Raw genomic sequence first — 72,089 nt, forward strand, 5'->3', positions numbered from 1 at the left:
ATCGTACGTCAGAACGTTTCTGAGAGATAGATTTAGGTTGAGTCGTACGTTAGACTGGGTCTATTCTGCATCAGCAGATGTCTGGAAAACCGTGCGTTAGGGTGAAGGATGTTTCGTACGTCAGATAAGATCCAATTTGCATCCGTAGAGGTCTAGAAAACTGTGCGTTAGGTCGAAGGACGAGTCGTGCGTTAGACTGAATCCAATTTGCATCCGTAGATGTCTGGAAAGCCGTGCGTTAGGCTGAAGGACGAGTCGTGCGTTATACTAAATCCAATTTGCATCCGTAGATGTCTGGAAAACCGTGCGTTAGGTTGATGGATAAGCCGTACGTTAGACTACCCAATTTGCATCCGTAGATGTCTGGAAAGCCGTGCGTTAGGTTGATGGATAAGCCGTACGTTAGACTACCCAATTTGCATCCGTAGATGTCTGGAAGACCGTGCGTTAGGTCGAAGAATAGATCGTACGTTAGACTACTCTTAATTGCATCCTTAGATGTCTGGAAAACCGTGCGTCAGGTTGAAGGAATGAGTCGTGCGTTAGACTAACCCCGATTGCATCCTCGGATGTCTGGAAAACCGTGCGTTAGGTTGATGGATAAGCCGTACGTTAGACTACCCAATTTGCATCCGTAGATGTCTGGAAGACCGTGCGTTAGGTCGAAGAATAGATCGTACGTTAGACTATTCTCAATTGCATCCTCAGATGTCTGGAAAACCGTGCGTCAGGTTGAAGGAATGAGTCGTGCGTTAGACTAATCCCGATTGCATCCTCAGATGTCTGGAAGACCGTGCGTTAGGTCGATGGATGAGTCGTGCGTTATACTTATCCAAATTGCATCCGTAGATGTCTGGAATGCCATGCGTCAGGCGTTTGCTTTGAATAAGATTCGAATCTTTGTAATGTACCTGTCAAACATTGTTAGTTTTTCATGCAATGCCATGATGCGTGAGTCATATGCTTCTCAAAATAAATGAGGAATATGTATGTGATGTATGAATGTGTTTATGACTTATGATATATGTTTATGTATGTTTATGACTTGTGATATATGTTTTATGACTTGTGTGGCTAGAATCGTCTGATTGAGAAGATACATTTCTATGTCATTGAGAGCTTGATGTTTTGATCTCTTCTTGAAGATGCTTAGCTGGGGATTTATGATTTCTGCTTGGGGGTGATCAGAATCTTGATGTACCCTGACTGAGGATGAGAGATATTAGTAAACCATGTTTGGAGAAGAGCAAAGTGTTGGAGAGATGATAGTATTGAAGATGTAATCTCTGTTGGGGATCTATATCTCTTGTTGGACGAGAGTATTTGAAGATGTCTTCTTAATGATTACTCTGCGGGGATGTGGTTTTGTGAACCTGGCTCTGTGGGGAGATGTGGGTGTCTTGAAAGTTGCCCCCAGTGATTGTAATAGGTGTCATTCCTGAATTTGTGTTGATTGGGACACCCCAATGAGTGTTGATCAAGATATCAAACTGGACTTGCCTAGACTTGCCCCAGTTAGTAGGAACTTTGGGAATATTCAACTTGCGAGGACTTTATGAGGTGTGCACTACGGGCAACATGCCCCTAGTAATCATAGGCCCAAGACAATGTCCTATGTTGGTTGAGAAGTAGCTTTATATTTTCTTGGATGTATGCCCCTGATCGGCATCCTTGATATATTCTTGGAATCTTGACTTGATTGCCCCAGATTGATTGGGCAAAACATGTCATGCCCCTTGTATACGTAGGAGACATGACTTCTTGGAGTAATATTGTCTGTCGGGATAACTTTCAGTCATTAGTTGTACCCTGTGCAAATTCTTTCTGTTGCTAACATTTGAAATTATGTAGCAGAATATGTTTAATAATGTATTCATGAGATGCAATGCATACGTTTGTCTTGATTTTTGTTGAAAAACATTAAAACAGGAGATGTAAAAGCGTGATGTTTATTTGTAACAATATGATGTTTGTAAAAATGAAATATCAACTCAGCATTTTTGGTAAACCTTAAGGAGTCAGGATACCCTTTTGGTGACAGTATGCTTTCGAACTAACCATGCTTCAATTAGGACTTTCAAGGGTTGTAACGTGGCTTGGTTCACGGTTTAAGAAACAAAGAATAAAGGCTCAAATTTCATTTATACCCATCCCGATCTTCGTGACGTTCTTCGATCTTATGCTCAGTTAATTCGACTTGTGCATTCAGGTTCCAAGAGACTTTTGGATTTGCACTTTTGGTAATGATGATGGTTTACAAGCAAAGAGAACTTTTTGAGATGGCAGTCACTTCTTCCTTTTGGTAGTCACAACATTGTGTCATTCAGGAATTTATTGACTTCTCTTTTTTCATCTTTTGATATCCCTAACTTTTGCCTGAACTGTCTATTTTGAGCTTACAGTCAGCGGGATGCCTCGATTTTTGCCTAAGTCATCTTTTTGTTTTTTGACTTAGCAGGCTTTTCTTTGTACATATGTTTATTCATTTTTTTTTAAAGATATTGACTGCCTTGCTTAATGATTGATGAACCATCATTGGCTTTTGATTGACATCTCCAACACTTCTTTAATGTGGGCGGATGAACACTTGTGATTGAAACCTTTGTTGAAAGGTGCGCAGAATGATTCTCTTGAAATAGAATGCACGGCCAAATTAACTGAGAACTACCCTGCCCCAGGTTAAAAATGCGGTTTTTTCGTACAAAAAGAAACTTCTACTCCTTAGGCTCAAAGGGGTTGACGAGGGATTATCATCCTTATATCTCCACTGTTTAGGAATTAAAACAATGCCTGTACATCGTCAGCATAGTCCGCTCAAAAGCATACTGTATGAGGTTGCGGTATCGTTTTCGTCATCCTCCCTTAAAAGGTGTACAGCTTTAGCAGGAGTTGAGTATCATAAAACCTATGCAAAGTAAAGATGCAGTTTAAATGAGTGATAGCGAAATAATTTATTCAAGACAAACATATGCAATGCACTGATGATGATTATTAAGACAAATAATGTCTATCATAAGTCGAATGTTTAAACAAACGGAATAGAAATTGCAAATGAAAGTAAAGCTAATGATTAAAAGTTCATCCATTTAGACATTACTCAGTCTTGTCATGACTAGGCATAGGAGCGGTAATCACCACAGGGGTTTCAGAAGGGTGGTGTTAGAATTTGTTGGCTCGATTATCCTGAGCATCTGGATCATATGAGTGAATTGATTGTTGTGACTCAGTTGTCGTGATTCCATTATCGTGACTCAGTTGTCGTGATTCCATCATCGTGACTCAGTTGTCGTGATTCCATTATCGTGACTCAGTTGTCGTGATTCCATCATCGTGACTCAGTTGTCGTGACTTTGTTGTCGTGATTCCATTATCGTGACTCAGTTGTCGTGATTCCATTATCGTGACTCAGTTGTCGTGACTTTGTTGTCGTGGTCTTTTCTGATTTGAGTGTCATGATTAAATCTTTAATCGCACGCCTCAATGGTCTACCATCCTTTACACCATAACCAGGATTGTTCGAATAATAAGCGCATCTCGCATTGTAATTGTACCCCAAGAATAGGAGTGCCTTCAATTCTTCTTGCTCCTTGGCCAAGTTAAGGATCATCTCTTGGAACCGGTTGTTCTGATTCTGAAGATTTTTGACTGATTGCTCGAGATTCATGATGCTGAAATAGGCAGCGAGGAAGGATGAGAAACCTGTGGTGGAAACCTGTGATGCAATGTTATGAATGCAGATGCAATATTTTCAAGGATCTTTAGGAATTTAGTTAGCAACATTAGAAATGGTTTGGTCGCGTCTTTGTCTGAAGAACTCTGATTCTTGGATGTTCTTCCTTGGGAATTAAGCTCACCATATCGAGTGGGTCATCGCTTCTGATTCGGGATACCTCTGAATTTGAAGGTATATGGCTAGAGGAAAATAAATCCTCTTGCCCCTTAATAGGTACGGTGTCTTTGATTTGGAAGGTATGTGGCCAGAGGAAAGTAAATCCTCTTGCCCCTTGATTAGGTACTCAGTCTTTGATTTGGAAGACATATGGCCAGAGGAAAATAAATCCTCTTTCCCCTTGATAGGTACTCAGTCTTTGATTTGGAAGACATATGGCCAGAGGAAAATAAATCCTCTTCCCCCTTGATAGGTACGGTGTCTTTGATTAGGGCACCTGAGATTGTGCGCCCTAAATTCCAAGGATCCTTGAAAGGGTTAGTTAATATGATATGTTATGATGTCATGATGTCACGATGTCATGCACATGTAATGTATTAAGTAAGGCATAAGGTAGTAAGGACGAAATGTCCTACAAGCAAATCCTGCAAGGAAATAGAAGGGTCAGTAGCACACACAAGTAAGTCACACAAGTCACACAATTTTTGGCTTAAGGCTTGCATGGAGTCTGATCAGGTGTCCTTCCCAAGGGTATTTCTATGGATAAGGAGATTTCAGCAACGGGTTCTAGAAGTTATCCAGAATTGTCAGCCCTTCTAAAGCACCCTCGGACATGATACATTCGCATCATGCAATGATACTTTGAGAAAGGACCTATCTGAATTGTAGCATCGGGTAGCGACTAGTTCTCGACATTTGCCAAGAGTAGTCCCCCCACTACGTTCCTAAAGGCCAGGATGGGTTAAGGGTAACTAAAGGTCCTTGAGCTCCGGCGCACCCACAGACACATACATAGACCTCCCTCATTTGAGAAAGGTGTGCATATGGATATGGAGTCCTAACTCAAGTGTGAACTTCATATTGACTCATCTCCCACATATGTGAAAGAGGTCGCCATGACTATGCCACTCCTAATCTTAAGTGTACTTGAATCCGGGTGTAGGATTCGTCCTTCAATTTTCCCAAAACGCCCCTGAAAAAGAAAACACACAAAGCAAACAATAGAAAACATTTAAAGTGAATCCTAACTTTTAAGGTAACCCCTCTTTTATCGAAATTGTCCCCAGCAGAGTCGCCAGTTCTGTAATACGGTGAACTGACTTTTTATCGATCGAAATGTCACGGTTAAACATGAGTCGCCACCGACTTTTATTTTATCCAAACAAATTCAGAAAGGCTAAAAGAAACAGAAAAAACCTTTTAAAGAAATCTGAGTTCGGGGGGTAATTTATGCAAAGGGAAGGTGTAAGGCACCCTTTGCATCCATGGTTTTCCACGGGCTCTTAATTGCTTTGCTTGCTCGGTTTTAGAAAATGTAGATGAAAGAGGAAAAAATGGACTTTAGCTCGTAAAATGAGCGTAGCCAGTTTTTGAAGAATTGTGAGAAAGAATATGAAAATTGAGCATTGCAAGGCAATTAGGGGCAATTACCTTAAACTCAGATGATAGGTCTCTTTTTAGCCTTTCAGAATGAAAGGGTCAATCCTTGCCATAAGAGGGCAGGAAGCCTTTCGTTTGGAGGTTGAAGGGTCGTCGAAACATCCTTTGCCATAAGACTGTCCCATGCCATAGAAGGGCAGGTAGTCTAAGGTAAGGATCAGAATAAGCCTTATTCGTAGGCAGCCAGAAGATACCTCAGCCTTTTCCGTAGGCAACTTTCGAGGGTCGAGGTCATGTAGTGTATCGAAGGCAGCATCATTAGGGTCGCATGACCTTTATTTATCGAGGCAGCATGGCTGAGGTATCCTCGTATTCGAGGGACGTGGCTTATTCTGCAAAGAACACAAAGGCAACAGGCAACAGGCAACAAGGCAACAGAGAGGTTACCCCAAAAGAGTGCGTGTGTGCAACAATCACGTGGTTAATTCAGTTATGTTATCTTGTAAATTAGTGATTCTAAATTCAATTCATGGTTGTCACTCCCTATTTTACTAACCACGCAGATAATATAAGGCAAGAAACAGTAATATGGGGGAGGGAAATTGTAACCAGCGGATCCCTTAATAGGGTTTGACATAAGTAATAATTAAACAGAAAAGTATTAAAGTCAGGGTTTAGGGTTACCAAACATTCGTAGCTTTGGCAATCATCGAACCCTGAAAAGGCAAACAAAATAAAAATAGGGTGAGTGTATGGCTAATTCAGAGGTGAACATCTCTAACCCTAAAATAAGAAGGTCGAGACAACAAATTGAAAGGAGTAAATAAATGAAAGGTACTTAGCTTTTTGCATTTGATCTGATATGGTTGATAGGGCGCCTTTAAGGTTAACCCTGAAAAGAAACAAGGCAGAAAAAGAAAAGTGTTAGTGCATTAACTAATTCAAACCCTAATTGATTAAAAAAATCTTTAAAAGTTTAAAAAAACCCTAAAAGGTTATTTAAGAAAACTTATTGTGACCCAAAAGGTTTGTGAGGCTCAAAGACGCGTTAATGGATAACACTTAACTGAGAATTCTAGGATTTGGGACAAAGGTTATCGATAGAAATCTGATAAGTATAATTGAATTAGCCTAAAATTAATTAGCCTAATTCTAATTAATTATCCTAAAACTATTAATTAAATTAATTATTCTAACTAACCTAAATTAATTAAAAGAAACATTTTTAATAATAATAATTAAATAGTTTTTACAAAAAAAGTTTTTTAGTTTTCTTAAAGAAAATAGAATGAACAAAATATTTAAAACATTGAAAAACAAAGAAAAAGAGAGTATTCAAAGAAAACAAAGAAATAATAATAGAACACTTAGCGGAATGCTCCCGTGCGGCTGCCTTATGGATGTCCACCGTGGGCTTGCGTTTTTGTCCTTCAGATGTGTCTGAACGGAGATCCAATGACTGTGGTGCGAGGGTGTATCGTATCCAGCATGGAGCGCAGCATGGGATCTATGGACAACACATAACAGCATGTTACCAAAAAATTAAAGGGGATTATGTACGCACCTGGGGATCGAACCCCACCCCCTTAAGTCGCACGCCATTCTCCTTTGCCATCTCTGCTGAGCTGTTAACTTGATATATATGTGACGCTCATATTGTATAACACAAATAAAAATCAGAAAATTCAAATGAAAAACAGCTTCGCGCCTGGATCTTCGTCTTCCCCATAGAGACTGAACATTTACCCATGGCATAGCTTCGGTTTAGCTACCAATATAACCATAGCCAATCCCTGTAATCTTCAAACTCGCAGTACAGGGTCAATAAATCTCAAATAAAAAACCAGACTGATCAAACATTGGCCCCTAAACGCAAAAATAGTATTAGTTTTGCCCAATTTGGTCTCTATCCAAAAATCCCAATTTAGATCTTATGAACCCTATTAATGGCAAATCTCTCATTACGCAACAAAACCCAAATTAAACAATCCAGATATCTTGAAAACATCATTCTAAACACAATTATGTCATCTAAATATATTTCCAATGCACGAATGAACAGATTAGGGATAAAAAAGTTTTGAACCAAACCGTGGCTAGAGGGGTGAGCTCGCGCGCGTTTTGACCGAAGGTGAGGACAAGACCACGCCCAGAAAACCTCAGAGAAGCGATGAGGATGCTTTGTTTGATCTGAAACTGGCTGCAATTCAATCTCTTACCTCCTCTCGGATCACGACTTTTTGAGCTTGGGAATAGGATTCTGGTTCCAAAAATCTCTCCCTCATGGCTTGAACGTGTTGTAGTTATATAGCAGAACCAATTAGGTTAACATTTTTAGAAAGAATTTGATTGATTCTTGTGATTGGAATTTGATTGAGATTGGTTATGAAAACTTCCCAAAAATTGATCAATTTCAATCTTTTTTCTCCAAATCTACTGTGCACGGATTTTGAAGTATATTTTGGCATTTGGATTGGTTTAAGTTAATTGGAAACCAAATCTTTGATTTTTTAAAAAATAATTTTTTCATATTTTACAATGATTTATACAATACTTAAATGAATTAAAATTCAATTAAATAAGATAAATATTATAAATATTAAATAATTATTTTGAAAGATTATTTTAAGGTCCGTGGACAAGTTTGGAGTCAAATATTTGGGCCTATTTGTAAAGAGATCCAGTTTGAAGCCTTTTTGTTTCGCATTTTTCTCTCAAAATCGTCCGACTTGTACGAGCCATAACTCCTTCAATATTTGTCATACGAAGATGTTATAGGACTTTTTGGAAAGCTTAAAGAGTCCTATAAAAGCTCCTTTTGGTTTCATCTTAATTGAGTCTACCATGTTCAAGTTATAAACTTTGAGAAAAAATGACTTTTTGCGATCGCTTTAGAAGGACCTGTAATGTTTTGGCTCATATCTCCTAAATGGTGCATTTTTAGACTTGGCATGTGAGAGACAAATTTGTAGAGAATTCAATTTCCTTCAAAATGAGCTTTGGATGGAAAATTCTTGATGTTCCATGTGGGAGTTATGGCTGGTCAAAGTTCAGTTGACTTTCTCCTATGAAAACCCTAATTTATAAACTTTTGAATTTGTTGATTTCTGATCTCTCCTTGATGAATCATGATCAATCCTTGATCAAATGGTGATTGATAATTCATAATAAGGATGTTGACAAAAAATCAGGAGTTTTGACTGTACTTTGGCCACAATTGACTTTTAGGTCAAATCAGTCGACTATTGACTTTTTGAGCAATTGAGTGACCAATCTTTTGAATTGAGACCTGAAATTTGTCATGGAGGTAGTTTGGAATATCATAGACCATATGGGATGCCTTGGAGCTTTTGATCCATTGATTTTTCCTCAGAACAACGAAGCCTTAATTCTTTAACCCTTGTTTAGGAGAGAGTGTCTTTGAGCTTTGAGCCTTGTTTTGAATTTGAATAGGAGAGATAGTATGGGAAAATTTTGGGGTATGACACCAGCAATACTGATCCACCATCTTGATCACATAATTCCTCGAACAAGTCTTTGTTCAGAGTTAAGTGCCAAGTGCAACCTGATTCCATAATCCAATCCTTCCTAGAGTCACTGCTCGAAACCACAAGGACATCAGATGATTCAAAATCATCTTGAACAATGGATGCATTGCCATTATCCTTACCTCCATGATATTTCATGCGTTCAGGGCACACCTTTCTTGTGTGACCCTCCTTCTTGCAATGATAGCATCGAATGCCAGATGCTTCGCCACTATAAGACTTCGACTGGCTTTTTCCTTTCTTCTTGTCGAACTTACCATCATTTCCCAAGAATTTTCCTTTAACGGCCAAACCTTCACCAATAGTCGAAGGTTTATGCTCATTTCGTTCGTTCAAGTCCTTAGAATACAGGGTTGATTGAACTTCTTCAAAGGTCAGGGACTCCCTTCCATATAAGAGAGTTTCTTTGAAGTGATCATGTGATCGAGGCAAAGCGCATAATAGTAACAACGCTTGATCTTCATCATCGATCTTCACATCAATATTTTCAAGATCAAGAATCAGCTTGTTGAACATATCCAACTGCTCAGCCAACACTTTGTCTTCAATCATCTTGAATGAATACAAAGCTTACTTCAGGTAGAGTCGATTTACCAGTGATTTGGTCATATACAAACTTTCAAGTTTCACCCATAACCCTGATGTCATCGTCTCCTTTAATACCTGTCGGAGAACCTTATCACCAAGGCTCAACAGAATTGCGATGTGTGCTTTCTCGATCATAGTCATCGTCTCCGCTGCCGTTAATTCTGCATTCATGGCTGCCTCTCCCTTCAAGGCTTCCAAGAAACCCTGCTGAACCAATATGGATTTCATCTTCAAGCGCCACAGACCAACATCATTCACTCCGGTGAACTTTTTAATCTCATACTTTGTTGAAGGCATCTTCTCCATGCTCACCGCACCAATTTGTTGTGAATTCAATGCCAAAAATAAAGTATAATGCAAGGGAAGAATAAAGAAAAAGGAAGAAGAAGAACACAAAAATTGGTTATAACTTCTATTCTTTTACTTTTTCTTAGAAAACAAGATTACAAGTTTACAAGAATAACAAATAACATCTCTCACCCTAAATTAGGATTTGCAGCGTTGCAATGATGAGAGACTAGTATGCTATTTATAATAAAACCTAACATACTAACTAATGGGATTTTTCCACAAGGCCCATTACACAAGTCAACTTAATAAACAAGCTAACTTAACAAATTAGGATTTAAACACCTAAACCTAATTTAACATGCTAACAACCCTAGCATCTTCGACACAAGCATGTGAACAACCTTCGACTTCATGCTTAATCTTGTCGAACCAAGAAGCTACCCTTCGATCATACTAGAGTTCGATCCAACTAGAATCATTCCATGGAAAACCTTTTCATCTCATTGGTGCAACCAAATATACCCATCTTAACTACATTATCAAACTATGAATAAACTTAAATCAATTAAATAGATAAAAAACATATCATTTATGTATACATAAAAAATACATAGTAAGGAATATATATATATATATATATATATATATATATATATATATATATATATATATAGAGAGAGAGAGAGAGAGAGAGAGAGAGGAGGGTTATATTGACTCAAAGAGTAAGTGTTCAACACTTACTCAAATCATAACCATTGATTATCATTAATCCAATGGTTTTAATTAAAGTTTTATATAAAAAAAATATTTCCAAAAATAATTAAATTAAATTCTCAATTAAAACCGTTAGATTAATGAAAATCAATGATTATGATTTGGAGTAAGTGTTGAACACTTACTCTTGGAGTCAATATAACCCTCCTCATATATATATATATATATATATATATATATATATATATATATATATATATATATGAGGAGAGATCAAATTACACCCGAAGAGTTACACAACGAGTTACACTCGTTCAATAACTACATCTCGAATTAATATTTTTTAAATTCAACCGTTGGATTGAAACATAATATCATATAGATCGTACCTATAAAAATTGAGCTTAATCTATAATGATTTACTATGTCATTGAATCACATCAAAATTAACGTTATATGAAAGCTCATTTTGACGTTAATCTTTGGATATCTTGATGATATAGTAAATCATTATAGATTAAGCTCAAACTTTATAGGTATGATCTATATGATATTATGTTTCAATCCAACGGTTGAATTTAAAAAATATTAATTCGAGATGTAGTTATTGAACGAGTGTAACTCGTGGTGTAACTCTTCGGGTGTAATTTGATCCCTCCTCTATATGTATATATATATATATATATATATATATATATATATATATATATATATATATATATATATATATATATATATATATATATATATATATATATATATATATATATATATATATGGATTTACCTCATCAATCATGCAGAACATAGGAAAATACATCAAATAAACCCAAATACATTTACGACTCAAGTACAAAAAAGGAAGGACATTACACTAGTTGTAACAACAAAATAAATCTTTTCTTGTCAGAGTCTCCATTTGACCACCATGAGATCACACCTTAAGGATTAGATGGATGATGTGAAGACATAGTAGAACCTTCTAATGTAGTCGATTGATCCCTAATTATTTGTCTCTGCCCACGGCGTCTCCTACGGTAAACCAAGTTTAATCTTCGTTGGTATAAGTGACCAATTCCACCCACTCGCCTCCTTCCCAAGTTTTCAGGCATAGGCTCATGAATATGGTAATGGATATCCCACATTTGTTGAAATGTGAAATCCTGAGTAATGTTTACAGGAGTTTCTAAGATGACATCTTCCATGCCCAGACTCCTGTACACATAAGTCACCCTTTCAACGAAAATAGGTGTGCTTTCTTCATCGTAATAATTCAAAAAGTCATCGTCGTCACTGAAGGATAGAAAAACACTTAGAAAGGGGGGGTTTGAATAAGTGTAGCTTTAAAAAACTTGACAGATAAAAATAAATTGCACAGTTATTTTTATCCTGGTTCGTTGTTAACTAAACTACTCCAGTCCACCCCCGCAGAGATGATTTACCTCAACTGAGGATTTAATCCACTAATCGCACGGATTACAATGGTTCTCCACTTAGTCAGCAACTAAGTCTTCCAGAGTCTTCTGATCACACACTGATCACTCCAGGAACAACTGCTTAGATACCCTCTAAGACTTTTCTAGAGTCTACTGATCCACACGATCACTCTAGTTACAACCTGCTTAGATAACCTCTAAGACTTCCTAGAGTATTCTGATCCACACGATCACTCTAGTTCCTTACAACTTAATGTAATCAATTCTAAGAGTTTACAAATGCTTCTTAAAAGCGATAATCACAAACTGTGATATTTCTCTTAATGTTTAAGCTTAATCTCACTAATATATTACAACAGCAATGTAGTGAGCTTTGATGAAGATGAAGATTCTGAGCTTTGAATTTGAACAAAGTTTCAGCAAGTTAATTTGAATTGTTTTGTTCAGGATCGTTAACCTTGCTTCTCATCAGAACTTCATATTTATAGGCGTTGGAGAAGATGACCGTTGAGTGCATTTAATGCTTTGCGTGTTCCGTACAGCATCGCATTTAATGTTATACGCTTTTGTCAACTACCTCGAGCCTTGTTCACGCTGTGTCTACTGACGTAGCCTAGAATAGCTTTTAACGTTCCTTTTGTCAGTCAGCGTAGCTTGCCACTTGTACTTTTCTTCTGATCTGATGTTTGTGAATACAACGTTTGAATATCATCAGAGTCAAACAGCTTGGTGCATAGCATCTTCTGATCTTCTGACCTTGAAGTGCTTCTGAGCGTGATACCATCAGAACTTCAGTGCTTCTGTTCTCTTGTTCTTCTGATGCTTCCATAGACCCATGTTCTGATTCTGCTTCGACCATCTTCTGATGTCTTGCCAGACCATGTTCTGATATTGCATGCTGAACCCTTTGAGACAAAGCTTCTGAGCGCTGAATTATGCGTACTCTTTATATATATTTCCTGAAAAGGAAATTGCATTGGATTAGAGTACCATATTATCTTAAGCAAAATTCATATTATTGTTATCATCAAAACTAAGATAATTGATCAGAACAAATCTTGTTCTAACAATCTCCCCCTTTTTGATGATGACAAAAACATATATAAATGATATGAATTTGCGATCAAAAAGAACAGACGGCAAAAGACAAATTACACAGCTATAGCATAAGCATATGAATATGTCTCCCCCTGAGATTAACAATCTCCCCCTGAGATAAATAATCTCCCCCTGAAATAAATACTCGAAGAACTTTAATAAAAGACTTCCCTGATTATTTCGGTAGAGACGATCATATAAGCTTCTGTCTTCAGAGAATTCATAGCTTCTGACTTCTGCTTCCATTGGACAGCTTCAGAACTAGAATTTCTTTAGATCCTTAGAACACTCACAGCTTCTGATTCCTGCTTCCATCTAGGACAGCTTCAGAACTTGAATTTCTTTGATCTTCTGAACATTCACAGCTTCTGACTTCTGCTTCCATTTAGGACAGCTTCAGAACTTGAGTTTTCTGGATCTTTAGAACATTCACAGCTTCTGATTTCTGCTTCCTTCGGATAGCTTCAGAGCTTGAATTTCTACCAACATCACTTCATGCTAGATTTGTATCAGAACATTGTTGAATGTACCAGAGCATCATCTGAGCATCTCTACATCCTGAAATGTTACAGAACAAAAACTAAACGACAAAAGTCAGCATGAACGAGTTAGAACATAAAATGTATATTTGAACACATAATATGTATCAGAGCCATATAGGCTAAAATAATGTATCAGAGCAAATAGAATTTTGTCAGATCAAATAGACAAATATGGATCAAATTCTATTATCAGTGCTTCTGATTCATTCTTCTTTCTTGCTTCTGATTTCTGAAGCTTGACAGCACTCAGCTTGCTTCAGTTTCCATGGTTTTGCTTCTTGTGTTTGCTTTGAAGATTCTCTTCACTTCTTTATACCTGCAAAACACTTAAACCATATAGAACTTGCAGTTCTTGTTAGTAAATGTGTGGGAGCTTTACCCAGCAACTGATAGATTAATCAAATCATTTATCATTTATCTTCTCCCCCTTTTTGTCATAACATCAAAAAGAATATTTCAAAGGATTCAGATGAGTAAAACGACAAATAAAAACACTGGAATGTAAAAACAAAGAAACTTTTTATTGATAATCAAAAGATATTACAAAAGGTTCCTATGTTTAACAAGATGAGAAACATTCCTAGCAAATACATAAAAAGTCATCCAAGAGGAAATGACTACAAAAATTAAAAACAGCACCCTAGCAGGACACGCTCTGTGTCAACCCATCAAGAATCCTTGTGGACTCTTGTCTTCCAGACTAGAACCTCCACTGTAGAAGAGATCCAAGTGACCAAAGAGGAAGAGAGGGACAGTTCACAGACAGAGAGCTAATGTTGCAAACGGGGCTTTCCCTTAACATAGAAGTTAAGAATATCATTCTTAACCTCCTCCCATAACTCAAGAAAGTCTTTTGTCTTTGGGTGAAAGTTGATAACAACATCAAAGAAGAGGTCTGACTTGAGAGGTATTAGGAGAGCCATCCCGAGATATGCATAGATCTGTCGCCTTTGAGTCATAGATCCTCAACAGACTTAGAATGAACGCTAGGTTTGAGCTAGGATTTTTTTAAAAGTAAGAAAAACTAGTTTGAGCAAGAGAAGAAAACGGAAGAGAGAGAGAAATAATTTTGAGGAGGAATGCAAAGTGAGAGAGATATAAGAGGGAAAAGAAACGTTTGAAGAATATAAAAAGAAAAAACTGAAAGAGAGTTAATGATGAAAAACATTTAATGTTACGTGACGTGAGGAGAGATAATAAAGACAAATGAGGTGACTAGCACAGTTACCTATGGTCGGCGTCCCTTCAACTGCACGCGCGCTTATCCATGAATAGTAACGACAGGTTTTCCATCCCGAGATAAAACGTTACAGCTGTTTTGTTTTAAAAGAGGTTCTGAATCAACTTAGACAATGAAACGTTGGTAATAACCGAATCATAATTTCTAGAAGATTTCAATCAGAACTTCTGATTAAAAAAAATAGTCCATTTTCATTTCAGAAGATACTCATACATGAGAACTTCTCATCTTCTCATTCTGGGCATAAATCCATACTGATGTTCTTCAGAATGAACTTAAACCTATCTTCAGCCAGGGGTTTTGTAAAGATATCAGCCCATTGATGGTCTGTATCAACAAAGTTTAAAGATATAACACCCTTCTGAACATAGTCCCTTATGAAATGATGTTTAATCTCAATATGTTTAGCTTTTGAATGAAGAATAGGGTTCTTAGATAAACATATAGCAGAAGTATTATCACAGAATATAGGAATGTTACTCTCAAATATCTGATAATCTTCTAACTGACTCTTCATCCAGAGCATCTGTGTACTGCAACCAGCAGCAGCGACATATTCTGCTTCTGTGGTTGATAGAGCAATAGTTGCTTGCTTCTTGCTGTACCAGGAGATCAAATGACTTCCAAGAAATTGGCAACTTCCTGAAGTACTCTTTCTTTCAATTCTGTCTCCAGCATAGTCAGCATCGCAGAATCCTACTAAGTTGTATTCTTTAGATTTTCTGTAAACTAAGCCAACATTAGTAGTACCTTTCAGATACCTTAGAATTCTCTTAACAGCAGTTAAATGAGATTCTCTAGGATCTGATTGGAATCTAGCACACAAACAAACACTGAACAGAATGTCAGGTCTAGAAGCAGTCAGATATAGAAGAGATCCAATCATACCTCTGTATAACTTCTGATCTACCTTCTTACTTACCTCATCCTTACCTAGGATGCATGTTGGATGCATAGGAGTTTTGGCTTCTTTGCAGTCCAGAAGATTAAACTTCTTCAGAAGTTCCTTCACATACTTGGTTTGGTGAACATACGTTCCTTCTGATGTTTGATTTATTTGTATTCCAAGGAAATACTTGAGTTCTCCCATCATGCTCATTTCAAACTCAGCCTGCATAGACTCAGCAAACTCCTTTCCAAGTGTAGCATTAGATGTTCCAAAAATAATATCATCTACATATATTTGACAAATTAAAATATCCCTTTTAAAGGTTTTACAAAAGAGAGTAGTGTCCACTTTTCCTCTAGTGAAACCATTATCCAGAAGGAAAGAACTTAAGCGTTCATACCAAGCTCTGGGAGCCTGTTTCAATCCATACAATGATTTCTTTAGTTTAAAAACATGATTAGGAGACATAGAGTCTTCAAAACCAGAAGGTTGATGGACATAAACTTCTTCATCTATATAACCATTTAAGAAGGCACTCTTAACATCCATTTGATAGAGAGTGATGTTATGTTGAGTGGCAAATGAAATTAATAGACGAATAGATTCTAACCTGGCCACTGGTGCAAAGGTTTCTATATAGTCAATCCCTTCTTGCTGACTATAACCCTGAGCCACCAGTCTGGCTTTGTTCCTTACCACTTCACCTTTCTCACTGAGCTTGTTTCTGAAGACCCATTTTGTACCGATTATATTGAATCCATCTGGTCTAGGAACAAGATCCCAAACATCATTCCTTGTAAACTGATTCAGTTCTTCTTGCATAGCAATTATCCAGTCTGGATCTTCTAGAGCATGATCAACAGAAGTTGGCTCGATCAAAGATACAAGACCTAATTGACAATCTGCATTGTTCTTAAGGAATGCTCTTGTTCTGATTGGATCATCCTTCTTTCCAAGAATGACATCTTCTGAATGACCAGAGATGAGTCTGGATGATCTCCTGACAGATGGTTCTCCAGAAATGCTTAGATTCTCCAGAGAAGCTGATACTTGATCTTCCGATTCTTTGCTTCTGAGAGGTTCTGCTTCTGATGCGTTGCTTCTTGGCTCAACAACTTCTGATATATCAATGTCATAATCTGCAAAATTATAAAACTGCTTTGGTTTTTCAGAACCAAGCTTATCATCAAACCTGATATTGATTGATTCTTCTACAATCAATGTTTCAGTATTGTATACCCTGTAGCCTTTTGAGCGTTCAGAATATCCAAGAAGGAAACACTTTTGAGCTTTGGAATCAAACTTACCAAGATGATCTTTAGTGTTCAGAATAAAGCATACACATCCAAAAGGATGGAAATATGAAATGTTGGGCTTTCTATTCTTCCACAATTCATAAGGAGTCTTATTAAGAATAGGTCTGATAGAGATTCTATTCTGAATATAGCATGCAGTGTTTATTGCTTCTGCCCAGAAATGCTTAGCCATATTGGTTTCATTGATCATGGTTCTGGCCATTTCTTGTAGAGTCCTATTCTTTCGTTCTACAACTCCATTTTGCTGTGGAGTTCTAGGACAAGAGAAATCATGGGCAATACCATTTTCTTTGAAGAATTCTTCAAAGGATCTGTTCTCAAATTCACCACCATGATCACTTCTGACCTTTATGATTTTACACTCTTTTTCAGATTGAATCTGAATGCAGAAATCAAAGAACACTGAATGAGTCTCATCCTTGTGTTTCAAGAATTTTACCCATGTCCAGCGGCTATAATCATCTACGATGACTAATCCATATTTCTTCCCTCTGACAGATGCTGTTTTGACTGGGCCAAACAGATCAATGTGCAAGAGTTCTAATGGCCTTGAGGTAGAAACAACATTCTTAGACTTGAATGCAGGTTTGGAGAACTTGCCCTTCTGACATGCTTCACAAAGAGCATCTGATTTGAATTTCAGATTAGGGAGTCCTCTGACAAGATTCAGTTTGTTAATCTGAGAAATCTTTCTCAAACTAGCATGACCTAATCTTCTGTGCCAGACCCACTGCTCTTCAGAAACAGACATAAGACAAGTCACCTTCTGACTCATAAGATCTTGCAGATCTGTCTTATAAATGTTGTTCTTCCTCTTGCCTGTAAATAGGATTGAGCCATCCTTCTGATTTACAGCCTTGCAAGACTCTTGATTAAAGATTATATCATAACCATTGTCACTCAATTGACTGATAGATAAGAGGTTATGTGTTAATCCTTCTACAAGAAGTACATTAGAAATGGAAGGAGAGTTACCAGACTTTATAGTTCCAGAGCCAATTATCTTGCCCTTCTGATCTCCTCCAAACTTGACTTCTCCTCCAGACTTAAGCACCAGGTCTTGGAACATAGACCTTCTTCCTGTCATGTGTCGTGAGCATCCAGAGTCCAGGTACCATGACATGTTGTGCTTTGTCCTTTTTGCAGTCAAGGATATCTGCAATAGGAATAATCTTATCCTTAGGTACCCACATCTTTTTGGGTCCTTTCTTGTTAGATTTTCTCAAGTTCTGATTGAACTTGGGTTTAACATTGTAAGCAATAGGAGGAACAGCATGATAATTTTTAATGTGAGTTTCATGATATTTCCTAGGTTGTGTCACATGCTTTTTGGTGTGTGTTATGTGAAAACTTTGAGCATGTGAAGTGTGCCTAATATCATGAGAGTGGCCATACTTGAACTGATCATACAATGGCTTGTATGTGAATTTCATTTCATCAACAGGTTCAAGTTTGTATGGGGTTTCACCCTCAAAACCAATGCCAACTCTTTTGTTTCCAGACACAGCATATATCATAGAAGCTAGCTGACTTCTGCCAATACTTCTAGATAAGAACTTCCTGAAACTTAAATCATATTCTTTCAGAATATGGTTTAGACTAGGAGTGGATTTTTCTGAATCAGAAGGAGATCCAACATTATTGGATAATTTTAAAAGTTTTTCTTTTAATTCAGAATTTTCCAACTCAAGTTTCTTTGTTTCAAATTCAAATAGCTTTTTCAGCTTTTTGTATTTGAGACTAATCTGAGACTTGAGTTCCAGAAGTTCAGTTAGACCGGAAACTAACTCATCTCTAGTAAGTTCAGAAAATACCTCTTCAGAATCTGATTCTGATGTAGATTCTGATCCGTCATCTTCTGTCGCCATCAGCGCACAGTTAGCCTGCTCATCTTCAGAGTCTGAATCATCTTCTGACTCATCCTAGGTTGCCATAAGACCTTTCTTCTTATGAAACTTCTTCTTGGGATTTTCCTTCTGAAGATTTGGACATTCATTCTTGAAGTGTCCAGGCTCATTGCATTCATAGCACATGACCTTCTTCTTGTCAAATCTTCTTTCATCAGAAGATTCTCCACGTTCAAATTTCCTTGAACTTCTGAAGCCTCTGAACTTCCTTTGCTTGGTCTTCCAGAGTTGATTTAGCCTTCTGGAGATCAAGGACAGTTCATCTTCTTCTTCAGATTCTGATTCTTCAGGATCTTCTTCTCTAGCCTGAAAAGCGTTAGTGCATTTCTTGATATTTGATTTTAATGCAATAGACTTACCTTTCTTTTGAGGCTCGTTTGCGTCCAGCTCTATTTCATGACTTCTCAAGGCACTGATAAGCTCTTCCAGAGAAACTTCATTCAGATTCTTTGCAATCTTGAATGCAGTCACCATAGGACCCCATCTTCTGGGTAAGCTTCTGATGATCTTCTTTACGTGATCAGCCTTGGTGTATCCCTTGTCAAGAACTCTCAATCCAGCAGTAAGAGTTTGAAATCTTGAAAACATTTTTTCAATGTCTTCATCATCCTCCATCTTGAAGGCTTCATACTTCTGGATTAAAGCTAGAGCTTTAGTCTCCTTGACTTGAGCATTTCCTTCGTGAGTCATTTTCAAGGACTCATATATGTCATAGGCCGTTTCCCTGTTAGATATCTTCTCATACTCAGCATGAGAGATAGCATTCAGCAAAACAGTTCTGCATTTATGATGATTCCTGAAAAGCTTCTTCTGATCATCATTCATTTCTTGCCTTGTCAGCTTTATGCCTCTGGCATTTACTGGATGTTTGTAACCATCCATCAGAAGATCCCATAGATCACCATCTAGACCCAGAAAGTAACTTTCCAGTTTATCTTTCCAGTATTCAAAGTTTTCACCATCAAATACTGGTGGTCTAGTATAACCATTGTTACCATTGTATTGCTCAGCAGAGCCAGATGTAGATGCAGGTGGGTCTGTTGGAATTTCACCAGCCATCTTTTACTGAAGCGTTTTTCTCTTCCTGAATCTTTTCTAAACACGGTTAAGTGCTTGCACCTTAGAACCGGCGCTCTGATGCCAATTGAAGGATAGAAAAACACTTAGAAAGGGGGGGTTTGAATAAGTGTAGCTTTAAAAAACTTGACAGATAAAAATAAATTGCACAGTTATTTTTATCCTGGTTCGTTGTTAACTAAACTACTCCAGTCCACCCCCGCAGAGATGATTTACCTCAACTGAGGATTTAATCCACTAATCGCACGGATTACAATGGTTCTCCACTTAGTCAGCAACTAAGTCTTCCAGAGTCTTCTGATCACACACTGATCACTCCAGGAACAACTGCTTAGATACCCTCTAAGACTTTTCTAGAGTCTACTGATCCACACGATCACTCTAGTTACAACCTGCTTAGATAACCTCTAAGACTTCCTAGAGTATTCTGATCCACACGATCACTCTAGTTCCTTACAACTTAATGTAATCAATTCTAAGAGTTTACAAATGCTTCTTAAAAGCGATAATCACAAACTGTGATATTTCTCTTAACGTTTAAGCTTAATCTCACTAATATATTACAACAGCAATGTAGTGAGCTTTGATGAAGATGAAGATTCTGAGCTTTGAATTTGAACAGAGTTTCAGCAAGTTAATTTGAATTGTTTTGTTCAGGATCGTTAACCTTGCTTCTCATCAGAACTTCATATTTATAGGCGTTGGAGAAGATGACCGTTGAGTGCATTTAATGCTTTGCGTGTTCCGTACAGCATCGCATTTAATGTTATACGCTTTTGTCAACTACCTCGAGCCTTGTTCACGCTGTGTCTACTGACGTAGCCTAGAATAGCTTTTAACGTTCCTTTTGTCAGTCAGCGTAGCTTGCCACTTGTACTTTTCTTCTGATCTGATGTTTGTGAATACAACGTTTGAATATCATCAGAGTCAAACAGCTTGGTGCATAGCATCTTCTGATCTTCTGACCTTGAAGTGCTTCTGAGCGTGATACCATCAGAACTTCAGTGCTTCTGTTCTCTTGTTCTTCTGATGCTTCCATAGACCCATGTTCTGATTCTGCTTCGACCATCTTCTGATGTCTTGCCAGACCATGTTCTGATGTTGCATGCTGAACCCTTTGAGACAAAGCTTCTGAGCGCTGAATTATGCGTACTCTTTATATATATTTCCTGAAAAGGAAATTGCATTGGATTAGAGTACCATATTATCTTAAGCAAAATTCATATTATTGTTATCATCAAAACTAAGATAATTGATCAGAACAAATCTTGTTCTAACAGTCACGATATACACTTTGTAAATCATTCCAAAGAGTATGCCTCAAATCTCTTTGAACATTGGGTGGAAAATGACCATCCATCTGCATTGTCAAATAACATACCACTTATACAAAGAAAATGTCGAGGTTAAGATTTATAATACAAGTATAAAAATCTGGATAGGAAGTAAAATATAATCATATATTTAACATACACAAGTATTCACATAAGTACATAATCCTAAAGTATATATCTCCGTTAAAACTTAACTATTCAATTAAATCATTATTATATGAATGAAATAACATTTACCATTATCAAGGATATCCTCCCAATTACCAAAATCATATATCTCTTGACCAAATGCCACAAACATCCTCCCAATTACTTATAACAATAATAATTGTCGCAAGGACAAGGCTAACAAATTGGTCTTGTGCGTCCACACACAGTGTGGTGGAATTCACAATTCTAATACATATATATATATATATATATATATATATATATATATATATATATATATATATATATATATATATATATATATATTATCTCTCAAGTTATGATCACTCCCTCTCTAAGTATTAATCATCCTCTTATCATTATTACATTTATTTCACACTAGGCATATAAGTTGAGTGTCATACAATCATATCATCTTGTTTATCTAGTGCATTCCTCATATAATGTAACATCCATCATTTCATCATGTCAAAATAAATCAAACCTTTTATAATATAACAATCACATATTACATAACCTATTCGAACAATTTAGACAAACAACACTAAAAAATTAAGAAATTCTCCCAATACTATTAAATAGATATATCCTGTAATAAATCATTAGTAGTAGCATAAATTTAAGATCTTGAAACTAAATTACATAAAGTATTCCTTGTGTTAACAATATCCAATTTCTTATATTGCGATATTTATTTGTTTTTTAAAATCTATGATCCTAAAGTTCAAAGTGTATTAACTATTCCTTATAAAAAATTGTAATATTTTTCAATTAAATAATCTATTATCTATTCTTAGTTGTGTCCTATGTTGTAACAAATATGTAGTTACCAAATGAGTAGTGATATATATATCACCACTCTTATACCATGAGAATTTAGATGATATGGCAATCAGGCTAGGGGCAAACTTAAATGAAAGATTAAATAATATTTGTTATAGGAAAAAAAAAAAGCTACTTCAACAGCTTGAAATGTTTCCTATGCATTCGTGCTTGATGGTCTTCGCACTAACAAGCATTTTCCTTACCAAACTTCAAAACAAATCAAAGTTTTAATTGGAAATGATCCTTTCTTTTTTTCACATAACAAACACAAATGTATTAGACAAGAAAACAGACTAAGACTTAGCGATATTCAATAAACAATAAAATATTAAATAAAGATAAAGGAATGCCAGATTTGGGAAGATTCGAATATTTGAATCTTTAATCAGTTATTAATCGAAGATGATTCATGTTTGGTCGATCGAGTATGACACAATAATCTTCAAACTATCCACCAATTTTGTGGCTATTCCGCAAAAATCTATTTGATGGGTTCGTGCGGCTGGAACCCTATAGTAAATTGAGAATGATTGTATTGAAAATTATATTTTTTTTTATATTTTCTTATATTTTTATAAAGTACATATATTTTATGCTTTATATTCTACACCTATAAAACAATATATGAAATTCAAAGTATTAAAGAATTTATATTTATTTTTTAAAATGATATATTTTTTAAAAATACTATATTATAATAATAATAATTTGTTTATTATGCACACTATTCACTTAATATTTATTTAGTTTATGATTGTATCCGATCATAATGGATCGTCAATGGTCTGTAACTGGTGATCTTCTGAAGACGGAGGGTGTACCTGAAAGGTACTCCGATGCTAAAGTAAGAAGGAGAACAAAGCAGAGTGCAAGTACCAAGTAAAGAGTGAAAATTAATGAATAATTGACCATCTAGTGAAAGAGGGTATTTATAGCCTCTAGCGCTGGGTCAAGACCTCCATATTGGACTGGAGGCCCAAGCATAAGGTGGAGACTACGGAAGTTCATGGATTAGGTCAACCCACAAAACCCGGTCAAATCAACCAAAAAAAATCCACAAAATTGGGTTGGGTCGGGTAATTGGGTGGATATGAGTTTCAAAACTAAAAAACCCATTAAAAAATTGGGTTTCGGGTAAAACCCAAACCAAACCCAAAAGACCCATTGATCCACTAATCAAATATTTATTATTAAAATTTTAATAATTTTGATGAATATTAACTTAGAAGCTGTAATTTTAGTCTCTAAATATTTACTATTTTAGTGAAGCATGATATTAACTAATTTTGAATGTTTCACTTTTTGGTTACTTTAATGCTAATACAATTTTATGTCATGCAACTTTAATTTGTTGCTAGTATTTTATGATAATTTTTATTAGTTGATATTATCATTTATCATTATATAATGCTAAAAGATAGTAAAAATAGATTATTTAATTTTTTTAAAGAAGATACAAATTTTGAGTAATATTTATGAAAAATAATATGATGACTCATCATTTGGTCCTTTAATGTTAATAAGCAAAGAAACTATTTGGACAATCCACTACTGAACCCAACCCAACCCGAAAATTAGTGGGTTTGCCCAAACCGGCCCATTGATGTAACAGGTGGTTAATTTATATCACCTAAACCGGAGTGTCCAATATGGGTTGGGTCTTGGGTTTGGCCAAACTCAATCCAAACCGGCCCATATACACCCCTAGTGGAGACTGCCAGGATCTACGTGTGTAGTGGAGACCATCACGTGGTCTCCATCCTTGGTCAAACGCTCCAAAGTATCAGGGGAGACGCAGTCTTCTCGGAGGTGCATAGTCTCTGTACTATTAAGAGGGTTAAAGCTGAAGAACCCTACAAGGATGAGGGCCCTCACGGGTGACAGGCAGATAGGTTCCTTCTAGTGACACGCCTTCCCGAGACACCAAGATGGTCCTACTCGATCCACATTCCTGCTCGTGACACTTATGGACTCGTCGGGTAAAGCAAAGTATAGTTCCTACACCCTTGTCGGGCAGGTGAAGATCTGCGCGGGCAGGGGCAATTGGGCATTTTCCTTAGTTAGGCTAGATTTGGGGTTTGAATTATGTTTGGGCCAAGTCCTGGCCCAGTCCAGAACAGGATCCCCCAAGTCGTTGCTCCTGGGCAATGAGTTATGACTTTAGGGCCATCTCACGTGATCGAGGAGGTATTTGCTATTGTCGGTGACTTTGGGGGATGAGATCGCCTAGGAACGTGCGGGCATCCAACTCCAGCCAGGCGTATACGAGGATAAAAAGGTTTAGCCCAGAGAGGATGTATATGGACCAACGAATTTCGTTCGAATGCTGTATGGTGTAGTTTTTAACGCGTAATGATGACCTAGGGGTAGGGATAATAATGCCCTATGTGCGTGGATGGTGGAGAAGAGTGGGAGGCGTCACCTCACTCAAGGTGTCGTTTCGTTTTCCGTGGAGGTTTTATAAAATGGGACCCGAGGCTCATTTGCAACGTTTTACGCTCTGGTGCCTTCTGTGAATCCTCTCTGCCTCCTTGCTAGATATGATGTTGTTCTCAGTCGTCTTCTCCGTCGTAGATACACCTATATTTATACGAGTAAGTTCTCTTTCCTTCCTTGTTATCTATGATTTGTTTTCGTGTGATTTGTGCCTTAGGGGTTTTCCCTGCGAAGTTCATGTGTTTGATCGTGATTTAAGTTAGAGAAGTTCTATTATTCGTGTAGATTTGCTGCATTTTCTTTGTTTTTGCTCGGGAGATTGATCAATCTTCCTCGTGTTATTCATGGAATGGTCTGAGAGATTCATGATCTTCCTCGTGGAAATCATGTTTTCCTCGCGATGTTGATGAGTTGCCCTAGATATTCATAACTTGCTCGTTAGTTTCATAGGTTTTTGCCATGAGAGTTGTGAGCTTGATTTGCCTGGCTAAGTTTGGGGCGTACACTCTTGATTTCCCTTCGGGCGATGAGGGTTTGGTCAGGGACCGCCCGCGTCCCCCGCTGCACCCTTTCACTTGACCTGAGGTGGAAGGGTGGATTTGATTTGAATTTTGAATTCACTACTTTCCTCTGCTTATCAAGTAATATGGCCGCACATGAAGAATGGTTACAGTCTTCTGAGTCCTAGGAGGATGTACGCCTGGTCGACTCGGTGACAGACCCGGACCTGGACTGGGTCGTCGACCAACCTCGTGGAGTAGCCTCTCGTTTTGTCGACTCTTTGAATGGCGCTTTCAGGGTTGTCGAGAACAGGAGGCCAGGCATTGCTTGTAATTGGGAGGTTTCCTGTCCGCTTGAGACGGAAAGGATATGTTTGTTTTTTGATAACGATCGCTTCGCCATGTATGAATATTTTTTGGGGATCCGCCTTCCCTTTACTGACTTCCAGATCGCGGTCTTTGCGCGTCTGAGATTGGTGCCTTCCCAGCTGCATCTGAACGACATCGCCTTCTTGCGGGCGTTTTAGATTGTATGTCATTATATCGGGATTGGGGCCATTGTCCGCCTCTTTTTTCGCTGCTTCAAGAATCAACGGCAGTCGGCCGCTGGGAAGCACTGTTGGGTCTCCCTCAAGAATGCCGAGAAGAGGTTGTTTAGGATGTATGTGGACTCTATCCTCGATTTTAAGGATAGGTATTATCTTATTCACCCGGAAAGCGAGAAGGCCTATTCTTCCATTTTGGAGTTGGTGACCTTGTATGATGAAGATGGCAATGCGCTCCTCGACAATGATGGACAGGAAGAGACCCAAATGGTGTCAATGTTTCTCTTCCACTGGTGCAATGGGAACTTCGGTCAAGGGCCTCGAATTTATTATTTCGAGGATGGGGAATTAGACGAGGAGGATAGAAAGTCTTATGCGGCTCTCTGTAGGTTTGTCGACGGTTTCCTCCCCGCCAAATGGGTGTCGAGGATGGGGAATTAGACGAGGAGGACAGAAAGTCTTATGCGGCTCTCTAAAATTTTGTTACATACCACTATTCTATAAACAAAAATATTTCAAAATTTAAATATAAAAAAAACAACATACTACTAAATGATTGGATAATAAATTTGTGTTCAAAAAATAAATCTTCACATGATTATAAAATATAAAACTATATTATTTGTATGTGTAGCAAAAAGCAATTATTATGATCATGTACAAGTCTGAAGAAAGATTCTCACTCTCACATGTTATCTCCACTTTCAATTAATGCACACCTTGCATGCCTTTGAATCTACACAAAAATTTAACCATTTCTGCAACTTGATCTTTCTTATACATTTAATAATAAATCTATATGATTAAATCACATAGTTATAGTAACATCATGAAAAGCCGCATTCTTTTGTTTGGTTTTGTTCAAACTTCAAACCCTCTTTCTTTTGCATGGATAATAATATTCTTCACTGAAGAAGGTAAAGTTAGGAGGGAACAGTTTCAAACATTGTTAACCAGTTAATGTTTAAACTTCAAATTCAAATCTAACACATGAAAAAGTAACAAAATAAGAATAAAGATGTTTGGGACCGTTGCTGCTTTTTTTTACCAAGTTTGTTTTGAAGTTTTAAACTTCAGTTGGTTTCATTTTCAATATCAGAAAGTTGTCTAGTTTTTGCTTTTTTGTTTCACAGTTCACAAACCTTTACTGCGTTTTTCATTGAACTATAGAAGCAACATTGTTTTAAGAGCTTTTGCTTTTTTATTTTGTATAGTACAAGACTATATAACATTCAAATTTTCTGCTTTTTCTCTTTAATCAACTTTTTTGTACTTTTAGTTTTCTATATCTATAGTTTGATTTCAATTACAATTGTATAGTTTAAGCTGAGATAATTCAAACCTTCATGTTTATATATGTGTAGGTTTTGAGAAAATTCATTGATCGCGTATTCCTGAACTAGGATGGAGAAATCATTCAACTCTGGTGAAAATTCTGATGTGGATTATCATCCTTCGCGAATGAGTGGTGAGTCTTTTGGATACTGCCGTGTTTGGACAAGCTCGGACGCGTCAAATTTCTCTGACTCGGTAGATGATAGCAGCTATGCCAGTGAGCCTTCGCCTTTTCCTTCGCCTTCGCCTTCTCGGTGGAGGGATGTTAAACCTGGTCTCTCTAGGCTAGGAATGAAGTTGCGCAAGCATTCGGTTGATGATAAACTTGATGACAATGATCTTTTGGATTCGGGTTTGTTTGCATAGTTGCTTATGAAGTTTTGAATGTTGATTCCACGTCGCAATTCTGCGTAGAAAATAATGAAATTAATGTTGTTTATATTATCAGGTGAGGTTGAAATGATGAAGGAAAGATTCGCGAAACTTCTGCTAGGAGAAGATATGTCTGGTGGAGGAAAAGGTGTTAGCACAGCAGTTACAATCTCAAATGCCATTACCAATCTCTACGGTAATTCCTTTATGTTCATAACATTATCCAAAACATAGTGTGATAAATAATCGAAATGCTATTAGTTTGTCGAATGATTTGTAATTGAACTAGTTTGAATTTGAATTTCTGCAGCAACGGTATTCGGTCAAAGTTTAAAGTTGGAGCCACTGAATCCTGAGAAGAAAGCCATGTGGAAAAGAGAGATGAAGGTTCTTTTATCAGTGTGTGATTACATACAAGAATTCGCCCCAACTGCGCAATATTTAGAAGATGGCACAATTGTGGAGGTGAGATTCATTTACCGACTAGTATATCAGTTGTTACTATGTCAGTATTTTCTCCTTCGCCCGGTTTGAACCCTGATCCTTTATGTCATCCGATTTTTTCAATGCTTAGCTCAAACCGGTCGAGCTAAATAATAACTAACTTCAATGAAACTTATCTTTGTTATCGCGATCTCTATCAGATGATGAAAAGCAGACCAAGGTCGGATATCTATGTAAACCTCCCGGCACTGCAGAAGCTTGACACAATGCTTATAGTAAGAAACACCGCAGCTCTTGCAAGTAAGAACTCGATTTTTCATCAAGCTCTTGTGGCTGATAAACATGAAAATTTTGTTTGCAGGAAATATTGGAATCTTTTGAGGATACTGAATTCTGGTATGCAGAGAATATATCAGCAACTTCACCTCGTTTGCGCGCAGCCTCTTTTCGAAAGATTGTTCCAAGGAAAGACGAGAAATGGTGGTTGCCAGTTCCTTGTGTTCTCCCTGGTGGCCTCTCTGAGAAGTCAAGGAAGCATCTTACAGAGAAAAGGGACTGTGCTAATCAAATTCATAAAGCCGCGATGGCCATAAACAGCAATATCCTCGCAGAAATAGATATTCCAGAGACATATATAGACGATCTTCCAAAGGTTAGTCCTCATTATCGAAACTTGAAGATCACTCTTGTTTCAGAAAGTCTTGGTTTGAAATTTTCTGTTGAAATCTCAGAATAAGTCTGCATTTTTTTTCCAGCTGAAATTCTATTGCCAAGTGATTGACGAATCCTTTAAATGTGACCCTATAAGGCAAATGTCTTGGAATTTATCATCAAATTTGATGAGCTTTTTATGGAAGCCAATAATAGCAGCTGAGACTTGTAGAAATCGGGACGATATAATTTCGTATAAGGTACTAGTAGCATGCAACTTCGATGAGACGCATTAATCTTATTGTTTATTCCCTTGAAGTTAGTTATAAAAATTCAAGACTGATAATAAAGTTAATGCATGAGAAGAACCATTTTCATGCTACTAGTACATATTTTTATAAAAAATGTTTGAAATTTAATCCTACTTATTTTTCTCTTTTTTCAAACATCGTTTTTTCAGAGTGGAAGAGGGAGTCTAGGGGACTCGATATACCACTATATGAATACCACGGACATGTTCTCACCTGATCGTCTTCTTGACTGTCTGAAAATAAGCTCTGAACATGAAGCACTTGATCTAGCAGACAGGGTTGAATCATCGATGTATACATGGAGACGTAAAGCTTGTCTTAGCCATTCAAAGTCGTCATGGAAAGAAGTAAAAGATCTCATGGATGAAACAGATTTGGAAGATAAAAACTTTAGTTTAGCTGATAGAGCTGAAGCTTTGTTGTTTTGCCTCAAGCAAAGATATCCTGAACTTTCACAAACTTCTTTGGATGCATGCAAAATCCAATACAATCGGGTAAGTTTCAGTTTCGACATCTATGATGTCATATCTTATGTCAAAGAGAATAAGTTGAAATTAAATTGAGAGATGTTTAAATTCAGCACATGAACTAAGAAAAACAAATATGTTCTGCAGGATGTGGGAAAAGCGGTACTAGAAAGCTATTCAAGAGTTTTAGAAGGTCTAGCATTCAACATTGTTGCTTGGATTGAAGATGTTCTTTATGTAGATAAGACTATGACGAATCGAGAAGTCTAGAAACAATTCTTCTCTTCCATTCAACAATGTTTTGTAAGCCATAGATTTGGTATAATGTAGACAGTTAGTATCTAGTGTGTGAAAAGATATTCACTTGCATCTGTGTGAAACTTATTTGTGAACCATATATAGAAGAAAGCTTCAACATTCAGTTGAAATTCAAAGCATAACTTGCAAAAATTACATTTTCTGAACTTCAAATTTATTTCCTTTTGGGTGTTATTCTCCCTTAGATGCACAAAGACTATATTTTGATAAAATCACATTCACTTTTTGAAAATCTTGTCCAAACACAACTATGTTTATTAGGTAAATTTCCTTTGATTTGACATGTTACAAAACATTATTCCAGATCCATTTTTATGAACTTACTTCCAAATTACACCTCATCACATCATTAAAAAGGTTATAATTGAATGATTATATAATACAGCTTATGATGTGCCAATGATGTGCCAGCGTATTTAAGCTGACATTATTCTCTATGGATTTGCAAGTAAATGATTGAATGTTGCTTTTCATGCAGATTCTCCTTATGAAAGCATGTATAATTTTGATAATGTGAATATACAAAAAAGAAAAAAATGGTTAGGTGCCTTCATGTGTGCATGTGACCTCCTAAATACAGCTCACACATAAAGACATGAATGAGAAAGAAACAGCTAAAAATCACTTGAGATATTTTACTCAAAATAAATTGAAAAGTGAAACAAGTCATCCTATATATACAACAGACCCTTGAACTGAGCAAGGAAATGCACAACTCCATATTGAGAGGGAGCGTGATCAACAGCTATCACCTTCACTTTCCTTTGCCAAAGAACCCGTCCTTTTCACATGTTACTCAAAATGATGTCCCCTCGACTTTCTTACAAGTTCAACACAAGGGCAAGCACAAAATGGCATCTTTTACGCCTTACGCTTTGGCCAATCATGCATCAAAAATAGATAATGAAACAACAAATACACCTGCTGAGGGGTTTGCTTTGAATACTCCAAAACCAATAAAAAAAACTTGTTAATCAACTATCCTCGTCCACAGCACCAACGTAAGTAAGGTCAGTCCTTCTCACCCTTACAGCCCCTTTAAGCCAGCTGGCGGCACGAATGTTAACAATGTCGCCACCTCCAACATTACTTGCAGAAGGGCAAGATCCAGCACCGTCCTCTAAAAGTGTCCAAGGGTCAAATTCGAAATCAATGTCCTGTTGTTTTGATTTCCCTGATGCTGCAGTCCTAGATAGTGGAGCTGGGCTCCTCTGAGGTGTAGCCAAACTGTTGGAGTTAAACCCGGAATTTTTAATGCTGGGTTGAAGAGATACAATGGAAGAATTTGGAACAGATGGTGGCTGACAAGAGAAAGACTGCCGCGAAGAGGGAGGGAGCACGGGCATTGCAGCTTGGATTCGCCACCGGATAGAGTCTGGCAGTTGCATGGAGTCTAAGTGATTCTGCATTAGACAATAGACCATCAGAAAGAAGGGAAAAAAAATCATATTAAACAAGGATAAAATGTTCGATGAAAGATCAAATTTAGTAGCTATATAAATCAATCAGAGAAACTAGAAGCTATTTATCGGCTAGAAAACCAAACCTGCAAAGTCTCCAACAACTCTCGATCAAATCCAGAAGAAACCTTTCGCGTCGGTTCATTAGTTGTCTTTGAAACAGGTTTCAACCCAAGCCAGCTTGGAGGATTACTACTCAACAAACCATGCAAAATCAACAACATTCGATCAAAAAGGCCCTCAACAGAAGAATCTACAAAAGCAGCACAAGCAACTTCTGAAGGTGACTCCACATCCCCTTTTGACAGAGAAGAGTGTGTGACATTAACCAAAACGTTTGCATCCTCAAGCACGATTCGACTACCAAGTAGTCGAAGAATTACAGAGGCAAGTGTGTGTCTCATGTTCCGCACAGAGGGCTCCCTGCAAAATTACATCTAGTTAAACTGTATCTACAGCCTAAATTGGATAAACTAATGTGGCCAGAAGTTAGTCAATTTACTGCACCAAATTTTATTCATGAAATAATTTTGAAATAAAAAATAGTAATGAGTAATCACATCATCAACACGTGCTCCAAGAAAAAACTCATATTATTTATCCAGATAAAATAGATAACTTTAATGGAAGAAGAAAATATTAAGACAAGGCCTAGCAAAGCCATTTGAAGAATAGCAAAATTGTCGTAATTACCCGTCTGTGTAAAGAATAGGAAGGAATCTTATGATTAACTGGATACGCAATGACATTGAGGCGCGTAGAGCTGAAGGAGAAGGTGGAGAAGAATCTGTGGAAGATGTTAGTCGTCTGGCTAATCCAGGGCTACCACCTTTTATAGCTTTGCGGGCATTTACTTTATTTGTCGGACTTTCAGTCACAGGCATACTTGCTGCTGACTTGCCTGGACCGCGAGTAACAGCGGCTATTTGTTGCTCAATATAACTTAATTGTTTGATCAAATCACTTGCGAATGAATAACGAGATTCATCGGAGCTTTGATCTATGCATGGAAGAATTAATTCAAGAAAAGCCCTCTCAGTCTCATGTAGCTGCTTAATGGCTGAGCCCTCCACTCCTTCAACAACTTCTCCTTCTTCAAGAGACAGAGAATCGACTTTCCTTTTATCCCTCATTGAAGTTATTAGATCAGTACATGGGCTAAACGAACCCCAGGGCTTTGAAAACTGAGGCTTAATGGATAATCCTTTGGTCTCTGCAATGTTAATTAGTCGTTGTCTAATGGTCTTTCGACCAAAGAGGACATCTAGACCTCCAAGGAACCATTTAGCCTGCAACAACATAGAATCCTCCAGCGACTTACCAAAAAGATGAACCAACTCCGAGAAAAGAGGTGCAGCATCAGGTCTAACAAGTAACCTTGTGAGAATTATTTGAATAAAATTGTTCTCATTCTCAGAAGCAGCAGTCTTCTCAGAACTCGGTGAAGACAACTTTATAGCATTAGTCAATGATATATCGTGTGTCTGCAGTTTTTCAATGAGAGCCAGTTCATTCAAAAGCAGCCTGAGTTCAACCCATTGCCAGTGGAATGTGGCGGGTTGCAGAGCCTCTAAAACATCTACAAGCTTTTCCTGCAGCTTAGACTCACTGTCAGTAAAATGAAGTTTAGATTCACTGTGCCCGGAAATCCGGCTTCCCCCATCCTTTGTATAAATAGACTCCGGCATCTTACAATCAACCATGGCATTTAAGAAAAGTCTAGCACGAAGTGGAACAAATGCAGTGGAATTTAAACGCATATCAGAGCCATTCAACTCTAGCAAGGTTGCAAATTCCAAATCACTCGTATCTGCAGCCATTAGATCATAAAGACCCTGAGAATCTCTTAAACATACATCTCGAAAAGGCAAATGTTTTAATGCATCATTTATGGCCATTGTTAGAGTCTGATAAAGTTGATTTGTATCTTCGCGTATGGCTACACTAGTGTTCATGATAAAAGGCCGCCACATGACAAAGGCAAATATTGAATAGGCAGGTGGAAAAACCAAACTTAGAGGAAGCATACGCTGCATTCTGGAAAGAGCTACAATGGATGGTTCACTCAAGAGATCCACAACTAAGCCTTCACAGATGGTTCTGCAGTTTCCAACAAGTAATCTAAACCAATGGAGATGTACTTCAACTGAACTGTCCATCTTAATAGCCCCAACTGAACGTGCATTTCCATTCGAATTGGATCTCGAGCTTCGTGCGTATTGAACTACATCCAGGCCCTCCTTTAACCTCAGAATGGTTACCATTCTCTCCAGGCTGGTAACACCGTATATAATTGCACCAACAATAAGTGCAGAAACAGAAGCAGCAATTTTTGTTGTTCTGGCGAGCACAATTTTACTGGAGCTATTTACATCATTTGGCGCAGTTGCACTAGTATCATAGGTTTCAGGTGACATTTGAAACTGATTTCTAGATGCTTTACTTGGAGCAAAAACTCCAGCAAGAGCATTAGAAGCTTCTGTTGCAAGAGCAATATCAAATACACGGCTCTGACGTTCTCCCAAGGCTTCCTTAAGCAAACACAAACATGTTATATGCATTCGCAGAATGCATTTAGCATAGTTCAATGAACTTGTTGCCAGTGATATGTTTGGATGATTATTGCCAGCGGAAAAATCGGGTAATTTTGCTAAAGATGGGCCAACGCTGCCAACAATAGCAGAAACAGCAGAGGTGACCAATGAGGGATCTCCTTCTTGAGCAGCACCACCAGTTTGCCTAATGCAATCCATCAGGCTTATAACTATTTGTTGAGCAATTTGATATCCATTATCCCATTTTTCTAAAGAAGGAACTTTTGGCGATCCAGCAGCAAAAAGCTTTCTGTCTTTTCCAAAAAGACAGTGAAACGCATCTTCCACATTACGATGTACAACATCTCTCATGCCTGAACCTACCCTGGACAGTAACCGACCACCACTTATCTTTTGACGGAAATAATCATCAGGGTCCTCTACTCCTGCAGGAACACCAAGGGGAAGCCCAAACTCTCCATCAACCAATCGTCCTCCAGAGTCAAGTTCAGAAGCAAGTCTCTTATCAAATGTGGTTTTGAAATTTTTCTCCCACTCAATGACACTGACCACATTGCTATATTTTTTCAACAGATAACGGGCAAAAGCAAGGGCACCTGAACCTGAAACCCGGCCATTAGATGTTATAATAGCTGCAGCCCGATGCATTACAGATGACAGAGCTTCAGGAATAAGATCTGATGTAGCAAGGATGTTCTCATACCTGCATCAAATTACAATGTTAGCCAAAGACAAGTAAAACAAATTCAATAATCCATTAAAAACAACTGCTAAACATTAGCATAAAAATGAAGAGTAAAGAACACTTGTAAAGCATTTTTCCAGTGATGAAAGATCATAAAAAGAAAAGAGGGGAATAACTTGGGAACTCATATAAAGTCATGACAAACTTAATGCCAACCACGCACTTATGAAACTACAAACTATCAACCGACCCTTATAAGTTATAACAGGACGGAATGATTCATGTTATCAACCATTAGAAAGAGATTTCTAGTTGGGCAAGCCTGAATAGTTAGGAGGCAAAGAAGCAAACGCTAACTGATTAGCAGGGAAAGTAAGAGGAAGGGCACGTTAACTTGTCAAAGAAACAAAATAGCATATTTTGGCTGAGACTTCCAATAAATCTACATAAACAAAGTTGAGTACAAACCTTCTCAGTGATGAGAGTAGAAAAGCCTCCCCAACATTACAAACTTGGTTATCCACATTCCTTGGCAACATTAAAATATTTCTTCCACTATGAACTGTAGAACTTGGGCTACTGCAAACCTTTGGTAGTAACCACAGGAGGAATTTGATAGCTGGTACTAAATCATCCGAGACATCCATCAGATAAAGTATAGCAGAAAGTTCATCTTCCCCAAGTTTCCACCTTATTGTACTTCTATCATCCACAGTGGTTATAGGCCTGCCAAACTGACCAACTTTACCAATACTTTTTTCAGTGTCTCCAATAAGCTGCCTAATTGAAGTCATCAGCCAAACTGTAATTTCCCTTTTATCAACAAATCGAAGACGCTTTAGTGCTTTTCCTGTTGAAACAATATCCTCACATTGACCAGTTCGGATTCCGTCAACAGACTTTGTCGTATCTCCATCCATAGCATTTCTATGGTGAGGGCAACTTACCTTATTTTCACACACATGACTTGTTGATGCCCCTTGGCTACCTTCGATTCTAGAAGCAGCCAGTTGAGCAAGACTTTGGGTTTTACGCACTGTCTTTTGCCGATTCTTAGCAACCGGCTTAGTTGTCTTAAGTGGTTGGTCAACTTTGAGAGGCTCTGGAGATTTCAGGCCCTTTTTCACCCACCATGTATCTTCATCCTGGGGTAAAACTGGAAACTGAGCTTGAACAAATGAACTTCTTTCCTCACTTAATTTTTGTTTCTTTGCTCTTTTACATTCTTCACATCCAGGTGTAGCCTCCATGAGATCAATCTTGCTGAGAAACTCAATAGGTCTTTTGACACTGCTTTGAGATTCACCCAATCCGGTAGTGCTCAAATTAGATAAACTGTTTGGCAACTGTAACAATACTGATATGGCTGTCTTCAGGTCTTCAACACTAGTGTCATCCTTCTTAACTTTACAAGATATTTTGTTTGAAGGAAGCTGATTGATTGATACTGTAGAAGATTCATCTTTTATTGAAAATGTAGAATTTCTTTGATTGATAGAAGAATTATTGGTACTGTCGACATTGTCATGGTTCTCATTAAAGGAACCACGAAGTATGAGGCGTCGCTCGTTCAAGTAAACATGCAAGGCTTCGATAAGCAGTGGTCCTTCAATAATCCCTGATTCTTCTAAAGCATGACGAATGAAGTTTCCAGGAAGCTGCTTCAGGATTCGAGAATGTCTCTTTTGTCTTTCTAGATCAACCATATTTCCACTTGTATCCATGATTCCACTCACTATCAGCTGACGTACATAAGCCAAAGGGTAAAAGATGCCTGCACGAATGAGTTCCACTATAAAGATATGCAAGCGCTTGAGGCCTTCTCCTTTACGCACCACATGCTGATCAATCCAGCAAACTATGATTTCATGTAGAGGACCCGGACTTTCAAATGCAACTGAACAGATACTCTGATTCATACTTTTTGAGCTAGATTTTATTTTGGATCCATTATTACAATTATTTTGCTGACCAGAACATTTTGCTAAATAACCGACTCCATGATTAGTGACTTCGTTCTTTTTCCTTGTTAAAGTATGCATATTCCTCAGCTTCATCTTTAAAAGTCTAACTGCTATATGCACTTGGGAAATATCTTTCTTGCCCGTGAGCTTTATTTCACAAGGAGGAGCAGTTCGAAAATTCCTAAAATCACATGTTGCCCATTCACAAAGGAAAAACACTGAATAAATAAGTGATGTATTTACATTCACAAACCACTTCAAGGATAACTTTAAGCAAGGGCTAACTTTTGCAACCCAACCGTCAGAAGTAGGTCTATCATATAGATCTTCAAAAAGAAATTTGTATGCTCCATGTATATCACCAAGTACAAGAGATTTATCCAAAGCTTGTGCAGCTTTCGCGAGACAATGCTCTGGACAGCCTGGGCTTACAGCCTTTGTGAGATTTTCTGAATGTTTTTGTATGCTCGAAATAACACGGTCAAATGCCAGAGACTCGTATCGGGCATCAAGGCCTTTACTTTTAAATATACACACAACATCTTCTGAACTAGTTTTTATCTTTTCTGCAGCTTCAATTGCTTTTGGTACAAAATTGCCATCATTAATTGCATGTGAAACTACAGAGGATGGCAAGGGAAAACAATCTAAAGCAACAAAAGTCTCTGGAACTGCAACTATTAAATACCGAAGCATCTCAATAAGAGCAGAAGTCGTATATGCCCTCCGAGAATTATCTACTAGATCTGACCCACCTGGAGCAGGATCACGAATAATACGAAGAGCTAGGCCAGCAAGAGTGCGTACATATGTTTGAGACAGAACGACAATTTCTAAAAAGCCATATACAATAGGCAAAAGCAGCTGCCAAATTTCAAGCAATTGCTTTTCCTGAAAGAAGCCGGAGATTGAAAAATCAAAACCTGAAGTCTGGAGGATTAGAATCAGTAAAATACATAAAATTATCAGTTTTAGTTTTATGAGCACATAAAACTAGTTTTATGCAATTACCTGTAGTTGATGTAAAACCCAGTCAATGACCAGAGAAGGAAGAACCAGTCCTTCAGCATGATGCCACTGCAGAAGCCGAACAACAAACCACCATCTAAAATGTAAAGATGGTTCCTCGCCATTAGAAACAGGTAATAACCGGTTACTTCTGTTCTTAAGTGACGTTGTATAGGGCATTTGGGGTGATCGATCTCGATTATGAAGAGTTGAATGAGAAGTATTTTTGGAGAAAAAATCATCCAGAAGAGTTTGCAAGTACTCAATAATATCTTTGGTCCAAAGGTCAGAACAAGACAGCTGTGTTTTGTCATTAGTCCCAGAAGGAAAACTGGCAGAACCAGGACGAACCTGCAAATTCAAACAAAATTTACCTTCAAATATTGGAAAGGAGCGCATTTAGGTAAATTATATAATATTTTGCATGCTTACCAAATTGAGGTAAGTAACCTTCACAAACCAGGTTGCCCTTGGCAAAGGAACATTGTTCCTAATAAGAATCTCCAAAACTGATTTCCTTCGATATTGAGGAACAAGATCGGCCAAAGAACGTAGTCGCTTGTGCTGTTGAGATAAACCCTGTAAAAACAAATTGAGCTTATAAAAATAATAGAGGCGAAAACATAACCAAGAACATAAGCGCTATTGGGTAAGATTTACGAAAGTATTCAAGGATTTAACATGAGCATCAACCTTGACAACAAAATATAAACCAATCATCATAATATTCTGACAAACAAATAACAAGGAAAGCAATGTATATGGAAAGTTGCAGAAAGAATAAAGCAGAATTAATACCTCAATCCATTTCTTCCGGAAGTCTTCAGAACACGGCCTTTGTTCAGGGAAAACACCAGGTTTTGAAAGTTGTGATTCTGAAAGAGCCACTCCATAGACTTGACCAGCCTGTCAAAGTAAGTACTATCATGTAGGTGAAATACCTTAATAACAAAATAGCATAGGAAGCACTCTCTAATCTCAAAATATAAATAAAACATAAAGGTGTGCATATCTTAGAGGCAGACGTAATGTTCGACCAAGATAATAAAAATAATCAGTCATCACCTTCCGCTTCTGAACGCGAGATTCATTGATGGCCCTTAATCGTTTTCTAATGGCCTGGAGAGAAGATGAAAGACACAGTTAACCTACAAAGACATGCAATGAATACAAAAACCAAATGTAGAGAATTTGCACTAAATTCACGGCATAACTATAGAAAAAAGAGAGCATAAATCTCTCAAAAAGACAATTGAGTCACCTCTTTGCAATTAAGGACAGTTGTCTTGTTAAAATGAGGAATCTGGGTCAGCAATATTTCTCTGGCTTCCTGAAGACAGATGAAGTAATAACATGATATAAACAGCTAACAGTCAGCTCGTAAGGAATAACTGATTGATTTTTAATGAATCGTCTAGGAAAACCAATCAAGAATATATGCTGTATGTATCGCCATTTTACATCATCTATTTGATATAAACACAAATAAAATTTAATGATGTACCTCAAGCCCCTCAACTGTGTCTCTATATCCAGATTGCAAATATTCTTTGGTGAGAGTCTCCTCATTGCAATTTGGTGTTTGAGGGTTAAAGTCCGGCGGCCCAAGCCTGAGATTAGATGGAAGTATCTATAATTACAACTTATACAACTATATAATAATAAGGAAATATATCAAAAGTAAATACTGCAAAGTTCGTATTATGACCACCCTTATTAGAGTTATATCTTAGAATATGAATAATCAGCACTATAGAATAATTAAGACCAGCCTTAATTTAATAGAATAAGAAAAGTCTTCCTTAATTGTAGAGCTTGAATGATTCAACTCTTGAATGTTCATCTCCTCTTGTATAAATAGAGCATAATGCTCCTTTCCATTTCAGCAATAACAGAATCTGTTTCTCTCTTTTCTCTTTTAGCTTTTTCTCTCTTCTCTCTCATATCTCACTCTAATATGGTATCATAGAGCTTCGGTTCTATCCATGGCAGCGATTCCAGTAACTACAGCTCCGGCCACCCCAACATCTATGTCCTTCCAACTCAAAATCACAGAAAAACTTGATGAGAAGAATTTCCTACTTTGGCGCCAACAAGTAGATCCTTTCGTTAACGCGAACAATCTTCAAAACTACCTTTACCTTCGTGACATACCGAATCGATACCTGACTGATGAAGATCGTGCCGCTGCTCGTGAGAACCCTGCGTATCGCACCTGGATTACGCAAGATCAGTGGCTTATGACGTGGCTTCAATCCACGCTTTCACCTTCAATTCTTTCACGTGTTCTTGGATGCGTTCATTCCTACGAGCTCTGGGAACGTATTCTTGCGCATTTTCAAAAGCTTACACGTGCGAAAGCAAGACAACTACGAGCGGAACTCAGATCTACAACACTTGAAGACAAATCTGTTGGTGATTATCTGGTTCGCATCAAAGCTCTTGTTGACGCGCTTGCTTCAGTAGGAGATCCAGTTCCAGATCAGCAACACATTGATGTGATTCTTGAAGGTCTTCCTCAAGACTTTGCCTCTGTTATTTCAGTTATTGAAAGCAAGTTTGATTCAGTAGAACTTGAAGAAGTTGAAGCTCTTCTTCTTGCTCATGAGATGAGATTCAACAAGTATAAGAAACACTCACAAATGGAGGTGGCTGCCTCAGTGAATCTCACTCAAGCCAATTCTCAACCTGAAAATGATAACTCGAATAACAAGAACAATGAACAAGCTGTGAATTCAACCTTTAATCCAACCTATTCAAGAGGAGGCCGTGCAGCTGGCCGTGGTGGTGGACGCGGCCGTGGGAGAGGTAGGTTCAGCAACATTCAATGTCAAGTTTGCTTCAAATATGGTCATCTTGCTGCTAACTGCTATCATAGGTTCAATCAACAATTTCAACCTAACATACCTGCTGATTTTCAAACAATGAACCTACAAAATTTCTATCCGTATCAACCAATTGGTGGACCTCAGTTTGCTCAGCCCATGGTTAACACTCGGTCACGCCCAAGCTATCAACCAAGACTTGCCCCTCTCCCTGTTCCTCAGTCACATATCACTCCCAATGCTATGATTGCTAACACAACTTCAGTTCCAAGCAGTGCCTGGTTCCCAGACTCAGGAGCTTCTTATCATGTTACCAATGCCTCTCAAAACATACAGCAAACCACACCTTTTGAAGGTCCTGATCAGATCTTCATTGGTAACGGTCAAGGTTTGCACATTCACTCTTCAGGCTCTTCTTATTTTCCTTCTCATTCTAAACCTAACACTCCATTAGCTCTTCATAATTTACTGCTTGTTCCTTCTATTACAAAGAACCTGATAAGTGTCAGCAAATTCTGTCTTGATAATAGAGTTTTCTTTGAGTTTCATGCTGATATGTGCTATGTCAAATCTCAGGCTACCAATGAAATTCTGCTCCAAGGTCGTGTAGGAAGTGATGGCCTGTACCAATTTTCCCATCTTCAGCTTCTTAAGTCTCCTTCAACAAGTCAAGTCTCATGTCTCACCTTAGACTCTAATGCTCATGTTTCAAGATCTGATTCCAGCACTAGTGATAGGGTTTCAGTTTCTAATCAAAATGTATCAGCTAATAACTCATATAATTCTCAACATACTTGGCATTTACGCCTTGGTCATCCAAATTCTAATACTATGAGACTTGTTTTAGCTCAATGTAATATTCCTTATTCTAATAAAGCTGAATCTATCTTTTGTTCTGCCTGCTGTATGGGAAAGGCACATAGGCTGCACTCCCCTCAGTCACAAACTCAATATCACTCTCCTCTTGAATTAATTTTCAGTGACCTATGGGGTCCTGCCCCAGTCAAATCCTCCCAAAACTTTACCTACTACATCACCTTTGTTGATGCATACACCAGATTTACTTGGATCTATTTGCTCAAAAATAAATCTGAAGCCTTAACTATCTTTAAACAATTCAAAGTCATGGCTGAATTACAATTTGGATTTCCTATTAAATCTGTCCAAACTGATTGGGGTGGTGAATTTCGCCCATTTACAAAGTTTCTTTCTGATCTTGGCATTATTCATCGCCTAGTTTGCCCTCACACTCATCACCAAAATGGTGTAGTGGAGAGGAAGCATAGACACGTTGTTGATCTTGGTTTAACCCTCTTGAGTCATGCCTCTTTACCTCTCAAATTTTGGGATCATGCCTTTTTAACCGCTGTCTACCTAATAAATAGGTTACCAACCATGTCTCTCAATCAACATATACCATATGCTGTCCTTTTCAATCAAAATCCTGACTATAAATTCCTTAAAGTCTTTGGGTGTGCTTGTTTTCCTCTCCTTCGCCCATACAACTCTCAAAAATTTGACTTTAGATCCCACGAGTGCCTTTTTCTAGGGTACTCTACAGCTCACAAAGGTTACAAATGTCTCTCTCCAAGTGGTAGAATATTCATCTCTAAAGATGTTCTTTTCAACGAGTCCAAATTTCCTTACAATGATCTTTTTTCCTCTAATGTTTCTCTCCCCTCATCAACCATTCCATCCTCCTCCTCATCTAAAGTAACCCTTAACACACAAGCTCTCCCTCGTGTTTTTCCCGTTCCTACTGCTTCCACTACCTCACACTCCTCTTCTTCTTCTCAATCCAATTCCAGCCCCACACCTACTGCCTCTGGGTCAGCAACCCCTATAACACAAACAGCCAGCACTAATCCTACTCCTTCACCCTCTTCAAATGCCAACAATCAGCCTACTACTACCACTTCACTATCCTCCTCCTCTATTTATGCTCCTAGGGATCCTAACCTTCAGCCTCTCCCCACCAATACTCATCCTATGACTACTAGAACTAAATCTGGTGTACCCTTACCTCGTCTAAATCCTTCCATTTTTCTTGTCAATTCTGAGCCTAAGAGTGTTAAAACTGCTCTCCAAGATCCTAAGTGGTTTGCTGCTATGCAAGAGGAGTATGGTGCCTTGATAAGGAACAACACTTGGTCTTTGGTACCACTGCCTGCTAACAGGAAAGCAATAGGCTGCAAGTGGGTTTTTCGTGTAAAGGAAAATGCTGATGGGACAGTAAATAAGTACAAAGCTAGGCTTGTTGCTAAGGGGTTCCATCAAGTCCATGGATTTGACTTTAATGAAACTTTCTCCCCTGTTATTAAACCGGTCACAATTAGAATTATTTTGACTCTTGCTCTAACTTACAATTGGCCTTTGCAGCAGTTGGACATAAACAATGCCTTTTTGAATGGCATTCTTGAAGAGGAGGTCTATATGATGCAACCCCCTGGATTTACTGCCCCTAATTCATCTCTGGTTTGTCACTTGCACAAGGCCTTGTATGGCCTAAAACAAGCCCCGAGGCAATGGTTTGAAAGACTCAAAACCACTCTTTTATCCTTTGGCTTTCTAAACAGCAAGTGTGATACTTCACTTTTCATCTACAAGCATCACAATGCTGTCATTTATATGCTGGTTTATGTTGATGATATAATCATCACAGGAAACTCCCCTCCTCTCATCAAGCAAGTTACTCAACAATTAAATCATGTGTTTGCTCTCAAACAACTTGGTGACTTGGATTATTTTCTGGGCCTTGAGGTGAAGAAATTGTCCAATGGAAATCTCCTTCTCACTCAATCTAAGTACCTAAGGGACTTGCTAATCAAAACTAATATGGAGAATTCCAATCCAGTTGCTACTCCTATGGCATCCTCCACCAAACTCATCAAAACAGGGTCTGCTGCCTTGTCTGATGCCTCCCACTACCGGTCCATTGTAGGGGCCCTGCAGTATGCAACAATTACACGGCCAGAAATCTGCTATGCTGTTAACAAAGTATGTCAATTCATGGCACACCCCTTGGAGTCCCATTGGCTAGCTGTCAAGCGTATTCTGCGCTACCTAAAAGGAACTATCACCTCTGGTTTATTGTTCACTCCTGCCTCCACTGTTCCGTTCTCTCTGCAAGCCTATTGTGATGCTGACTGGGCTGCTGACCCAGATGATAGAAGATCCACCTCTGGGTCAGCTGTGTACTTAGGCCCTAATTTGATCTCTTGGTGGTCCAAAAAGCAAACTGTTGTTGCTCGTTCTAGTGCTGAGGCAGAGTATCGCAGCTTGGCTCACACCACAGCTGAAGTTTTATGGGTTCAAACTTTGCTAGCTGAACTAAAAATTCCCTTGACAACTCCAACCATCTATTGTGACAACCAGAGCACAGTTGCTATGGCTCATAACCCTGTTCTTCATGCAAGAACAAAGCATATGGAAATTGACCTCTTTTTTGTAAGAGAAAAGGTGATTAATAAGTCTCTCACTGTCTGCCACATTCCTGGTGTTGACCAGAAGGCTGACATCCTCACCAAGCCTCTCTCATGTTCAAGATTTATGGAGCTCAGCAGCAAGCTCAACCTGTCTGCCTCAAGTCAGCCTTTGCAGCCACCTTGAGCTTGTGGGGGAGTATTAGAGTTATATCTTAGAATATGAATAATCAGCACTATAGAATAATTAAGACCAGCCTTAATTTAATAGAATAAGAAAAGTCTTCCTTAATTGTAGAGCTTGAATGATTCAACTCTTGAATGTTCATCTCCTCTTGTATAAATAGAGCATAATGCTCCTTTCCATTTCAGCAATAACAGAATCTGTTTCTCTCTTTTCTCTTTTAGCTTTTTCTCTCTTCTCTCTCATATCTCACTCTAATAACCCTAATAATGTAGAATAACAAGATATAAAAGAAAATACCAACAAACAATGGCATCCCACCAGTGTATCAGCAAATCTTTTGACATTAACAGCATACATACAATTTACTCCAGAAAAATTTAGGATGCCTATTGTTTGTGGACTAACAAAAGTTTACAAGGATGAAATACCTAGAGTTCAGGTGCTCTTTATCACACTTCAACTTGTACAGGTTAAATGGTGGTAGTGGTGGTTGTGGTTGTCGCCTGAAATCACAAAACCAGTAAGTTGCAAGTGACTAACAGCATCAGATAACTGATTTAGCATAACAATACAGTACACGCACACGGACCATTTTATTACAGAGTATCAAATTAAACGAACTCTTCAAAACTAAAAGATAATTAATTCAGAGAGATCTCTATGACATAAGATAATTAATTCAACCGGAAATATTTGCAAAATTCAGCATAATTAAACATTGAATTTCAGGAAGGAAAATCCCATATGTGCTACCATTTTCTTCACTTATTAATTAACAAATCTGGGAGGATAAATACTTGAACTATTCCTACAAATTATAGTGAACAATTTCTAGTTAAAAAACTAAGGCACTCTATTGAAAAAATAACAGAACCGAAGATGAAAATAAGTTTGATACTTAACCATTATACAGAACCAACATAATTCAAGAAATATACAGCGTTCCATCCAGCAATAGATACTTGAACAATAAAATACAGTATTATGATTACTCAAGAAAAATGAAACATCTCTGTAGTAGCTTTCAAGGTTCAGAATGACATCAAGTAAAGAAGATTAATCACTATTGCAAGTTAATAGCTGACACAGAAGCATGAGAAGCTGGATCACAATTCACAACCACAACAATTCAGAATAGGCAGTACCTTATCGCACGTGGAACATTCGCATTCAAAATTTAATATGATTTTCTAAAAGGACAGGGTCAGTAGAATGTATCTTACCTTGAACTTACAGGAAAGTTGGTTGGCAAGGAAGATGAATCAATTCTTCCAATGTCCCTAGCCGATGGCCCAATTGAATTGTTATTAACTGCACTAGTGCAGCCGCCAGCATGATACCTTTGCATTTCTCCCCAACTATAACCGGCATACTGCCCTCAGCATCAAGCCACTACAAGTAGCAGTGCTAGCTAAACTGCTTCGTTGAAAATATCATCTGTGACATTTTCAATCAAGGCAGATAAGAAGCTAAAAACACAATAAAAAACTGTAGCAGAGGGAATTAAAAAAAGGCACATAAAATGTAACAATTACAGCAAATGACCTACTTGCCAAATCTATGCCTCATTGAACTGCCTTCAGCTTCCAAAAAAAAGCACTGATATCCTAATGCCCCAGAAACTATATACCGTGATCTTGAGACCCGATTTGTGGGCCCCAAATGTGAAATGCAGAGCGCTACTACTCTGACCTGAATCACAGAAAGAGTGACAATTTTTTTATAAATAAAAGTTCAAACAAAATCACCCTAAGAAGAATCATCAAGAAACACCAAGTTTGCATTAGAAGAGAACAACTCAGAGGCAATGTGCATGTTCTAACAAATAAAATAAAAAATATACTCTAGTCTAAATACTAATAGTGTACTTGAAATACAAGGAATACAAAATATTCTGAAGAGTGGAAAATAAAAGAAAATGAGATCCCAAACTCTTGTCCGCGCTGAATTCACTTTAAATACAAATGCATATTTCCCAATCAACTAACACAAACATGATCCCACCAATTACACAAGTGAATAAAACTACGGATATTGAAACAGAATTTAACCATAGCAATTGGTAACATTCCATTAGAATTAAAATGTTACCACAGGACGAAGTTCAACAATAACCCGGGGAAAAAAAAGGCAGCTACAACTATATGAAATGCCATTCAAAGGTTTGTGGCAATCATTTTAGAGTGACAAGAATCGTATCTTCAAGTCTTGAACCATATGCATGATACATTGTAATAGAAATGATGTTATTTGCAGCTAAAATGGCAGCAAAATGAAAGGGGCAAAAGTTAGAGACAACCCACCAGCTGAATCGTTGAAAGATCTCAACTTTATCACCAAATCCAATCTAAAATCTACAAAACCAAATCTAATGCAACAAAAAAGGCTTCGGAATTCGAGCTCCTAAGCGCGATCCAAAAGCTAGGGTTTTTTTTCAGGGACGAAATTCAGATCACTATTTTCCTATTCCCCCAGCTTCGGAACTGGAGCAAATCGTATAGTTGAAAATTGGGGAAATTGAAGCGCACACAAAACTAGGGTTTTTGATTGAGACAATTTCCGAAGAACAGAAAAAAATGATTTTTCGCTAAAATAAATATATAAAAAATAATGGGAAAAATTTAATGGATATTGATGATTTAGAAAGGGAAAGTTTTGAGGGCATACCTGGAAAGAAAAATTTGCAACTTTGACAGAAAAAAATGTGTAAGAAAATAGGAGAAGAGGGTTCTTTCCTTGGGGTGCTACGAGGGCTTTGACCTTTTTCTTTTCTTTATTTTATTTTGGTAGTGATGAAGATTACTTTGTTATTTATTTTAGAGTATAAAATTACAAATTTTTTTATTTATTTTATATTAAACTTTATTTGAAAATTTTATCTTTCCTATAATGAGATTGTTAGATTGTCAATAACAACGCGTTATATTGCTCGAGTATAAGGTGTAAAGATCAAAGATTGTTGCATTTCGTCTGGATGCACTAAAAGATAAGCATGGGGTTTCACATTTTTGTGAAAGAGTGTGGGTGAAGAAGTGAGTTCATGATAGTATGATTCATTTTGGAATATGGAACGTAGCACAATTACTTGAAAATATAAGGAAATAGCAGAGGACGATGGGTTAGAAGAAATATCAATTTCATGTGCCTACAGAAATTAAATAGACAGTTGAAAAGGCGAAAGAATTAGATAGCTTGGGATTTAAGCATTGGCACATCGGTAAAGTTAGATCGAGAAATGGGATAGGGATTATTGTAGATATGGAGTGGAATAAGGACGTTGTTGATGAGAAAAAAAGTAGGAGATCTGTTTTTAACTATGATATTTACAGTGGAAGAAAACTTCTTTAATGTTATTAGATGCACCTCATGTTGGGTTAGCTAAACATCGTAAAGTAAATTTTTAGGAGGATTTATAAGACCTAGTTCGGGATGTACCCCAATGAGATATGAATTTTCTATGAGAGGATCTAAATGGACGTGTAGGGAGCATATCAAGAGGTTTTAAGGATATGCACTAGGTATGGTCTTAGACAGGCTAATGAGAAGGATAAATCCATCTTATTTTTTGTCGACTTTTAATCTCGACATAACTAATACATGCTTTAGGAAAATAGATGTGCATTGTGTCGCATATAAGAGTGGTGTGACTTGTTCTCAGATAGATTTCTTTCTTATTAGGATGTCGGACAAAAGGATTTCTCTAAACTGTAAAGTTATACCTATAGGGAGCTTTACTACTCAACAAATATTATTACGGATGTAAGAGTTAAGAGAAGAGTGAAGAGAATAAGTTACATAGGAGCTCCACGAATCAATAGGTGGCATTTTAAGGGTGAGAAATAAAATAGTTTCCAACACAAAAGCTTAAATGGATGGTTTAAATAGCCAAATGAAGTGTGAATTATATACGAAACCACATGACATAAGAGATTAGAAAAGTATTTAAAGAGATGTTAGGAGAATCAAGATGTTTTGGACATGTATGTTTACTGACTTGGAAAAGGCATATAATAAAATTCCTAAAGAGGTTTTGTGGAAAGACCTATAGAGAAAAGGATAAGAATTATATATATTTGAGATATCCAATATATGTATAAGGGGTGTACTAGTAAAAAAAATACAAGTGTGTGTACCTCTTGCAAGGGCAGGGAAACTCATAGGGCTTAGTAGGTTTATAATGTTACATGATGGTTAGGGCTTGCCCACGACGTCAGGAAGCTATGTACGGTGGTGTTTTACAGTGGATTTATGAGTCCTGCTCACGTGAGGTGAGAGACTACGTATATGAATGATGTGCTTATGTTTAAGCTTCTGATGGGTGATTGATATGAGGAAATCACTGTGCTTTTGGAGGTGTAATTCTTTGTATAGCGCTCTTGAAAATAAACGAGTCCTTCAGCCTGAGCCAAGGCATTCAGTTGAAAGTGGATATATCCATTGTGGGTAAGTCCCTTAGCCTAAGGCGAGTCCCTTCACTGAAGGCGACTATATTTATAGGCGGGTCCCTCAATTGAAGGTGACTATATTTACATGTGAGTCCATCAGCTTGGTGTGAGTCCCTTACCTGAAGGCGACTTTCCTTTTAGTGAATGGACTTGAGGTATTCACCTTATTTTAGGTTAGACCTCCATGACGTCAAAACGTCAATCACTACTAAAAGCTTGAGTGTTCTACTGAGAAAAATGAGCATGGAGAATTTAATGCACCTCATGATAGTGTTTCTTGAGATATAGAAGAAATAAAAAAAGTATTAAATATAAAACCATTTTAAAAAATCTTCAATACTTTTAATTCATGGAAGTTACATAATAAAAACATCACTAAACTATTAATTTCCTGAACGTTACATGATAAATGAGTTATAAAAAACTTTTTGAAATTTAACAAATAAAATTGCATAGTTAAATATTTAAACAAAATCAATTCATAGTTTAGTATAACATATATATATATATATATATATATATATATATATATATATATATATATATATATATATATATATATATATATATATATATATATATATATATATATATATATATATATATATATATATATATATATATATATATATATATATATATATATATATATATATATATATATATATATATATATATATATATATATATATATATATATATATATATATATATATATATATATATATATATATATATATATATATATATATATATATATATATATATATATATATATATATATATATATATATATTATATTTTCTAATATATATTTTAAGGAAATTTTTATTTCATTTCCATATTTAAATAAATATTCAATAAATTTTTTTAAACAGTCATATCAATTAATCTTTAGTTCCCTTTTTAAATTATTGTTTTAAATATTTTTCAACTTCAATTCTTTAACATATATTTTTTGGTTTAAGAGATTTTATAAATAATAGTTATATCAATATGATTTGAGAAGCTTTAAAATGTTACATATAAAAATCAAATTAGACAAATATAAAGTAAAAATACCATGTTAATTTTAGTTTTATAAAAAATATTAATATTACTTTTTATTAAAATTAGTTGTGTGGAATATTATATTATTAATGTAAAACTAATTTTAAAAAAACAAAATTAGGGTTGATATTAAAGTAGCTATGAAAATAACATGTGTCTAGGGTTGATGTTAAATTAGCTATCAACATGACATGTGTCTAGGGTTGCCATCATGACAACCTTAGATTTATATTAAGTAGATTAAGATTAAGATAATATTAAGATTAAGATATTAAGATTAAGATAAGATTTAAAATTTCAGTGGCTTTTTCGAAAGCGCATTTCTGAAGTGTTGAAGCGGAAATTTAATAACTTGCCACCTCTGCATGTCAGTCATTTTCGAAGATGCATTTTTGAAATTCTCAAACGTGAATTTTAATAAAACAACATCCTGCATGATCAGACCACATACTCTTTTTTTCCTAAAATCCTTTCAACAGACCCTTCCATTATCAATCAAGATTTTCACTATAAAACTTCATTATTGTGTTTCCTCGCATCAAAAGGAGCAAACAAAGCTGGAATTCAAGGTAAAGATAATTTATTTCATTCCTCATTGCTCACATTGGGGTCCGGTATTGTAATCGGAAGGTCCGATAATTGTTTAGATAAAAGAGTTGTGTTTGTGACAATGACACGCAAAATAAGTGGAAAGTATAAAACTCCTCTTTGAAAAATCAACGAGATGATACTAGTTTAAGAAAATGTGAGTGTCCCTTTAAGTTGTGTGAGTATCTTTTGTCAATAACAAATAGATATTTAATGTGGTATGTGGATTACATAACCATGAATTGTGTAAAAAGTTAGTTGGACATCCAATTGCATGTTGCGTCATGACGGAAGAGAAGAAAATTGTTTCATACATGGCATTGAATATGGAGCAACCGAAAAACATACTTGCAACTTTGAAACTTAAAAGACCTGGAAATATATCAAATATCAGGCAATTCTACAATATTCGGGCCCATAATAACAAGGCATTGAGGGGGGATAGAAATGAAATGTAAGACCTCTTGAAACTTCTGGATGATAACATTTAGGTATCTAGGTACCAAACGTGCGAGGATGAAGTAACCGTTAGAGATATATTTTGGACTCATTATGATTCCATCAAGTTGTTAATGTAACGCCCTAGATTATTTTTAGGATTACCAACTGACCCCACAAACCAACACAGATCTTTTCATCATACTTTGTCCTCACTTACACATTTTTCAAGAACCTTTCTAGAAGGTCAATCATCTAAATACTACTCCAATTCAAACACTCTTAACTATGAAGTTCTTATTTGCTAAGCTACTGAAAAAAAGATACATCTTGTTTGTATAGGTAGTACCAATCAATCCTTATAAGTCTTCATTCAACCATGCAGTCTCATACCTACACATACTCAGGATTCATCTCATTTCAATGCGAATTCGACGACCAATCCTCGCCCTCTCTGACCTCAAGAGTGTCTCTTTGTCATGCCTTATGCAGCATCAACCATTCCTCGCCCTCGTTGGCCTTGGGTGTTATAGTTAACTTATTTCCTACTGTGCTCATCATTGATTCAACATATAAGACCAATAAGTACAAGCTTCCACTATTAGAAATTGTTGGTGTTACCTCTACTGAGAAGAATTATTCGGCCGACTTTGCATTTTTAGAGAGCGAAAAAGAGGAAAATGTTCTTGGGCTTTAGAGGCGTGTCAGGAAATGTTGAAGGGCAAAGAGACACGCTGAAAGTAATTGTCACAGACTGTGATATGGATCTGATAAATTCGGTTGCAAAGGTCTTTCATACTTCTTACAATTACTGTGTAGGTATCACATATTAAAGAATGTGAGAAGTCAGGTTAAACCTGCGGTAGAGACGAAACAAATAAAGGGCGAAGGTGGAAAAATGGTCAAGGAGGACGTGATAATGGAAAGAATAATGGATGCATGAAATATTATACTCCCTTTATCCCAAAATAAATGTCACATTTGGAAAAAAATTGTCTCAAAATACTTGTCACTTTACATTACCAATGCAATTTTATATTTAATCTTCCAATTGCACCGTCTAATAAATACTCTTAATTTATTATTTTCTCACTTAATATTAATGTTATTTCGAATACACCAATAATTAATCAGGATAATTTGGTAAAGTCACCATTCTCTCTCTTTCATTTATTATTGTTTCTTAATCTGTGTGAAGTGGGCCATTGCGACAAATAATTTAGAACGGAGGGAGTAATAAATATTTATACAAAAGAGTTATATGTCGATGATGTTGTGCATTTCAAAAAGGTTTGTAAGAAATATCAAGATTTGTTGAAATATGTTGAAAGCACAATTATGGACCATGTGAAGGAGAAAATAGTTTATGCCTGTACTGATCAAGTAAGACACCTTGGAAATACAACAATTAACGGAGTTGAGTCTCCCCATGCTACACTAAAGAATTGGTTGAGAAATAGTAAGGATAGTTTGTGTAGAGATCGAGACTTTGTGAACTAAATGATCCAAAATCAGCATAATGAGAAACATACATCATTTGGTTGTAGCATCATAATGTTGAAACATAGATTCAAAAACAACAATCTTTATTCTCAGTTGGTCGGTAACATATCTCGAGCAAGACTGGATTATATGTTTCACGAAGCCAAACGAGTTAAGAATGCAGGTTCTGATAGCTCAAAGTGTGGTTGCACACTTATGAAAACATATGGTCTCCTATATGCATGTCTTATATCTAATAAGATGAAAGTTGATAGCCCGATACGAATGAATGAAGTTGTTACTCACTGGAAAGGCTCAAGTTCGATGATGATGGTGTCATGAAAGACGATAAATCAAATATCTCTATCTTAACCGAATAAGGAGTGATACAAGAAAGATTTTTGAAAGTCGATGATAGTATGAAACTCCATATCAAAGAGCAATGAAGGAAGATTGTTTATAAAAAAACCACAGACCTGAAACCGTATTCTCAACAGGTAAAAACAAAAGGTGCTCCTAAGAAGATCGAACCTACACTGAGTGAGAATTCAACGATGCAATTTCTTTCCTATTTTGAACATGTTGACAAACTTTTTTTCGGATTCTCTACTAAAAAATCTCAAAAAATTGTTTCAAAGGAGATCGTATTAGCAAACCACCTCCTTCACCGCCTCCACCAAAAAATTCATTCATTAACGAGATGACATTTTTTATGCACAAATACATTGAACGATTCGTCAATGTTTAAGGTGACGGTAACTACGGTTTTCGAGCAGTTTCTACTTTGCTCGATAAAGGAGAAAAGGATCACACACTTTTCCGCCATCAACTTATCCAAAGGTTGATGGGCCGTAAAGAATCATACACATGACTATACTGGAAAAAGAAAATTTTGATGCAATTTATGAATACATTGTTCCTTACATTAGTGGACCAACACTAGAGGACAAATAGACACGCTTCTCTGAAATTGATCATCTCATAGAAAATGCATATGAAAGAGTGTGTATTGATCTTACAAGATATGGTTTTTGAACATTTTTTCCACCACACACTTCCTCGCGTCAAAATCCAAATGATCGTATTATGTGTGTTAGGTGGATTTCAAATCCGTGGCATTTTGTTCAAGTTTATTTGAAATCGGGATGCCAAATACCACTGACATCAACTGAGTGGACAACTCATTCAACAACAAAAAGTCGAGATTTCGTTGAATCATTTTGTGTAAATGATGCAAGAATTCACCAAATTGAGCGAAATTGAAAGAGAATCAAATAAACAAAAGTCAAAGGCGGTACTTCCCGTAGATCTAAATTTAGCTTGCGACACATGTTTCGGTTTATTTTAGTTTTTATTCAATAATGTATTGTATGCAATCTTATATTAATATTAATGATATCTAATATATACACTTTTAAATATTTCAATACATGTTTAAGTTTCCCAAAAAGTTATGCATTTTAATACATGTTTTGTTTCTGTCTGTTCCAAAATTTTATTTTGTTTTGAATGGTTCTGAAAAATACATCTCTGAAATAACAAAATAGGGTGGTATCACAATTGCATCTCCGAAACATCCTATGGTACAAGATAAAATTTTTAAGGTTCATATTTGTCTAGAACTACTAAAAGTATGAGACTCTTGTGTCATATTTTATACCAAAACACATTACACCATAACGAACATCAATTGACATGTCACAAATGTCTACTTTAACAATGCAAAACCTTCAATTGAATTTAAGACCAATGAGTATACTCCTCCTGCAGATCTGAAATACATATTGCATAATCTCATACCATACTCTAAAAAAAATGTGAAGCTCAAGTACCGTTCACTGTCGATTGACAACAAATGAAAGATTGAGTTCAACAACTTTCAGGTGAAGACAGGTGCAAATTTAAGAGCTATGTGGAATTTTTTTTTTTGTTTCGAAACAAAAGTTTTGATTCAAGGTGGATGTGACAATTTTGAGATCGATCGACGATATTTTGAAGATGTTGGAACGTCCATCTAAATATTAAAGTGTAATGTTCGATTTATGTTAACGAAAAGAGAATCTCTTATTCCACCCATTGGGCTTCTTAGGCACCATGCGCACTTCTAAAAATTCACTCTTGTTTCCGTAAGTGTATCTCCGGAAGCACCTTTTTTACTCAATGTTTATCAATGTAAAAATACTTCCGTAGACGCAGCTCCGGAAAAAATACCAAATTTTGGCAACAAAAAAAACTTCATGGTGTATCTTCGAAAACAGGGGACATAAATAAAATTAATTGTGTTAGGTGCATAAGAGTAGAGCTGTCAAAATGGGCTACCTGACCCATTTAGGGCCGACCCTAATGGGCCTGAACTTTTTAGGGCTGGGGCAAAAAAGCCCTATTGTAATATGGGCCTCAAAATTACTACCCGAGCCCGGCCCTAGATGGGCTTCGTGCTACCCGACCCTAAACGAGCTTTTTTTAATAAAAAAATTAAAATAAAAAATCCATTATATTTATTATAAATTAAATTAAAAATTATATTATTTTAAACATAATACATTTTTAAGTACTATTTCATCTTTTATAAATACTATAATGTATTTTTAAATACATTACATGTTTAAATTGTAGAAAATAATACTCAAATATTTAATATAAGAGAAACTATCAGAATACGAGGAAATAATGTTGATTATATTAATGTATAATATTTAAAAGAGAAAGATTGAATATAATAGAAACAAAATTTAGTGAAGTGAGATAAATCAATGTTTTATTTTGGAGTGACACAATATAAAAACTAATATAATTTTTTAAAATTTATACTTGTGCGGGTCTCATGGGCTATCCATGGCCCATATGGGCTAGCCCTAATGGGCAGCGGACTTTTTAGGGTTGGGCTAAAAAAACTTTTAAAAATATGGGCTCTGATTTGAAGGCCCAAGCTCTATAATTTTTTGGGCCGGGCGGGCCGGCCCATTTTGACAGCTATGCATAAGACTATCAAGGAATGTATTGAGATATTCTCAACGAAAATAGTCCATTTAAATTTGAAATTTACAGTTCTACCACTCAAGTCTTGACCAATTACAGGACCTTCTCTTCTTTCATTCTCAACATTCAGCAGCGCCTCTTTCTCTCTCAACTTCTCTTTGTTCGATTCACTTCATCTGTCCCCTCTCTTCCACCGGTCACAATCACATACCGACCCACGAACGACGTCGACACGATTCGATCCACTCTCTCCTCCTTGCTCCCCGCCTGTCCACCGCCGCCTGCCTTCCCCTCTCTCCCATTGCCCATTGCTTTGTAGTGTAACTTTGTAAGTTTAATTTATCATGTTAATAACTATGGGCTGTGTTGTGTACTTTTAATGGTTGAGTTAAGGTTTTATTGTGTAATTTATATTTTTTTTCATCAGTTTGATTTCTCTACAATCTCAAGATTGTGCCGTGTTCAATTCTAATTTAATTTAGGGTTTCGCAAGGAAATATTTAATTTAGGATTTGTTAGAATTAGCTTGATATTGATTAAGGCAGTTACTTGTTAGTTATAATTAGTTGCTAGTTGGTTATGTTAGTTACCTTAAAATCACTGTATAAAATGCATTCTATTTACTCCATTGTAATCATCTATTTCATTCTATCAAAACCATAATCATTATCTCTCCTATTAAGGTACAAAAAAAGCTTGAAATGAGTGTTACAGCAAACCCAAAGAAAACTGCAGCTCCCCCGATTGTTAAGTTGAACTCGGCCTTCAAACTGGTAAATTATTATCTTAGCCTGTCTTGATATGAATAGAGATTAGAGAATACGGTTTATGTACTTTATATCTATGAAGTGGTTAGTGAGTTACTCCCTCCGGTCCTATTTAGTCCTATTTATGAGAGACAAGTTACTTTTTAGATTCATATATCTGGTCTATTATTAGACCAAATACATTGATTGTTGAATGAATCTAAAAAGTAATTTGTCTCTGATAATTAGGACCGGAGGGAGTATTTGTTATGGTATTGATCTGCATTCATTCAGATTTTAGAGTATTAACTTACAGTGATGAATGTGTTATTAGATCTGGTTGTTATATTTACAGCAAGTATTGAGAATTTCTTGATGCTGCTGTGACTATGAGTTAGTTACTTGTTAATTATACTGATATTGATTGGCAGGCCGAGGCATGGGTAAAAGGTATGAGCGGATCTGCAGATGATGAAACAAAGAATGTGAATATGGAGGGTAGACCTCATAAGTCAGTATAATCACCACCATAGTTAAATTATTCACAGTTTGGCTCCTACAAATCTATTTGCGATATAACTATGTTATTATGTTGGCAGGCTTGGTCTAGGAGCAAGAGTTCCACGAGAATCTAAAGTAGGGCTTTCGAATGACCCTGTTGAAAGGAAATTGCAAGCCAAATTAGATGCTGATAAAAGAAAAGCAGCCAATATTGCCAGAGAGTCTACTCCGTATGCAAGTGAGGCTTTAGATGATGACGAAGATGATGAAGACGAAAGCAGAACTAATGCTTTTGCCAAGAGAAAGGCAGCAGTTCCGCTGTCACCGCCTATAATGGGAAATAAGAAAAGGAAGCTACACTAATATTAAAGCTTTTTAATGTAAGGTTTTGCATTATAGCTTATTTTGCATCTGCTTGGCTGTCATGCTAGCTTCAACAATGCAGTACTTTACTTCTGGCTGTCATGATTCATAACTGTATTTAAGCATTTCTATTTTGGATGTATCATTTTGATTGAGGGCTTAATTGCCACTACTGTAGACTAAAATATGGTTGTAAAACACATGTTAACTTGCTTATGTAAATGAGATTTTCTTTTTAATAGACAAATTATATTAGTGGGTTATTTTAGTTTCCAAAATTCTGATTAGTGTTCTGATTAGTATTCTATCAGTGTCTCCAGGTCCATATGTAAATAGTAGCTTGAGGACTACATCACTAGCATATTTTGAGCACATTATATCATCATTTTTTTTCATTAATTCTTCAAACATTTATTTTTTTTGACAGAATTGTTCCAAGATTTTTGGTATATTTATTCTCCTAGAAATGGAACAGCTTCAAAGTTATTCCAAAAAAAAAAAAACAGCTTCAAAGCATTATGCATTTTGTTCTTTTATTATCACATAGTATTATTCACATTTCTACTTGCTCTCTTCTTGAATACTAATACTATGCTAAGCTGAGTTCACATTTCATTATTTCCACACACACTCAATACAATAGGTTAACCAAAAAGCAAATGTACAAAATATTGTGTCAAACAAAAAAATCAACACACCAGGAAATGTGATCGGCAAATCAAACTTTACAAAATCTACTATCAAACCCTCACCCAAATAAAATTGTTGCTTAATCTGTTGTCATAAAAACAAGTGTAATTAAGTACTTTTGCCAAAAGCAGCTGCTACTTGGCTTTTATGGTTCCTTATTGAATATTATCTTCATTCACAGCATGCTTGAGAGAAAACCACTAAGTTGTCTTCTACATGTTAATGCTGTTATTATTGTCCTTCACTTCAAATTGAAGCACAGAATATTAAGTTTCTGTACTTTGATTCACAAGGCTCAATATTGCATCTTCCATCAGTTCTACAAGAATGGTGTCACTCATTTCAAACCCAACTGTTTCAGCATCGAGTCGAAGTTCCATCCATGTTCCATTTCTTGCCAGGTCTTTCCTAACAATTTGTTCCAAAGTATGCGGCGGTGGCAAAGGAAGGACATGCCAACACACCCCTTCCCAAACTTTGAGAATAATCTTTTTCATATTTGGTGTTGGTCTTATACTAGGATTTACAAATGATACACAGGGTGATACTCCAAAGTAGTGCCAACAAACCTCCATGAGAACCTCGTTGATACTGTCGAATAGGAGCTTCTGCTCGTGGAAAAGCATGTTCGAGAAGAACTCTACCTGATCAAACAAGGAAGGATCTAGTATCTTGTTTGAGGAAAGGCATTTCATCATTAGTTGATCTTGTGTCAAACCAGAGGCGTGGAAAACAGCATTTATGTAGTCGTATATCAGTTCATTTTCTTCAAAACAACATTTTCTTCTATGAAATCGATCCGTTGATGAAGTGTCTTGTTCCTCAAATCGAATTTGTAGTGATTGTACTCGCAATTTAACTGAAAATCAAGAATGAATGTGTTATCAGTTTAAAATTATTATGGCAAATAAAAAGAATTGCAGATTGTTGAATCTGCATGGAATAAAGGGACAAGTTTGTAATTTCTTTTCTTATTTTTTAATTTTGAATTGTTATTTTAAATTTTAAGAACATAGCTAGAGGGTTTTCAAGGTTCCAGTGCAGGAATTTTACCAGGCTGACATGTGGAGTAGCCAGGATCATCATCGGAGAATGGTATGTCGAGCACAGAAACCGGACTTGGTCGACCAGATACATCTATACTACTTTCTAGCTCTTCGATTTTCTCCGTGATGGAAGAGTGAGAAGGAGAAGACAGTGGAGATGATGGTTGGTTCTCTTCTTTCACATCCTGTAAAAGAATCAAATGACAGTTTACTTTAAATAAAATCTTAACAGTTAAAGAGGCTTTAAACGAAATCTTGAAGGGTCCATTGTAACTGATTATACTTCTGGCATTATGGCCAATTTATCCTCAAATAAATGATTTGAGTAAAAATATAATACAACGAGTGAAATTACCTCATTCAAACATTCAGAAAATCTAGCATCATCAGGAATTTCTGAGGCATCGTGATTTTCGTCCTTCTGGTCAATGCAGTCATTTGGATCCGAGGAAGATTCGGAAACATTTATATCTTTTGCGAATTCGACATTGCCTGCATAAAAGTTAAGAAAAGATAAATGACGGAATATATATAAACGCCTGCAAACACACAGACTAAAGTTTAGAGTTTATCAAATATCTATTAATTAAATCATGTGCTTTGAACTCTACCTTCAGCAACAATGCCATCTCTAACCAAATAATCGGCTTCAGAAGTATCACCATGACCAAGATCATACGAGAAAGTTGACTCAGTCTCAATTTCAGGTACTTCATTAGATCTTTCATTTTCATTACAAACACTTGACCAGTTCCTTGAATTGCTCGCTTCCTGATCTGTTTGATCTATAGAGGTGGCTTGCTTGGGAGACAAGTTATCGCCATTAACCTCGATTATTTTATCTGAAGTGGAAAATTTTGCACATGCAATGCCAGTAGCATAATGATGCTCCAAATTCCCTCCAGGACTTCCAACAGGAGAAAAGTTGTACTCAGGAAGAGATAGAATTCTCCCAAGGGTTTTCGGAATCTTCCTGCTAGAAACGCTTGCGTCATCATCTCCATTTTCTAGCATCTCAGATAAGTGTTTCCTAGCCTCGATGTAAATGTTCGAAACCTTTTCCTTCTTAGAACCACTTTCACGTTCCGCATTAAATTCGGAGTCTTTCAATGTACTAGTCTTGTTTCCTTTCACAACATCAAACATAGGTCTTGCAATTTTTTCCATGAAGAAACGGTCTTTATTAGGAGATTTCATCCCACTTTTATCTTTACCGTTGGCCTTTCCTCTTGAGCCGATGTTTTCACCTTTGACAGGGAGTTCATGGCTTCCATGCTTCTCCTTTCCTATAGCGTGTTTAAATTTTCTTTTTATCTCTGTAAGAGAAAAATGTGAACCAACTCTCGTAGAAGAAGGACCTTTGTAAGGGACAATATCACGCGAATAAGGCGACAAAGCAATATTGCTTTCACTTTCTGAAATTTGCGTGCCCGTTGTTGCAGGTTTCAGAATGACAATTCTATTTGGAACTTCCGTTTTCGCAATTTTATTTGCTGGAACTTTCGACTGAGACTTCACCTTTTTCCAGAAAAATTTACGATACTTTCGGTTGACAATCTCCCTGGTTTGTTTTAGACTGCTGCGAAGGTCTTGTTCGGAGAAGTTGGAATCAACAACAGAATTGAATTCTTTTTCACTTCTCCCTCGAGCCTTCTCCAACTCCTGCATATATTTCATTAAGTGTGAATTTGGATCTTGTAGAAGTCTGAGAAACAATTCCTTATCCGAGCTTATGACCTGAAGTTTTTCCATGAGTTCATCTGAGCAAAGGATTTTTTTATCTTCTACATGATCTTTCCCATCCAATACCATCTGATTCACAAAATCATTAATTGCATCTCTTGCAAGTTCTTCAGAAGTGGTCTTCTTTTGGTTCGATTGAGGATTAACTTTGCTATTATCATCATCGTCATTCATCAAGGAACATGCTTGTTCGATTTGACAAAAATCTTCCATTATCTTGTCCAAATCTAGATTATCTCTTGATTGTTGTTGCTTTAAGAGCTGATTATCTGAGAATTCCGATTTCAAAGTTACACTCAGATCATTAGTATCCATATCTCGACTTTTCTTGCGTGATTTTCTTTTTCTTTCGGAATCTCTCTTCACGGAATCTCGAGACCCTAACTCGGTTCGCTTTGATCCTACATTTTTACTTTGATCCTTTACCTCATCCCGGTCAATGAACATCTCTTCTTCTATGAGTTTCTTTACACTAACCTTGTCAGCATCCGTTTTCACTGTAAGTCTCTTACTCTCTTCTCTGTCCTGAAACATAGACGATACATTTATATCAACAAACGACTACGCATAATGTAGGAAAATCATAATCTAATGTAACTTGTGCTCAATTTTCATGTATTTAAACTCCAAATTTTTGCTGACAGGAAAATCATCGAGATTTGGACTAACGAACTTACAAAATTGCCTTGATATTCTTCATCCAAATTGCTCAACGCCTCGAATTTGTTCTTGGTAGGTACAACCTCTATCGAAACAAAAAAAAGAAGTGAAAATCTAATCATATATCTAACATACATTAGACAAGAACAAAGTTGACATTATTTGGAAGTAAAAACTCAAACATTAATTTCATTAGGACATTACCAAGAGCATGCTTGTGGTTGTGCCTCTTATCCGCAATCAACTTCCGAGTAAAGCGAGCATGGCGAAAATCAAACATACTAATGAATCCCCACATACAACCTGACTGATCTCTTTCATACTGCACAGGGAATCTTTGAGACCTCTTTGCCATATTGATGATTGGATTCGACACGATCGACTTACTTCAGTGGTATAACTTTGCATAACCTGATAGATGGACAAACACATTCAATAAACAAATGCCCTTAATAATACTCATAAAAATGCTTCAACATAGTAGTTTGTGAGCATAGACGTCTTAAATAAATTTTTGGAGGCCCTGGATAGACTGTGACAAAGCAATTAGAGGTCCTATATCATCGCTTTCTAACGATGACAAATTTTATGAGGCTCTATTTAGTTACAGTTTTACTAGACAAATTTTAGGCCCAGTGCGGTTGCACGTCCTCAAAGAGCTCTCTTTTTGTGAGCACAACACCCTAATCAGAAGGGACTAATGCAAACCAAACTAATCTGTTCATGATAACAAGTTTGTTTAAAACACCTAAATAAAAAAAAACCTAGCCAGATTTAGACTCAATAACACACTCCACCCAGACTTGAAAAGTTAATCAATCTGATCCATATTCGACCAAATTCGGCTTATAATTTTGCCATAGTAGTTTATATTTTGGTTATCTCAATCATCAACTCCTCATGGCACAAAAATTTGAGTCAGAAAATGAAACTAAATCAAGTTCTTAATAACATACATATGTAAAGAAAGACTGAAGATTATAACAGCTAAAACTAAGTACCTGTTGTTAAAGGACTCTTTTTGTATGATCAAGCTGAAAGAGTAAAAGACAAAGCATCTATGAATTCAATTTTCAGTCCCTTGTGAAGCTCTCTATCTATGACAATATAAGCTTCCTTTGGCTAAAAAGGTATCAATGAGATAACTTTTTTTGGTTCATGCACAGACCTTAATGATTAACTCAAGTTTCAAACAAAAGCTGAAAATTTCAGTTATCCAGTCTTTCCAGAAAAGGAAAGTGAAAAAATTGAGACAATTAGCAACAGATTTACAGCTCACAAGTTCAGAGATTCCATCTCAACTTTTTTCCAATATGAAGATAGAAAAAAAAGTGAATGATTGAACTTAATGAAAAAGTTTGATAATCACAAAGAAAAAGCTTCAAACACACAAAAGCAAGCTTGGCACCAACTCATACAGAACTCAATGATTTCTGCATAACAGAACTGTTGTTGATAAAATAAAAATGCCTTGAGAAACAGAAACACTATGAAGCTGTTTCAAGGTTTGGCAGAGACTATAGAGAAAAAAAATGGAAGCTTTTTTCAACTGGGTATGGTTTTGACAGATAGAAAGGGAAGAAAAATGGAAACTTGCACCGACCCAGCAGTGGAAAAAAAGTGAAAGAGAGAGAGAGAGATGTTGAAGACAGACAAGGTTGGTATTGTTGAAGGACAGAAAAAGAAGAAAAGGGCACTAACACTAAGGTGGTATCCTACGTAGGTGGGACCATGTTCCACATATAACTTTTGTACAATTTGAATGCTTCATTCATGATGTGATTGTAATTGGATTCTACCTAACAAAATTGTTTACATTCAATTAATGTGTATACATAAGTGTAGTTAACTTTAAAGATTGTTACTATAAAATTTGATATAATGATATCAAATTTGAATTTGACTATAAATTAGGTAAATTGCCAAATTTTATTTTCAACTCATTTTAGACAATTGACATTGACATTTATTTAAGTATTTAAAAGACAAAATATGTTTAAGAAAATTTAATTTTTCATACCTAACTTACTACTATACTTCACAATTATATCACAATTATATCAAGCGCTTAGGTTCAAGTGGCAAACGAGTCTCTGCAAAGGACGAGTCTCTGCTCGACTGGCAGAAACAACGCTTGACCAGTGCACATGCCTCCGGAGCACGAGTCGGATTAGTCGATCTACTATGTAGGTCTGAACTACTAATTCATTTATTTATATTTATGTATTTAATATTAATATAGACAGATTAAAGTAAATAAATTGTTGATATTTATAAATTAATAATTTTAAAAAAATATATAAACTTGTGATCAATTTAATTAAATAATTAATTAATTTAAATCATGTTAAAATTTGAAAAGTTGTGATTAATTATATACTAAAATTAAACATAAGTTAAAATTTGAATTAAATTATTTATTTATTTAATTAAATTAATTATGTTTTTAAATATGATTAATTAAATATTACAATAAAGAAAAAATTAAGAAATTTATTTTTAAAATGTATGATCAAATTTTGATTTTTTTAAAATAAAATATAAAAAATGCACTATATTATATATTACAAAGTCAACTTCTTGACTTAAAAATAGAAAATGTCACATCAATTTGACTTTATACAAATAAAACTCTATAAATATTTGTAAAAAAGATTATAAATTCTTTGTAAAGAAATATTTCTTACCTAAAATTTGGATAGAGGCGCGTTGATTAACTAAAAAATGAATCAAAGAGAACTTCATAAATTAGGGGCTAAATAATTTATTGTTAAAGAATGTTAGTTTCTTTTGTTGGATAAGAATCATAAGATAATCACATTATTTGATACTATTACTTTATTACATATCATCATTTTTTAAAATTGAATCACTTTTAAATCATTTAATTTAATAACTACTCATTAAACAATGGGAACAGGCCGACATTCAACAAATCTAATTTGTCTTATTGAAATTCAATAAATATGTTTTGAGGAGACATCCTATTTTAACTTATTTATGATTAAATAAATTAGAAGGAAAATTGTTTATGAAATATCAGTTTAGTGATAGATTTTGTAATTTCAATATGTTTAAAGAGATTTAAGTTAGTGTTTTTATATATTATTTAATAAGATTTTATCAATTAACTATGCCACATAATTAATTTAAAAATATAAGGATTACTTGACATCATAATACACAGTGATGATTGATTGACAGTGTAAAATTATTTTACACTTTTAATACATATTTTTTCTCTTGTTTAATTTGGTCGAGAATTTTAAAATAATTGTTAATATTATTTAATATTTATAATTATTTTTCTTCTCAAATTAAAAATTAAAAAGAGTTGTATTTGGAAACCATGCGCATGCGTTGCAAATATTGTCAATAAGGAAAAAAGTTGCAATAGATAACGTACTAGAATTTTAATTTGATTCTAATTTTATGGATGTCGCTTTTAAAATATTTTAAAGATTTATTAATATGTTTATTAATTTATCACTATCATTTGTTTGTATTATTTTAGAAGATTTCTTAACCCACTTCAAAGGTATGAGGCGCACCACTGAATTGAGAAAACTGTCATCGTGCTTTCGTAGATGCATATATGGAAGTATTTCTTTTTTGTTTAACGTTGTTTTGTTCCGTAGATACACTTACGGAAGACTTCCGTAGATTCATCTACGAAATCAGCCCAGACCCAGAAAACCAGAACAACAACATTTTTAACCATAAAAGACTCACACATTGATTCATTGATTAATCGGCATTACAACGAAAATTTGAAACAGAAAATTAAGAAAACAAAGAGATCTAAGATATTACAACAGTTAAAACAATGTCATCTGATCCATGCATCATTAGACCGGAATCGACGTCGCCTTCAACTTCATCCCACCAACGTTGCTTTTCTCCGGTTTCTAAATTGGTCCTTGTTCTAAGCCTCTGAATCCTTCGGATGACTTCGCCGGGTTTGTACTCCTCCTCTAATTAAGACATCAGAGTCCTCTTGAGTTGGTCGAAGGTATGGATGTTCCAAAACATAACCGGCATAGGGGATTTAACCGGAGCGAAAATAACATGGCCATTCCTTCTACGATATTCTGGTTCCGGATCGGGACGCCTGGATGATGTTCGCTGCCATGAATAGGGCCTTATGCGAGTCATTTTTGTGTTTGTGTTTAGGGTTTGTGTATAAACCTAGAAACCCCAAATTTATAGAAGCCTTTGGAGACTATGGATGACGCAGTCGGAAGCCGTCCAAAGGAATAGCAAGCGCTAAACCTTGAATGAAAACAGGGTTGCAAGCGCAAACCCTATAGATAAGCTCTGGAGTCCACCAGGAATAAAGAAAACTTTGGGTTCTATTATAACAAAAGAGATAATTCTTATGGCCATACCAAAAGTCTTTAAATACATAAAACAAATAAATCCTATTGGGCCTTATGGGCCTTTAATCTAAAAAAAATTAAATAAAACAAATAAAATAGAACTTACTTAAATATTCAAACTAAAATTGCTTAAATATTGCTTAAATATTAAAATGCTTTCCGACGTACGATTTCTTCTTTGATACACACAATCCTCCTACATCAGTCTCCTTCACTTCTGAAGAACTCGACCCCGAGTTCTCTTCTTGATAAAGAACTTCATCTGGCATCTTGCTATAATTGTAAGTACCAACTGAAAACCTCTCCTTACACCGAAATGCCATCACATCTTCTCCCACATTGAAAACTTTAACTTCCATGTGTTTATCTCGCATAGGAAGCAAATCGTTTGCCAGCTCATCTGCGGTCAACTCCTTGAAATCCTTTAGGATCCCTAGCAGTTCTTCTGGAATTGTTTCCTCCTTTACAGCATTCATCAACCCTTTGATCACCACTGGACAGAAACATTCAGTTTCTTTTACAACCTCATCAAGCTCCTTTTCACTCTGCGTCATCATCAAGAATCTAGGATTTTTTCCTCGTGGATTCTTATCAAAGTGCAAAACAGGAGCCATAGCAATTTTATGTGTGCCCCATGTAAACATCATCACGTTATCCCGTCCTCGATAAGTGATATCATTATCAAACTGCCAAGGCCTACCAAATAAAATATGGCAAACATCCATATCAAGAGCATCACAAAGTACCTCTTCTCTATAATATTTTCCGATGGAGATAGGAACTCTGCAGGTTAGTGTTACTCGAACTTGGGAGCCCTTACTTACCCAACTGAGGTTGTACGGCTTCTCATGTGGTTTTGTGGACAACTTCAAATAATCTACCAATTTTTTCGACACCAGATTCTCCATGCTGCCACTATCCACAATTAGATTACACACTTTGTTCTTGATAGAACAATGTGTCTTGAACAAATTCTTGCGCTGCCCTTCGTCTTTGGATGCTAGTAACATTCGCTGCAACACAAAATTTACCCTCTCATCAGATTCTTCCACCGCAAACTCAACATCGGCATACTCATCGTTCTTAACTGTAGAATCTTCTCTTTCCTCATCTTCCTCCCTTTCTTTCACAACAGCAACGACTCTTCTTGTTGGATAAACATTTGATTTGTGGCCTCTTCCGTTACAATGATAACATGTGTCTATAGCGGGTCTAGCATATGGATTATTTGGCCTCTGAATTGGTGCTTTACCATGCTGCACACTGCTAGAGCTGCTAGCCCCCTTATTCTCAAGATTGGAATCCCGGGGTGTTGCATTCTTTTCCTTGTCGCCTGCTGATTCCCAGTTACTTTGGGGTGAATACCTTTCAATAGACGAGAAATTTCGAGGGGATTTCTCCATCAATCCCGCCTTCAAAGCCAAACTGGATGCTTCAGCTACGGTCCATACAGTTTGTAAACCCATCTTCTCCTACAAGGATCCCTTTAGGCCACTGATGTATCGAGCCACTTTCTGGCTTTCTGATTCTCCCAATTCATTGCGCTCAGAAAACCGCAGGAACTCAGCTCTGTATTCAGTCACGGTTCTCTTGCCCTGAACACACTCGATGTACATCTTATAAAGAATATGCTCATAATCCTTCGGTAAAAACTGCTCCAGCATCAATTGTTTCATTCTTCTCCAAGTTATGAATGGCCCCTTTCTTTGTCTCTGCCTTTGAACAACAAGTTTATCCCACCAGACAGCTGCAGTACTTTTAAGCCTGATCGCAACCATCTTGACTTGCTTGTTCTCAGGGACACCCATAACGTCGAAGAACCTGTCGACGTCGATCTGCCAATCAAGAAACTCCTCCACTCCCATAGTTCCGTAGAACAATGGAATATCAGCCTTCACTCGATAGTCATGGTTGTTCTGTGGATTCCCACGATTATCCTCTTCATCATAAGGTTCTTCTTCATCAGAACTCGAATCTTCGACACAGTTTCCACCCCGTAGAACCCTAATCGGTTCCCCTCTCCTGTCTCTTCGCCGATTCCCATTGTTGGCGTTGTTCGCCTGATTTGCTAAATTCGCCATCTGTTCAGTCAAAGCAGTTAGAGCCACGGTAAAAGCCGTGGTAATTCCCTCAAGATCTGCTTTGGTCACCGGTTGATCCGCCATAGTTGTCAAGCTACGAAAAGAACATGAGAAAACCTGCTCTGATGCCAACTGACGCAGTCGGAAGCCGTCCAAAGGAATAGCAAGCGCTAAACCTTGAATGAAAACAGGGTTGCAAGCGCAAACCCTATAGATAAGCTCTAGAGTCCACCAGGAATAAAGAAAACTTTGGATTCTATTATAACAAAAGAGATAATTCTTATGGCCATACGAAAGGTCTTTAAATACAGAAAACAAATAAATCCTATTGGGCCTTATGGGCCTTTAATCTAAAACAAAATTAAATAAAACAAATAAAATAAAAATTACTTAAATATTAAAACTAAAATTGCTTAAATATTGCTTAAATATTAAAATGCTTTCTGACGTGCGATTTCTTCTTTGATACGCACAATCCTCCTACATCAATGGACCACACAATCTCTGTCACAGAATGTTCCATAGATATATCCACAAAAGGGTCATAGATTTCTCCGTTCCGTAGATGCATCTACGGTAAACACCCATTTTTCTATGTAACACCTTTCCGTATATGCATCTACGGAAGTTTCCCTGCTATTTTTTTGTCAGAATTCAAAGCAGTAGTAGCAGTGGCATGTAATAGTATAAAACACATAAACACATAAACTACAAAAAAATGATTATATTGCAATGGTATATAGTGCATAAATTACATTTTGAAAACAAAAAATACATCAAAAGAACTGTCTCGAATTCATGCATCCTATAAACAAAAACATCCGGCCACGTCTCGGCAAGTTCGATATGATGAAGATTCCATTCCAGTGACGTAGGTGGTATGAGGCATTCCGGTGATGTAGGTTTTTAGGGTGTGGAATATGAAGAGTTTGAAGAAATGAAACAATGTGGGGAGTGATCATGTTGGTTCAAACTATGTCAGACACTTCTGTAGATGCATCTACGGAACAATGTAACGCTAAGCTATTACGTAGATGCACCTACGCAAACGTCCCTGAACTGATTTTATGTGTATTTTTTCCCCATATACACTAGTTTATTATGCTTCCGTAGACGTATCTACGGAAGGAATCAATTTTTTCAAAATATGGGATGCTTTCGGATGTGCATCTACGGAAACTAGGGGCAAAAATAAAATTTCGTGTGGTGTTTAAGAGATCCATGAGATTGATTGAAAATATTTCTTATTTTATACGTGGTTAAAATATTTTTATCCTATTAATATATCTCAATTAAATTTAATATTTCATACATTTTATTCAATAATATATTATTATTATTTTAATAAATTGAAAAATACACAACTTATTATATTAATTAAATGATATAACATTATATCATAAAATATGTACATAATATTTAAACAATTTAAATAAAAGATTAAAAAATTGACATTTCAACTAAACTGAGACACTTATCAACTCTAATATAAGAATATTAAGAAAAAAAATGGATGATAAGATCAAAATAACTAATATATATTAAAATAATTTATCAACTTTCTTGTTAAAAATTTTATAAAAAAATTAGTAGGATAAAACCTAGATGAAGAAATAAAGAGGGCACTTTGAATCCGAGGAAAAATCATAATTATTTAAAAGGTTAAATATATTTTTAGTCTTTCTAAATATAGTCTATTTTACTTTTAGTCTTTCAAAAATTTTCCTTCAAAGAACCGTCCTCTTAATATTTATCGTCCATACTTTTGGTCACAGACGTTAAATCCGTCTAATAAAATGTGACGTGGCAGGACATGTAGATTTTTTTTGCTATGTTGGCAGTTTTAGTACTTGCCAAGTGGATTTAATTGGGTGAAATGTTTATTTTTTATTTTTTGAAATGCTCAATAAAAAACCATTTTCCCCCAACTGTGTGCCCTAACTCTTTCACTTACTCCTTATTCCCCAAATTTCTTTCTAGCAAAAAAACGCAAAACTCTTCGTTTCAATGTTGTCTTCAAATAAAAACTCAACCAATACACCACCTGTGCCATCCTTATCTGTAAAAACTCGAGCTGAACATTTGTGCGGTTGTCAAGGTCGTATGATATCGTATCAATGCAAAAGGAGCCCAACAAATGAAAGCTTTTTTTGGAGATGTTTATTTTGGAGGGGTGATGACACATGTGATTTGTTCATATGAGATGAAGATAGATATGGTAGCAAAAACTGGAAATGAACATGAGAGCAATATGAATGAGTTGGAAGTTGTAGGTTATTTGAAGGAGTTATATGAATATTCAAAGAAGAAGAAGAATTTGAAGAACAAGCTGAAATTACCGAAATGTTATGGAAAAATTAAAATGTTATGTATTGTATTCTCTTTTATGTTTACTTTGTGTTCAAATGTAAATGTTGAAGGATTGTGTTAATGATTAAGAGACATTGTTGTAGTGTTTAAAATGTTTAACTCTATGTATTGACAATGTTTGATAATGGAATATTGGTTTTGGTTAAAGCATTGTTATAATTTGCACAAATTTGGCATAATAACACTTACATGTTGGATGAAAATTGGTTAATATTTGAGTAAAGTCTTGGCATAGTAACACTTAAATGTTGGACTGAAATTGGTTAATGTTGGACTGAAATTGATTAATGTTGGACTATAATTTTGGCATAACAACAGTTTAATTTTAGGCATGCTCTAGCCTTAACTTGGCTTAATAATTTGAAACATGTTATGATATTACAAAACAAATATACCATCACCCAATAGCTCAATTTTGGTAAGAACTGAATATAACATTGATGGTTTAGTTTCATACTTAAAGTAGTAGAATTCTAACAGTACACAAAATACTTATCATACCAAAAATACAACCCAAAATAGTATCATAAGTATTCTATAAATAGAAATGTCTACTATAATATTTTAATAATAATAATAATAATATTCTAATAATAATGATATATTCTAATACACCCTCGTTGTCGAAACAGAAGGCTGACGAATGTTGAGACTATCACGAAAATCATCAAAGAGTTGCAACGAAAGTCCTTCGGTGAAGATGTCAACAATTTGGTAACGTGAAGGGACAAGTAAGACTTGTACTTGGCCGCAGGCATCTTTTTGACGCACAAAATTTATATTCATCTCGATGTGTTTGGTACGCTGATGTTGAACTGGGTTGCTGGATAGATAGACAACACTCACATTGTCATAATAGCCTAAAGTGGTTGTTGTGACTGGGAAATGTAGTTCCAATACTAAGTTTCTAATCCATCAAGATTCATATTCTACATTAGCGACTTCGCGGTACTCGACTTCTGCATTGTACCGAGAGAGGGTGTGTCGGTGTTTCGTAGACCAAGAGATTACATTGTCACTAAGATACACACAATAACCATTGGTAGATCGCCCGATGTCTGGGAAACCATCCCAATCTGCATAAGTGTAAGAAACCAATTTGCTGACAGAGAAGGGAGACAAGTAAAGGTTGAAATCTATAGTGTCGTGAATATATCGAATTATACGCTTCAGTGCTGACATATGTTGCATTTTAGTGTCATGTATGAATATGCATACTTGTTGTATTGCATAAGAGATACCGGGTCTTGTGAAAGCTAAATATTGCAATGCTTCTACAAGAATCCAATATTCAGTTGAGTCATGATATGAATTCCCATAAAACCCACTGAGTTTTTCCTAGGTGTCGTTTGGGGGTGGGTGAAGGCTTGCAAGAGGACATGGCTGCTCGTTCTATATTTTCCTTTACATATTTCTTTTGAGACAAGAAAAGACCACTTACATGTTTGGTGACAGATATTCCCAAAAAATAACTCAGAGGACACAAATCCTTCATGGAGAATTCATATATAAGTTTAGACATAATAGAGTCACGAAGAGCATCGGAGGAAGCTGTGAGAATTATGTCATCAATACCGTGATGCTAAATGAAAAAAGAGTGACCAAGGATGCTATGAGAGAAACTCAATATGTCAACATAGTCAGTGAATCTTAAGTACTAAGCACGAGATGCTTGTTTACAACCATATAAATACTTCTTGAGGAGACAAACATGCTCATGATACCGCGGATCATGGAATGCAGTAGGCTAGTGCATATACACGATTTTGTTAAGATTTCCATGCAAAATGGCATTCTTGACACCTATTTGATGGAGACACAATACTTGGATAATGCAATGCTAAGTACTATGTGAATAGTGTCCGGTTTGATGACATGGTTGAAAGTTTCACCACAATCGCCGCCTGATTGTTTATTAGGACCATTACCTATAAGACGAGCTTTATATTGCTCACAAGAGCCATCCAATTTCTTCTTGTGCTTGAAAATCCAAAAACTTCGAATAACATTAGCATTAATATTCGTCTTTCATGACCATTTTTCTAATTATGATCATTTAATGCATCAATGGGATTTGTAGGTAAATGAGAGATAGATTGGTGGATGAGTGTATGTAGGTTGAAAGGTTTATGGGGTTTGACAATTCCATGTTGTGCTCGGCTTGTCATTTGAAGTGAATGAGGTGCAGGAGGGGAAATGAATTTCTGAACAGGTGGAAAGGAGGTGGTCGGTGTTGTTTGTGTAGTTGAGGTCGTTGTTTTGGAGGGATAAAGTGTTTGAGTTGTGGGTGTAGGTTGTTGGGCCGAGGGAGTTGTTAAGGGGGGAGAGGTTGTTCAGTTTATAGTTTGAGAGGGAGGAGTATGTTGGGCTTCTGGTGATGGTGATTGAGTGACTGTTATGTTGGAAGAGGAGGTTGGTAGAGGTGTGGTGTACACCTGTGAGGTCAGAAGTAGGATTATACCGTCATCTAAGAATTTATAGTTAGTCGTTGTAGGATCATTCATGGTGGAAAAGGTAAACATATTTTCCTAAAAAATAACAATGCCGAGAGATAATGATTTTGTGACTTGACAATTCGTAACACTTATAACCTTTATGATTAGACGAATATCCTAGAAAGACACATGGTGTAGACCGAGGATGGAGTTTATTTCTTGTGGTGGAAGGAATTAAGGGATCACAAAGGCATCAAAATACTCGGAAGTGTGAATAGGTCGGGTCATTTTTGGTAGAGAAGTTTTTGTGGGTGATTGGAGAGTGAGTTTCTTATTTAGAAGTATGTTATGTAAGTAAGTGGCC

General features: G+C 36.3%; 4 protein-coding genes across 7 annotated transcripts; 2 read left to right on the forward strand and 2 right to left on the reverse strand.

The window, feature by feature from the left end:
- The first annotated feature begins 27,009 nt into the window (after positions 1-27,009).
- On the forward strand, positions 27,010-29,769 carry LOC131609617 (rop guanine nucleotide exchange factor 3-like). 2 transcript variants are annotated; one of them, XM_058881378.1, is made up of 8 exons: positions 27,013-27,412; positions 27,509-27,628; positions 27,743-27,897; positions 28,077-28,151; positions 28,238-28,528; positions 28,632-28,787; positions 28,988-29,332; positions 29,453-29,769. In XM_058881378.1, exons 1-8 carry the CDS (start codon positions 27,130-27,132, stop codon positions 29,573-29,575), a joined length of 1,548 nt encoding a protein of 515 aa, XP_058737361.1. In that variant the 5' UTR covers positions 27,013-27,129; the 3' UTR covers positions 29,576-29,769. The 2 variants fall into 2 exon arrangements, with proteins under 2 accessions (XP_058737362.1, XP_058737361.1); XM_058881379.1 differs by lacking the exon at positions 28,632-28,787 and having other exon boundaries at positions 27,010-27,412.
- A 333-nt stretch (positions 29,770-30,102) lies between these two features.
- LOC131609616 (mediator of RNA polymerase II transcription subunit 12-like) lies at positions 30,103-46,517 on the reverse strand. 3 transcript variants are annotated; one of them, XM_058881376.1, is made up of 14 exons: positions 46,397-46,517; positions 45,279-45,421; positions 44,953-45,166; positions 44,158-44,232; positions 38,800-38,905; positions 38,557-38,625; positions 38,361-38,414; positions 38,094-38,201; positions 37,728-37,874; positions 37,299-37,646; positions 34,792-37,217; positions 31,777-34,341; positions 31,170-31,506; positions 30,103-31,026 (listed from the first exon to the last, which is right to left on the reverse strand). In XM_058881376.1, the coding sequence occupies exons 3-14, from the start codon at positions 45,075-45,077 to the stop codon at positions 30,598-30,600; spliced, it is 6,789 nt and encodes a 2,262-aa protein (XP_058737359.1). In that variant the 5' UTR covers positions 45,078-45,166; positions 45,279-45,421; positions 46,397-46,517; the 3' UTR covers positions 30,103-30,597. The 3 variants fall into 3 exon arrangements, with proteins under 3 accessions (XP_058737359.1, XP_058737360.1, XP_058737358.1); XM_058881377.1 differs by lacking the exon at positions 46,397-46,517 and adding an exon at positions 46,033-46,370 and having other exon boundaries at positions 34,792-37,178; XM_058881375.1 differs by lacking the exon at positions 46,397-46,517 and adding an exon at positions 46,033-46,370.
- An 8,268-nt stretch (positions 46,518-54,785) lies between these two features.
- Positions 54,786-56,976, forward strand: LOC131609619 (uncharacterized). Its single transcript, XM_058881381.1, has 4 exons — positions 54,786-55,039; positions 55,395-55,484; positions 55,889-55,968; positions 56,057-56,976. The coding sequence occupies exons 2-4, from the start codon at positions 55,413-55,415 to the stop codon at positions 56,319-56,321; spliced, it is 417 nt and encodes a 138-aa protein (XP_058737364.1). The 5' UTR covers positions 54,786-55,039; positions 55,395-55,412; the 3' UTR covers positions 56,322-56,976.
- Positions 56,805-62,141, reverse strand: LOC131609618 (uncharacterized). Its single transcript, XM_058881380.1, has 7 exons — positions 61,462-62,141; positions 60,665-60,871; positions 60,478-60,545; positions 58,669-60,325; positions 58,413-58,549; positions 58,065-58,242; positions 56,805-57,870 (listed from the first exon to the last, which is right to left on the reverse strand). The coding sequence occupies exons 2-7, from the start codon at positions 60,813-60,815 to the stop codon at positions 57,278-57,280; spliced, it is 2,784 nt and encodes a 927-aa protein (XP_058737363.1). The 5' UTR covers positions 60,816-60,871; positions 61,462-62,141; the 3' UTR covers positions 56,805-57,277.
- Positions 62,142-72,089: the final 9,948 nt, after the last annotated feature.

This window comes from Vicia villosa, linkage group LG6 (genome assembly GCF_029867415.1).
Source record: "Vicia villosa cultivar HV-30 ecotype Madison, WI linkage group LG6, Vvil1.0, whole genome shotgun sequence".
NCBI classification, from domain to species: domain Eukaryota; kingdom Viridiplantae; phylum Streptophyta; class Magnoliopsida; order Fabales; family Fabaceae; genus Vicia; species Vicia villosa.

What these genes read in the sequence shown, in the direction of transcription:
- LOC131609619 (XM_058881381.1), top strand. Translation starts at nt 55,413, where the DNA reads ATGAGTGTTACAGCAAACCCAAAGAAAACTGCAGCTCCCCCGATTGTT. An exon ending in TGAACTCGGCCTTCAAACTG is followed by an intron (nt 55,485 to 55,888) that starts GTAAATTATTAT and finishes ATTGATTGGCAG; the next exon opens with GCCGAGGCATGGGTAAAAGG. An exon ending in ATGGAGGGTAGACCTCATAA is followed by an intron (nt 55,969 to 56,056) that starts GTCAGTATAATC and finishes TTATGTTGGCAG; the next exon opens with GCTTGGTCTAGGAGCAAGAG.
- LOC131609617 (XM_058881378.1), top strand. Translation starts at nt 27,130, where the DNA reads ATGGAGAAATCATTCAACTCTGGTGAAAATTCTGATGTGGATTATCAT. An exon ending in CAATGATCTTTTGGATTCGG is followed by an intron (nt 27,413 to 27,508) that starts GTTTGTTTGCAT and finishes TTATATTATCAG; the next exon opens with GTGAGGTTGAAATGATGAAG. An exon ending in GCAAAATCCAATACAATCGG is followed by an intron (nt 29,333 to 29,452) that starts GTAAGTTTCAGT and finishes TATGTTCTGCAG; the next exon opens with GATGTGGGAAAAGCGGTACT.
- LOC131609616 (XM_058881376.1), bottom strand. Translation starts at nt 45,077, where the DNA reads ATGCAAAGGTATCATGCTGGCGGCTGCACTAGTGCAGTTAATAACAAT. An exon ending in AGGTTACTTACCTCAATTTG is followed by an intron (nt 37,647 to 37,727) that starts GTAAGCATGCAA and finishes TTGAATTTGCAG; the next exon opens with GTTCGTCCTGGTTCTGCCAG. An exon ending in CTACTCTCATCACTGAGAAG is followed by an intron (nt 34,342 to 34,791) that starts GTTTGTACTCAA and finishes AATTTGATGCAG; the next exon opens with GTATGAGAACATCCTTGCTA.
- LOC131609618 (XM_058881380.1), bottom strand. Translation starts at nt 60,815, where the DNA reads ATGGCAAAGAGGTCTCAAAGATTCCCTGTGCAGTATGAAAGAGATCAG. An exon ending in CAACCACAAGCATGCTCTTG is followed by an intron (nt 60,546 to 60,664) that starts GTAATGTCCTAA and finishes TTGTTTCGATAG; the next exon opens with AGGTTGTACCTACCAAGAAC. An exon ending in CTACTCCACATGTCAGCCTG is followed by an intron (nt 57,871 to 58,064) that starts GTAAAATTCCTG and finishes CTTGATTTTCAG; the next exon opens with TTAAATTGCGAGTACAATCA.